Below are 72,089 nucleotides of genomic sequence, written 5' to 3'. Positions count from 1 at the left end.
TTGTTCTCCAGAACAATTATTAATCAGTGACAAGCACAGAAATTGTTGTATCTCCTTCCATGAAATATTATTCTTGTCTTATCGTGTGTCTTATACAATTATGATCATATTTTTAGGCTTTGCGGACAGAAATTTTGAATCAGACAATCATTTAAACCAAAGAGATGTGCACCAAGCTCCCAATGGCATGGGGATTCAATCATCCGATCCTGAAAATATACAAGTTCCATTTTTCTTTAAACTTTTATAATAGCTCAATCGAAATGACAAGCATTTACCTCCACATAATATACAGGTTCCATAAGCCGAGGTGTAGCCATGAGGAAAGATGAATAGGCCACTCGTCTTGCTGTTGGAATGATCTGGCCAGATCCACGATGAAGAGGTTCAGGGGCAATCCTTGCATCAACTATCTTAAACTTGACATTTCTGATGGGCTCATCACACAAAGGTCCCTCTCGTGCACCCCACTGAAATCTGTAAAAGAAATAATATAAAACTTCATAATCAATGTGCGACTAATGGATCAATGATTAGTTAAATATCACACCATTATGCATACCCTTGAACAATGGAATCCTTCACAGCATTTAGTAGGTTCTTGTCAACTTCGGTAGGAAGGGTGTCATCTAAGAGAATATTGGGACCCTGGAAGATATTCATGCATGTTACCGCAAAAGTTTAGGGACATCATAAAAAATTACATCTAATTGTGCAGTAATAAATATAAACAAGACAGTAAACAGGGATCAAACATAAAAGAGACATACAAAATGCAGTCCTACATTATCCATACAAAGCATTTATCTCTGTACCTATACATCCACATGCATGTGCCCCACAAATGCACAAGCATCGCAGCACGCAGACAGACACAGAAATTTTACCTGCTTGTCAGGGCCAAATGCCCATATTGACCGTGCAGCGAGAAGATCCCAGTCATACTTTGTCTGGAAAAATTCACCTAGTTTCTTTCTATTCCAATCAGTACTAACAACGCCATTCTCTATGTCCTCAGCAAGACCTCTTTCCAAGGGCTCTGCGATCTAAAGAATGATTGAAGTTAGCTTGAGCAAAGTCAAGCAATATAGCATGTTTGATCAAAACCAACATCAAATTCAGGTAGCTTCCTACCATAGTTATTTTATTCTTCTTGTTGGGAGTTTCAGCAAAACATTTCATTGATGAAGATTCAACGACAGTTTCACAGAATGAGACGACAGGATCAGCAACCTAAATAGTCAATTATAGAACACACTTCAACAAAAATAACAGCTCTAAAAATAAATTCTTGAGTCAATATGAAGAACAATAAGGAAATTGAAAACGGATATGCAAGTGACCTTGACTTCAACTTCAGAATACAGCTCTCTCAGGTCCTTCATAATTGAATCCAAGTAGAGTTCACCAGTCCCTAAAACAGTGTGCTCCCCAGACTCCTCAACTTTAGTAACTGCCAAGGGGTAACTCTTACTGATTTTTCTCAGGCCCTCCACCATTTTTGGCAATTCACTTGGATTTAACGGCTCAGTAGCTGTTTTCACCACTGACAGAGTATTGAACTGAAGTGGTCTGAATATATATACATCTTCATCATAATCAACGTTACAAAGAGTGGCAGTTTTCATGATCGAAGCATCCACACCTTCAATAAGAACCCAGGAACCAGGAGGAGCCTCAGCTATTGGCATCCTATCTCGAGCTTGATATACCCATAACTTTGTTACTTCTTTAACAGTCATGTCCTCCTCATCTTCTGGCGAGTAGCCTTCTCCTAGAACACGTAAACTCTGCCCTGTTTGTATCTTGCCACTATAAACTCTACCAAAGGCATCAAACACACTACAATCAGACTTTGGATACAGTTTGGTCACATTAACCATAAGTGGCCCAGAAGGATCACACTGTGACATGGCTCTGTAAATGGTAGAGTCTTTTGGCCCAGTATATATATGATCAACTTTCCTAATAGCAGCCTCTTTTGGTGAAGGTATATGCTGAACAAGCATATCAGTAAAACCAGTGGCTGGACCAAAAACTGAACTACAGGCCAGCCTCAGCAAAGGTCTGACATTTAATCTATAGGCTGCATTGCTTAGAGTAACTCCAAGTTCTGCAAGAGTTGTCTCCACACTCTTTTTATGTTCTCCAATCACCTGGCTATATATCTTGTAAAGGGGTTCTAGCACGAACTCTACAAAAGATCGTTCCCCTCCACTAGCAGGGGGTTTCTTTTTGAAAGTCCTGATATCTGGATGATAATAAAAATCTCCCCAAAGACGAGAAGCAAATTTATTAGCATCCAGAGGAATTCCATGCAGCTTCCCGTATAGTTTAGCAAATGATTGTAGAGTAAAAGACCATCCAGCAGTAGCACTTGCAAAACAAACATTTCCAGCAGCTGGATCTATAACTTGTACATTGCCAGCAGTTGAAGAAGAAGCAGATATGTGGTTATTGATCACTTCCAGAGTATGCCTCAGTTTATGGTAAGCATCTTTTGGGGGCAATTTAAGTTCTGTTATTAGCCTGTCAACCTAAAAAGACAAATAACAAATTAGAAAGATAGGAAACCTTAGAATAACACTTAAAATCTGCGACTGATGTTTAATAAAGAATAGTTTACCTTATTGATGACAACAACAATGGGCAGGCGCTCTTGGATGGCATGACGTATGGCCCTTTCTGTGTTTACCTACATTTACAACAGAAACCCATATTCCTAAATTCCATTATGCCAACTGACATAAAACCACACAGGAGATAGCTTTACTAGTCTAAAGGACAACTTGAACAAGTAAGAACCCTCCCCCGGGGGGGGGGGGGTAAGTCAGTCTAATAGACCACAACCATATTTTTTAAAACTCTCATGTGAATAGGAAACCAATAGCTGATGGGGCAATTAATTCAGGAAAGTTAGAGCAGATTCAGTAAAGCAATAATTCTTAGCAGATTCAGAAAAGCAATAATTCTTTCTGCATCAGGATTTCCTCAGCCAGGCATTTAACCATATTCAACATAGCCTAACCTAAAACAGTTATCTGTTAACATGTTAAAGCATAACAAGTTTTCAGTAGCCAACTCAGTCAATCAATTAAAACAATTACCATTACTCCTTCAGCAGCATCCACAATCAACACCGCACCATCTGCAAGCCTTAGGGCGGCAGTCATTTCATCAGAGAAATTAACATGACCAGGGGTGTCCATAATGTTACACAAATATGATTTTGCATTGCTATCCTCCAGTACAAGAGACATAGGGACAGCTTTGATTGATATCTTCCTCTCTTGTTCATCAATCCTAGTGTCTGTATACCTCATGTGTTTCTCTCTATGAGGATCAAAGGTAGACATATGATGGGTCTGCTCCACCAACATATCCATAAATACAGTCTTCCCATGTTGCAAGTGTCCCACAAGTGCAACATTCCTAACAAGTGTAGGATTAGACATGAGGCCAAGAAGGAACTGAGAAGAAACATAGGTAGACGAATCCTTAACTCCAACCTCAAACTTAATATTCCTGACAGGCTTGATAATTGGTTGCTCAAGAGGCTGCTCGTCCTCATCCATAACCAAAGTTTCAACATCTTCTCCATAAACCTCTTCTGCAGTGGGATAGTACTTCTTGTCCTCAGCAAGAACAACCTGATTATCCATATCAACATCATTGGAGGTGGTCATCCAGCCATCAGTAGCACCAGGTGTATCCTCACCGTCAGATGCTGCCTCATCCTCAGGGGGTCTGTCTGGAAGCTCTTCATCTTCGTCCTCTCTGTCACTTTCTTGGTCTGACTCAATCTCTGGTCCAATATAGTTCCCAAACTCATCATACAAGCTGTCGTCCATCTTCTACTATCAAAAATGCGATGGAACCACAATCAATCAATGCACCAAGCAGTATTAGCAATTTATTGATAGAATAAATAATTTCATTTATATCTCATCTAAATGAATTATGCAAAGCTTAAATGTCAATATATATATATATGCATATAAAGAAATGGATTATTTATAAAAATTAGTAACATTAACCCAAACATGAGGCTACAGGCTATTTCATAATAGAATTATTTTATAAAATACTACCTCTAGTCATTAATATAAGAGCTAGTTGGAGATTTAATTCGATCCTAAATATAAAACCTCAAGTTAATTTGTCTCCAATATTTATTTATTTTGCCCCCAAGTAGTCTCTATTAATTACACATGTTAAGGAGTTTCCATCAAGAGGTAGTTCCAATGCACATAATTAACAAGGATATTTAAAGGAAAATAACATCCATCTACTACAAATAACTAACTTAACAAATTTCCTTAATATTCACAAATTAGTTATCTAACTCTTATATTAAGGACCAAAGGTACTAAGAGAATTATTGAAAAAGCTATGACACAGTAAAGAGTTGTTTTCTTGTAATAATTTATGGGAAAATCTTCATATGAAGGTAAAGAGGTAAAAGGGAGCCCTGTTCTAGTTCGATCAAACATGAGGTACGAGATATCAAACCCTGGTTCATTCAACCGCCATTACTAATTGAAAAGCAGGCAAAGCTTCTCATAAAATAGCTCAAAATTTAGAGATTGCTATGGGCGCATGAAACAGCATATAATCCATTGCAAAATTATCTTGTCTTAACTTCACTATTTAAACACTTACATGTATGAAGCCAATAAATCACTGGCCTAGTTATTAAGGGCTCGTTTGGTATGAGGTGAGAGGAGGGGGAGAGGGTAGAAGGGATTTTTCTCCCCTCCCCCTTGTCTGGGTTGCTAAAATTTTTAGTAGAGGAAGGAAAATTTTTTAAGGTAATATTTTAGCTTGCTCTGACTAATTTGTCTACAATTAGCTTTCAATATCCTACACTTGTCAGATCATATATCAGATCATAAACCCCCCCCCCCTTCTCCTCTCATCAATCCAAGCAAGATAACATTACAATCCCTCCCCCCCCTCCCCTCCATGAAACCCCTCGCCCCCGGCTGCCCCGGGGGGGTTTGAGCCAAACACACCCCTCATGTCATTAAATAATTTCTAGCAGATTTATCATACATAAACATGACATCATTAGGCTGCATCAAGGCCTCCCATCTCAGTATCCGATGCCTGATGGCAACGCCAGCCATATTTCCTGCCCCTGTCAAAGTGCGGTTTTCAAAGTGATGAAAAAAAATGTGGGAAAATCAAAGCTAAGTGCAAATAATATAATCAAGATTTGATGTTACACCTAAAAAGGGTCCCAATATGCTTTCTCCAAGATTTCGTCACAAACATCACCGCATATTAACATTATAACGTCAGAAATACACCAAAGCCATCCGAAACAAAATCTTAGCCATATCAGAAGACGAGGTAAACAAATGAAAATCCCCAAACCCACATAATATCGGCCAAAAGAAGAACCCCGAGAAATGAAGAGAGAGAAGGCATTATGCAAACAGAAAAATGACAGCAATTGGAAAAAAAAACCAACACTGAAATATATTTTTATTCCAACGAAAACACGTAGAGAAGGAGTAGGATGATTTTGTTTGTACCAATAGGAAATAGCTTAGCTGACAAAGAAGAAGAACACGAAGGCGACGTCGAGGGGCGGGGTGGGCGACGTCGAAATAAGGCCGTGAGCAACTCCGGGAGAGTAGCGATAAGCTAGGGATTTGAAGGAGAGGGAGGCCGCTGCTTCGTACTAGGGCTTCTTCGCGCCAGACAAGTGACCAGTGACAGTGAGGCGGGTACGCGACTGGGTGTGATTCAAATGGAGGGGTTCGGGCTCGGCTTCTCCCCTTCGTTAGTTCCCTTTGCTGCTGTCTGCTGCTTGACGACGCCGTTTTCTATTCACTACGTGTCTCCAGTCAGAAGCGTCTAAAACTCGCAAGGTTTTTCGCAGCAGCATCAGCTTTATCAAAAAAGGCAACCAAAAAGAAAAAAACAAAAATGAAAAGGATAGTTGCACAAAATATGTTCATAATCTCTATATTAAATTTAATCACCACTAATATAAATATGTTTAGATGACATCTAACAAGAAATAAGCAAAATAAAAAGTGTATATTTAAAGGCTACTTATATTGTAATATAGAATGTATTATTAAAATAATTTTCAAGGTTTTAGTTATATATTCCCTCTTTTTTTTTGGGCCAATGAAAAGATGCTCCATTTCAAAAGCAAGTATTAAAAGGTCCACAAAAAATCAGAAAACTACCAAAAGAAAACAACTAAGCGAAGCAAGCAGAGAAAAGCAGAACATAACATCAGCATTTGATCTACCAGCATCCTGATCAAAACGAACAGCTTTCCTTTCCAAAATTCTTTCGAGGAGCACCGAAGGTCTTCACACTCAATAAAATGGATGCGACCCCTTCAATGAAGCCTAGCGTACATGCTTTTTTACTCTCAAAGAATAATCATAAGAGATTAGGAACCATTTGAGATGGCTAAAATAATCATCAATTTTTTAATTAAAAAGGGTCATTCTGATAATTTAATAATATTCAATAATCCTTAATTTGGCCTTGTGTCATTATTAAGAATTTGTTAAAAGTATACGTATAAATTTAAATGTAGGTGTTTCAGTCAGATTTAATTGGGATTTTTTCTAAGTTATAATATTATGTAAACAATCATACATAGATGTAAGGAGAAGAGTATGATCATAATAATTTTGTTATGTGAATCTCAATAAAATAAAAAATAACTATATTACAGACTATATATAAATGCAAAGAAACAATTATAAACATAATAATTTTTTATAATGATGATGATAAATAAATTTTACGTCATCATTTTATTTTCAAAAATCTCTTTTTCATTTAGTATTTTGTGGCAACTTATACACTTTTCATTTTTGTTTTATTTTGATGTAAATGAAAAGACAATACAAAAAAAAAAACATGAATTTGTATTAATTATTTTGTATTATTTGCAGAAGTTGATCACTACCGACCGCATTTATAGTGGTTTAACAAGCCACTATAAAATTGACCGTGACAATTGATTTGCTAGCGGTTCTACGCACATATTCAAACCAATGCCAATGGAACTACTAGATGGGGACTCGAGGCTGACACTAGTGGCAGTTTCGAAGCGCTATAAAAAAATGGTGAGAAAAGTCTTGTTTACTTTGGTAGGGGTTAGAGAAACAATATAAAGGGCGACACAAAGTTTCTGATTGCCATAAGATTTTGCTGAAAATTCAATTTAGCAAGAAGCAAAATTTCAAATATTGATGCCGATATTAGTAATGTTAGTAAGGATGAATACCTAAGAGGAGGGGTAAATTGGGTGTTAATAAAAATTTTCCGATTACTAAAGTAATCAAACTCAATCAATAAAATCAGATTATATTGGAGAAGATATCACCTATCGTTTGAAGGAAGAGTAGGAGAAAATAATACATATATAGATTTATATCGATTCAGTCAAAGCCTAACCTATGTTCAATCCTCAAGCTCCATCTGAGAGTTTCACTATATCCATGGATTTAGTGAGCTCTCGGTACCGTAATACATTGACCACCTTTATACCAGAGGCAAATTTTCAATTCCAAAGGCAATCACTCTCCCTTACGACTATTAAGAGTATATTCCACTTAAAATCTCATGACTCTTACAATGGAGTGAGTTTTTCTTTCTCTCTCTCAAACAGAGTAAATGCTAATCACTAAAACTTAATAATTTTTCTTAGAGAATGTTATAAAGAATGTTCTTTCTATAATTTTCTTGTAGATTGCTTCTTGTTCTCTTCTTAAAAAATCTCTTCTTATTAACTTAGTGCGATCTTCTATTTATGATCCATCTTTAAATTTGTGTGTTAGACATCAAGCGAAGTTTCCATTGCAGCTTGTGTCTAAAGTAGATAAGAGTAATAAATGATTCTTCCTATTGAAACTTGTATATATAATAGTCGGCTCAATTTTATGATGTGTGACAAAGAACTTTTCTCTTCTTATTCTTGTTCTTGGTTTTCTGGTATCGTGTAGTGTTTTAGTATAATCTAAAACTACTTTTCTCTTGACAAGACACTCTTATAAAATAATTTTGAGTATTTTTCAAATCTAATGAGGCAATTAAATAGAAATCAAATAGGGAGAGTCAAACATGGCTTTGGACAGATTTCCAATCTATTGAAATAAGCCAATGAAGATGTATCATTGAAACTTAATCTAACAAAGATAGGATTGGAATCACTTTTAATTTGATCTCTATCTTGAATACATTTAAGCTGAATACTCAAACATACAATGTGACAACTATTCTTTCAAAACCCATTTAGATTAAATAAAATAATTTATTCAAAATATTATTCATGATAGAAAAGAAGAAACCTTAAAATTATAAAATTACTATCATGGTTAAAAGAAATAAACTAATATTATGAGTAATATCAATCATTAACTTAGACTTTAGGCTTTCAAAGTCCAGAAATATCATTCAACCATTAGCCCAAATCAAACTCATACTTTCAAATATAAGAACTGATAAGTCATTTTAATATAAACTATGAAGTCCATTAGTCAAAAGTCAACACCTTAAGAGAGTGTCACATGTAGAGTCTTAGAGGTATCTGGCCTTCTAACGACCCTCTTATATCAGATAATAGTACTTATAAGTATTAATTTACAACCTCAGAGTAGATGAGTCCTATGTGGCAATATATAACAAATCAACACATAGAACAAAAGCTGGAAGGCTATACAAGCTATAACAGCACACTATGCCTTCGAAGCCTTCCCTCAAGGACCACCACTTGAACTATTACCTGAAGATAGTAGAAACCACGAGGTGAGACAAATGTCTCAGTAACCAGTTTTCCAACTCATCATACATACTAACATGTGCTCGTGAAGTGTCAAGTGGGACAATTATTAAATCTCAAGAAATATAGATATATCAATGAAAATATAAAATATGTATATTTAGATAATATCGATCACCCAAGTCCTCATTATGGAGCTAACATATAAGCCACATAAGTCTAGTTCTCACTATAAGAAATCAATCAGACATATATGCCTATCTCACATTTTGGGAGAAATAAGAAGTCACAAAGGTCTATCCCTCACTCTAAGGATGAAGAAAGCCAACTAATGTGCACCAATGGTGGCCCTACCACGTGGTAGAATAGGGCTCAATCCAAAATCCAAATAATAATCAATCATTCACAATATAACAAAAAATGTCTCAATCTTTTCTCAATATAATTCATAAGATATAAATAATATATCTTTCCAAACTTTTCAATCACAATTCCAAAAATCTCACAAGACAATTTTTATAACTCAAACGGCATAACATATCTACTCAAGTTCTAAATAACATATCATTATTCTAAAATAGTAAAATGCTCACAAACAACATATTAGCACATATAACAAGTGGAAAGTGGTTACCTCGTGCCAAAACAATAGAAAGGATTACCACAATATCAATCCTTTGATCAACCAATAATTAATCTACATAATCGATATAACCATATATTAATATAAGCTAATGAATTAATTAATTAAGCTTCTATAAATTTAAATTTTTAATTTAATTTAATTTTTATCCTAAATTCCTGCAACTCTTATAACCCAAAATTAAGTATTTCAAAATCAACTTATAATTGTCTAACAAGCCAAAATATTTATTTACATCCTCCAAATTATTTACTCTAACAAAAAGAATTTTCCAAAATTTCAAAATATAGAATTATTATATTTTAAATTCTGAAAAAAACTCATTTTAAGTTTAAACCTCAAAACCAACCTATCAAAAATTTAATAATACTTCAAATATTTATAAATAAATAATCTAATCAAAATTTTAATGGTATAACTACCATATATATATATATATCCATAATAGCTAAAATAATTATTTTAAAACCTCTAGTCAACCAATAAATAAAATTAAACTGATTAAAATCTCAATAAGATGTCAAACAACCTAAATAAATTATTTAACTTAAATTTAATTGGTAAAACTATGATATATGTCATATATAACAGATTTTTCAACTAAACAAATTAATTTAAATACTAAAAACCAACAAATGAGCAATCTAAACCAATTAAAAGTAACTACTCATTTATCTCTGAATTTCTATAGTCGTCTATTACCAAAACTCAAAACTTATCTTATATATAAGTATTAAGATTTACTTTAATTACTATAGTAATACTAATATTAAGAAGCGTAAAGTATATAGGAAATATTGATGAAAAAGTTTGATAAAAAAAGTAATTTTATGTACTTGAAATATCTTCAAAACTTGCCATTTCCTTCATAATAAACGTCGATATGCTCTCTACTCTCTTTCTCGCACTGTATCTCTCCTTCTCTCTTTCCCTCTTACGCCTGATGGGAAGAATTGGATTGTGGACGGTATATTTAACACCCTCACACATTTATTGGGGGGAGCTTCCCCCAATAAATCCTCCCTCAACTCCCAACTTTCCAACGAATTTTCAGTGGAAATTTGACTCTTGCTCTTTTTTTTTGGTTGGTTAATTAAAATATTATTATTTTATTATAATGATAAAATATTTTTTATCTATATTTTTATATTTTTTTAGCATTTTTTCCCATAAATCCTATAATAAAATTTAGGATATTACAACTTTTCCTACCTAATTAGAATTTTGTCCTCAAAATTCAAACAACCACATACAAAAATTAAAAACAAGAGCAACTCAAGGTGCTTACTAAGAAAACAAGTAAGGGTACTCGCAACGCATTTGTTCCTCAGTCTCCTGAGTAGCATCAACGAGAATCTTGCCCTTCCAAAAGACCTTCACAAGGTGGATAGTCTTGTTCCTTAATTGTTTGTCCTTAACATCTAAAATTCACTCTGGTTCAGCTAGATAGGTTAAATTTTCTCGCAACTCAATCTCTTCGAGCTTAATAACGTGAGACGAATCCAAATAATATTTCTTCAACTGTAACACGTGGAACACATCGTGTAAACTAGAGAGATGTGGTGGCAGTGCAATCTTGTATGCAATAGGTCCAATTTGTTCTATAATCTTATAAGGGCCCATGAATCAGGGTGTAAGCTTCTTAGCCTTAATGGACTTGCCAACACCTGTGATAGGTGAAGCTTTTAGAAATACATGATCACCCACTTCAAATTCTAAAGGTCTCCTCTGACGATCAGCATAACTTTTCTATCGACTTTGGGCCATCAATAACTTCTACTTGATCAACTCAATCTTTTTGGTTGTGATGTCTAATAAATCTGGGCCAATAATTGTTCTTTTACTTTATTTAGTCCAACAAAGTGGAGATCTACACTTCCTTCATATAAAGGCTCATATGGTGTCATCTGAATACTGGAGTAATAGCTATTGTTATAGGCAAACTCAACTAATGACAAGTGAGTGCCCCAACTGCCTTTTAACTCTATAGCATAAGCCCTCAACATGTCCTTGAGAGTCTAAATAGTCCTTTTGGTCTCTATCTATCAGTCTGAGGATGATAAGCAGTACTGAACTTGAGTTTAGTGCCTATGGCTTCATGTAATAACCACCAGAAGTTTGATGTAAACCTCAGGTCCCTATCTGAAATGATAGACTCCGACACTCCATGAAGTCGAATAATCTCATCTATATAGAGCTTTGTCAATTGTTCCAAGGAGTAAGTACTTTTGATAGGTAGGAAGTATGCTGACTTAGTCAATCTGTCCACAATTACCCATATCGCATCATAGCCAGCCGAGGTTCTTGGCATACTAGTAATGAAGTCCATGAAAATATTATCCTATTTCCATTAGGGAATAACGAGATTCTTTAATAGTCATAGAGGTCTCTAATGTTCTATCTTGACCTTTTGACATGTCAAACACTTTAATACAAAATCCATGACATTCCTTTTCATTTTTAGCCACTAGTAGTTCTTTTTCAAGTCTTGGTACATCTTGGTTATCCCTAGGTGCATTGTGTAATTACTTCGATGCACCTCTTCTAGAATAGTCTTTTTGATTTCCTTATTATCAGGGACGTTAATCCTTTTCTTGTATCTCAGGATTCCTTCTTCGCTAATTTCATAACTAGGCACATCATAGGTCTCCACTTCCTCTCGAATGCTCAATAACCAGTCATTTTCCATCTTGCGGCCTTCAAGTCTTGAAAGAACTTATAATCACCCAAAATTAATTGTAGAATGGCTAGAGCCTTATGCACCACTATGAGGTCTCTCATTCTCTCTAAGCAATAGCGTTCCTCCAAACTCATGTAAGACACATGCACTGTTTTCCTACTCAAAGCGTCTGTAATCACGTTGGCTTTACCTAAATGATATTTGAGCTCAAAATCATAATCCTTGACACCGGTGTTGTCTATTATTTAGCTCCTTCTAATATACTAAATACGTCGGGCTCTTGTGATCGCTGAAGACTTCAAACTGTGATCTATATAAGTAGTGCCTCCAGATCTTCAATGCAAAAACTATCGCAGCTAATTTCAGGTCATGTATAGGATAAATCTTCTCATGTGGTCTTAATTACCCGGATGCATAGGCAACCACCTTATCTTCCTATATCAAGACACACACTAAACCTTTAAGTGAAGCATCTGTTGTATATGTCATATATAACATATTTTTCAACTAAACAAATTAATTTAAATACTAAAAACTAACAAATGAGCAAATCTAAAAAGATTAAAATTAAATACTCATTTATCTCTAAATTTCTATAGTCATCTATTAGCAAAACTCAAAACTTATCCTATATATAGGTCTTAAGATTTTCTCTAATTACTATAGGAATACTACTATTAAGAAGCGTAAAATATATATGAAATATTTATGAAAAAATTTGATAAAAAGAAGTAATTTTTATGTACCTAAAATATTTTCAAATCTTGCCCTCTCCTTCACAATAACAGTAGATATGCTCTCAGCTCTCTTTCTCGCACTCTATCTCTCTTTCTCTCTTCCCCTCTTACGCTTGATGGGAAGAATTGAACTGTAAAAGGTATATTTAATACCCCCACATATTTATCAGGGGGGCTGCCCGCTAATGAATCCTGCCACAACTCTCAACTTTCCACCAAATTGGGAGTTGACTCTTTTTCTTTTTTTGGTTAATTTCGATGGAAAGTTGACTCTTTCCTTTTTTTTTGGTTAACTAAAATATTATTATTTTATTATAACAATAAATATTATTTTTTATTTTTTTCATTTTTTCATTTTTATTTTTTTTGCTAACATCTTTTTTTTATAAATCCTATAGTAAAATTTAGGATATTACAATAAACATCAAACACATAAGATAGGTACGTTTACTACCTTGTATCATAAGCTTTCCTCTTACTTTTCCTTTGATTCCCCTGGCTTCCCAACCATGAGGGCTTTCTGTCAACATTATTAAAACATCCTCTTAGATGTTCCAAGGTCCTAAACATAGCCCCAAGATTCACATAACTCACTAGGATCAAGAAATCACACAAAAGTCAAGACTTGTTTTCTTGAACTTCAACCCTTTCTTGTGATTTTAGGGTTTTCTTTCTAGTTGTTCTAATATTATTCTTTTAGACCAATCCTATATAATTTTTCATGTAGAATCCAAATATGAGCTTGGATTTATGAAAGAAAAAATTCCTTCCTTTTAAAATTGTTTTGGCCAAGACGTAGGATTAAAAATCCTAACTTTCCAACTTTGATTCTAATGCCTTCAAAGCTTGTCCCTTAGGTTTACCCTACATAATTTTTTTAATTTTAAACCTAATGAAAGCATCAAAACTCAAAAAATCATATCCTAGGGTGCTGTTCCAGATTTGGCTGAACAATCCCCTCAAACTCCACATTATGCAATTTTTCCCATTTTAATGCAACACCACTTAAATCAAGCTATAACCAATGACTTTAATCTAAGTTTAACATCATAATCATCCTTCCTTATTCATGACTAAATTCAGCCAGCACCTCCCCTTAGAGAAACCAACATTTTCTAACCATAAAACTCAAAAAGCATAGCATAAGATAAGGTTGAACCTCAAACTAACCTTGTATCTAAGCTTGTGCTCCAAAGTAGCTAGCTTTTCCTTGGTTGAATTTCAAGACAATATTTTGCAAGAATTTCCCCCTTCTTGACCAAAAACGTGTGTGTGTGGGAGGAAGATGGCTATTTATAAGCCATGCCTTAAACGCTTGCCCTCCAAGTTTACACTAATTACCATGCTTAGGTGTCAAGTTCCTAAAGCTTCTTCTACTAATTATCATGATTTATTTAATTCCAAACTAAATTGAATTACAAAGTCAAAATCCTCTCTCTTTCTATATTGACAAGTGGCACCAAAATCCTCTCCATTTTTAACTTGACAAGTGGCACAATACTAGCCAAATAAAAGAGAAGAGTGTACTTCGTGCTTCATCAGTATACTTTATATTGAAATAAATTCTTATTCTACAATTATAGTATCCTGGGCACCTTAATTATTTTTAGTTAGATCTATAATACATTCTTATCATTTTTCTCTTCCCAAAAGTTCTCCTTTGTTACCATCACAAATTTTTATTAATGGTAAAGAAGAAAATCAATTTAATTACCATAATAACTTTTTGACTTGGAAAGACATTTCTGGAGTTTTTGAACTCATAGAAGACTTTTGTCTGCTTCATAATCTTTCATTAATTCTAGAGAAACCTTATATAATGTAATGACCCAGAAATTTGAAAATTCTTAAGATCTTCAGTACTCATTAATTGATCAAGTAAATTTTAAAAAAAAGGTATGATATAAATTTTATAACAATGGGTATAGTTGAAAGTAAGCCCATGTAATTATAAGTTAATCAATTCTTTTATTATTTATTGTGGTCCAGTGATCAAGAAAACTCGGGGGCTAGGTAGTAGTAGAGGCTATTGAGTACGCATTTGCTTTAAATCTTGGGTTCGCTAAAAGGGGGAATTTTATTATTGTTTTTCAAATTAAATTACAACATTTCCCTTTTAAAAAAAATCTGAAGATTTAAGTTTAAATGAGATTTTTTTTCCTGCTACTGCCTATTAGTGCATCGCGTGGGGTGAAAAAGAAAAAGGGAGAGAGAGCTCCTCGAGTGTCAACCTCAAACCCCTAACCCCATCTTGTGATTCCATCGCTCCTTCCACTGTCCTCCCCTATCCGTGCGTTCGTCAGCGGCCTGTGTGCTGTGGGTGTGCCGGTAATGCTGAGCTCTGCGTTGCTTCCTTCAAAGCTTTGTCATTCTATTTTCTTCTTTGCTCTGATCGGTGCCTTGGTAGCTTAGAAAGGATTGAGCTTCATTCCCGTTTTCCTTTTCCATCTTAGTCGCTACTATTAGGGATTTAGGTGAGCTCAAATCCCTTTTTTTTTTTTTTTAATATCTTAGGTAGCAGCGTATTTGAGAGAGGTTTTCCCCTGTTCTTCTCTCCCCTGTTTTTGCTGCTGCTGTTGTGGGGAGTGGATTGGAGATAATTTACTTCTGTTGTATTTAATTTTTTACTCTGATGAATGGGAGTGTGTGGAATTGTATTGAGATTATATATATATTTTTTCAATTTGTTGTTGATATATGGTTTGGCCAGGGGGTATTACATTTAACTTTGATGAATTTTGGTTTAATGGATTTGATGAGTTTATTTGAATGTGGATGCTGAAACATATGTGTGTGTGTTAATTAGCAATTAGCAATGCTTCACTATTGCCAACTTGTGGATTAAGAGGTTTGGTTGTTGAGTTATGTTGAATGCCTATAAGGTGTGTGACGAACTGTGTGAATGAAGAATGAGACATGGAGATTTTGCTTGGTTTAGACATGAGGGAAAGAAGTATTTGGATATGTTTATACTAATATTGTGATGATTGCAAAGGTAGAACTATGGAATCTAATTACTTGTTATGTTAATAATGTTGAGAAATTAACTTATGTAGCTTCGTGTTGTATTTAGGGTGTTTGCAGTTGCTTGGCTAGTAGTAGAACATGATAATGAAGATGTTGTAACTAGTTATTTGGATGCCCAAGAGCTATATGGTTGTTGATTTTTATAGCCTAATATTTATTATGTGAGTTGAGCTAAGATGTGCTTGGAATAGCTGTGCAATCTTGTAGAAGAATTTAATTAAATTAAGATTAATAGACATTTACAAATTGATTTATGGAATGGTGTAACAAAGGAGCTGGATTATTGTGTAGTATTATTGAGCTGAATTAGAAAATGTTTTTAAAAGGTTGATATAATATCCATATATGAAACTCTACAGAAATTTAAATAAAATCCCTTGAACGTTGGCATTGAGTGAAATATTTATATACATAAGCTCATATTTTTATTTATTGAGACTTACTAAAGAAGAATAATTAACTAAAAATTTCATTGAATAAATTGTTATAAAAAATTCTTTTGTTTCTATGACATCAGGAGATTTAGGAGTAGAGTTGTATAAACGAAAGTAAGTAGTATGATTGAGATAAGTAGCTGTATAGTGAATAGCGCTTCATGATAATTTTTATAAATGATATGTTTTTCAATTTTATATTTGTTTATGTTATCAATGTTTTTGTTTTAAATATTATTTGACTGAGAACAAATTTGTTGGAGCTATAACATTTGTTTATTGATATTTGAATGCCTAGACAAAATAATGATTTTGAATAATGATTTGTATATTTTAAAAATGTCCCTGTATGAACTTATATTGTTTGAGAAGAATCCTTCTTCAGTGACTAATGGAATTTGAAAGAAAGTTTTGAAAATGTTATTTGAAAACTTTCATGCTGGGATCATTTGTTATAAAATATTCTTTCTTTGTAAGATTTCATTATGGGATACAGATATCTTTCGTTTAATGGTATATTGATCCCATGCATGCTTGAAATATGTTTTTTTTTTTTCTTGAGGACTGAATACAGAATGTTGGTTGCTAATAGCAATATTGTTAGCTCTTGGTGCACCATGGGTAATATCAAGCTTGCTTGTTATTCGTAGCTTTAGCCACGCTTGTTGTTTGTGGTCATTGTTCTCACGCTTGTAATTCGTGGCTCCGGCTGCACTTGTCATTCGTGGCTTTGATCGCGCTTGCGATGGTGCGTCATGGTTAACATCGAGCTTGCTTGATATTTATGGGCGTCGTTCCCGTGCTTGAATTCGTGGCTTCAGCCACACCTGTTAATTACTTACCCTCGTGGATTGTGTGTCCATGCTTGTTACTCGTTCTGTTGAAGTCCTTAACTGAAAAGAGTTTTTGACACTATTTTGTGATTTGAGTTTATAAATAAATTTTTTTTATATCAAAACCTCTTTATATATTTTCGTTTATGTTTTCATGGCTTATTAAGAATTTAAAAGCAATGGTAAAGTATTTATTTTACATGATAATATTGCATAATTTATTCTCGTAGCATTTCTTTTACCTTATTTTTATTAATGGGAACTACTTAGTCCTTGTATCTCCAATTGAATAGCAAAGACACTCATTGTTAATCAAAGCTTGCAGGTACGTTTCCGAATATCTTTTAATGATGTAAATCTAAGTTTACATTTAAAAACAAGAAAAAAAAAAACTTACCATTTTGACAATAAGAAATAAATAAATAAATAAATATATGTGAACTAGAAATAATGGATGAACCCTTAAGATTTTTGTAATTTTTATGGCAAGCATTTGTTTGTATGTCTTATCTCATATTCCATGCTGGTCACTCCTTAATTTTTTCGGGGTGTGACATAAAATTTTTTGGGATTTAATTATTCTCAAAAGCATTTATTTTGAATTTTTCAAATAAAAACCCCAATTAGCATAACTAATCCTTAAATTCCTCTATAATTTTACTAGGAGTAATTTGGGAATAAAACTACTTGTATAGTGTCATATAATTTCCAAAGCACATTATCCCTATTTTTTCTCAATTTTCTGCGGCTCTAAAATATTTCCAATAATTAATTTTGGACTAATTTTTTTTAATTAGTCAACCCTCCATAATTACTAAAAATTCCATTAAAGCTACTGTAGGGATATTTTTTTTATTTATCTTCATCAAAAGGCCTCTATACATCATTTTTTTGAAATTTTTCTGGAATTTTCTGTATACTTTTTATAATTACCCCTATTAGTTTGTAACTTTCTGAAATTACAACTTTGCCTCTGCTTAGGCTCAACAACATTACTTTGAGGCCTGCACCTCAACCTTTAGTCTACACCTAACTTATTTTTTTTCTTTCTGAGCCCTTGAGACTCTCTTCGAGCCCCTAATTTTATTTACACTTTTGCCTCTAGAAATTTTCTCACTTTGCATTTTAATCTCTATTCCCGTTCTAGTTTCCTTTCACGTCTTTAGGACTTCTGCTCAAGGAAGCTTGGTAGCCTACTTTTTTTAGGCTACTTTCTAGGTCTTTAGGCCTAAAATTTAAGATGTGATATGAAGTATTGCTAACTGCATGTCATATATTAAATAGAGTTCCTAATAAAAGGAAAAATATAACCCTATATGAGTTATGAAAGAAAAGAAAACCCAATCTCAAATATTTTAGAGTTTGGAGATGCAGGGCAATAGTTAAGGTTCTAAAACCCAAAAAGAAGAAATTAGGTAAAAGAGGAGTTGAATGTATCTTTTTGGGATATGTTGAAAATTGTAAGGCATATCGGTTCTTGGTTATTAAACCAAATGTTTCATACTATGTTAGTAAATTATTGAATCAAGGGATGTAATGTTTCAAGAAGAAAGGTTTAACTAAATTCTCAAACCTAATGGTATTTCTCATTCCAATGAGAAAACAAATCAAGAGGAGAGAATGTATCTAGTAGTGATGACTTGGAAGAAATAGAACTTAGAAGAAGTAAAAGGGTTAGAAAAACAAAAACTTACGGTTTAGATTTCTTTATGTTTCTTGTTAAGAGATTAAGGGAAGAAATTAAAAATTATTCATATGTTTGTTTCAATTCAGAAAATGATCCTAAAACATTTGAGGAGGCTATGAAGTCTCAAAATGTAGTTTTGTGGGAAAGAAGCTATACAAGATGAAATGGATTATATTGGGAAATAAAAGTTGAAAATTAGTAAGCGTCCTGTCTGGTTCTAAACCTATTGGTTGTAAATGGATTTTCAAAAAGAAATTAAAAGTAGATGGATCTATAGATAGGTTTAAAGTTAGGCTGGTTGCTAAGGGCTTCACACAAAAGGAAAGAATAGACTATTTTGATACATATGTACCGGTTGCAAGGATTTTCACAATCAGAGTGCTAATAGCACTTGCTTCCATATACAATCTTGTTATCTATCAAATTGATATTAAGATAGCTTTTCTTGATGGAGAGTTCGAAGAAGAGGTGTACATGACACAACCAGAAGGATTTGTGGTTCCTAGTCAAGAACACAAGGTGTGTAAATTAATTAAGTTTCTTTATGGACTTAAGCAAGCCCCTAAGCAATGGCATAAAAAATTGGATGAGGTAGTTCTACAAAATAGATATAAAATCAATGAATCTGACAAATGTGTTTATAGTAAGTTTCATAATGGGAAAAGTGTTATGATTTGTTTATATGTAGATGACATGTTAATTTTTGGTACTGATTTGATTGAAGTAAATAAAGTAAAGAAATTCTTGTTTGAAAATTTTGACATGAAAGATATGGGAGAAGCAGATGTTATACTAGGAATCAAGATTATTATAGATAATAATTGTCTTAGTCTTTCCCAATCTCATTACGTTGAGAAAGTATTAAAGAAGTTTAATTATCTTGATTGTTGTCCTATTTCTACTCCATTTGATTCTAGTATGAAATTAGTATCAGGCAAAAGTTGTCAGTGAGATACCATGATTATTCAAAGGTAATTGGATGTTTAATGTATGCTAAGACATATACAAGACTAGATATAGCATACGCTGTAGGAAATTTAAGTAGATACATGAGCAATCCAAGTTAGAATCATTGGAATACTGTGAATAGAGTGTTAAGGTACTTGAAATGGACATTTAACTATAGTTTGACCTATAGTGGTAATCCTTCAATTTATTTTGCAAGGATATACAAATGTCAATTGGATAAGTTACTCAGAGGATCATGTTTCCACAAGTGGATGGGTCTTTACTTTAGGTGGGGATGCTATTTCTTAAGGATCTAAGAAACAAACTTGCATTGCAGACTCTACCATAGATTCAAAGTTTATAGCATTGGCTACAAGTAACAAGGAAGCATAATGGCTTAGAAATTTGTTACTTGGAATTCTTATATGCCCCAAGTTAATGGTACTAATATTTATCTATTGTAATAGTTAGTCTACTCTTTCAAGGGCTTATAACCAAGTTTATAATGAGATATCATGACATATTGAATTGAGACATAGTTCTGTGAAGGATCTGATTATGAGTAAAGTTATATCCATAAGTTATATAAGATCTAAATTAAATCTTGCAGATCCTTTAGGGTGTGTTTCGTATGAGGGATTTGGGAGGGAGAGGAGGGATTTTAATCATTTCCTCTTGTTTGGCAACACACAAATTTTAAGAGGTGAGGGAAAATTTTTTAAATTTTTTCCTCATCTCCTCTCCTCAACCTCCCCTCCAAAATTGGAAGGATTTGGAGGGAAAGGACAATATTTTGCCAAATTGTGACTATTATGCTCATATTTTATCATGTTGTGACTATTATGTCCATGTTTTATCATGTTGTGACCATTATACCCATATCTTAAATAAAATAAGAGTAAAATTGTCCATATTAAAATATTTTTCCCTCCCCTCCCCTCTTTTTTTTTATAAATTCAAACAAGATAATATTAAAATCCTTCCACTCTCCTTCCCTCTCCTTCCTTCCCTTTCCCTCCATTAAAATTCCTCCCCTCCCCTTCTTCTCATTGAGCCAAACATACCCTTAATGAAAGGTCTAGCAAGGGACATGATGTTGAAAACATCAAAAAGGATGAGATTAAAGCCTTATAAATGTTGATTGTCGATAATAGAAACCTAACTTATACTTGACCATCATATCAAATCTTGAGTTTAATGGTGAAAGTACACTATTAGAGTGATTGCAAGTACTTGACATGTTTATACATCCTAAAGTTAAAAAGTACTTGGTAACCATGAGATTTAAAAAGGAAAGGTTGAGTTTTAATTTTGCTCTTAATGGACCTGTAAGAATATATTTGCTAGACCATTAATCATAGTAGTGCTCTTGATAGAGTCTAACTATATGAGAGTGAAGTGGGGCGACTTCTAAGAGTCTATGGGCTTGACTTTGAAAACTCTTCATGAAAAGGATACGGACACAAGCCATAAATGTGTTATTTTAAGTGGCATACAGTAGTTTGAGATCCCATGCGTGAGTCATGCACACCTGTTTATATGGGATAATTGGTTTAAAGTTTAGTCTATCATATTATTTAGATAAAGGTTCAAATCTTTGAGATACTTTTACTAAAAATATGATATTTACGAAATGATAAGAGTTGGGTTTCGTTTTAAAAATGATGGTGGATTGTAGGAATATTTTTAAAACGAAGAGATCTATTTTTGAAATGTTGTCTTTATGTAAATTTATTAAATTAATAAATTTATATGAGGGATTATGTCTTCATATAAATTAATAAATTTATTTGAAGAGTTGTGTTCTTGTATAAATTAATATATTTATATGAAGGGTTATGTAGGAAGTTATAATACTAAAAGACCCTACATATTAAATACATTTTATTTATTTAAATTATGTTGGTTCATGAACTAACATATGGTTGTAATTTTTTATTTAATAAGGTATTATTTCAAAAGGCATCTTTTCAAGACATCATTCTATGATCTATATAAACCCCTTACTATCACTTCATTTGGACTTGACACAATACAAACACAAAGATCAAACTCATTGCCTTTATCTTTGAGTATACATAGAGAGAGAGAGAGTCAAATCATCACTTTATAAATGCCATTGTTGTTTTCGCTTGAATCTTGAAAGTGCAATCCATGTTCAAGAGTCTTCATTCTGTTCTGAAAAAAATTTGCCGATCAATCCAACTTGCACCCTATAAGATAGGAATAAGTGAGGGCAAATTAAACCTAAAAAAAAATACTGTTCACGTCTTGAAAACATCATGCACCACCTTTTTCTTCTTTCTCTTCTTGTTGTATTTATGAGAGAACTATTCCCACCAAGAAGTGCTCCAACAATGGAAAAAAATATATCGAGAACTTCTGGGCCTCCACTCAGGTAGACTCGCCTCATTCTCCGCCCTGGTTCAGATCCGCCTTGCCTCATTCGGACCGCCAAAAGGTGCCGGAGAATGTCCCTCTAGTGAAGTCCCTTGCATCGATGATGATGGTTAGTAAGATCCGTGAGGGAAGAGTCTCCGCCATCTGTGATGAAGGTCGGCTTCGCTAGCGGTGGGGCGTGCTGGAGATGGTGTCGTACAGTGATTGGAGAGTCCACTCAGAGTTGGTGAAGGTGAAATATGAAAGAATAAAGATCTAATTGCAGGGGCAGCCTTGAAAGAGCAATGACTTTTTTTGAGAGTTTTTTTTGTCCCCATTCGGATGCTTTGTTGGATCCCCTTATATATGTGTCCGCCAACTCATTGCTATTCAACAGATTCTTAACGCTGTTAACATTTATTAAATGGTTTTAAACATAAAGGACTAATGAAGTTAACTGTGTAAACTTAAAGGATATGATAAAAAAAAAATATAGGGATCTAATTCAAAATCAAGAAAAACTAAAAAGACTAGGAAATTAGTTTTTTCTTTGATGAATTAACTATCACTTTTTGATATTGAAGAATTGATTAAAATGACTTATACATATTGTAGACCGGAGGGAATATATATATCAATTTTTTTTTTATACACACACACACTAGAAGCTCCACTACTAGGTGTTTTCGGTTTTACTCATTATTTTTATTACGTAGAGGCTTGTATTTATTAGATAAAGGAGACAATCTTAACTCCTATTAATGTTGAAAACGCTATCCTCCTTTTGTTAGTAATGAATTTTTTTTTTCCTTCTATGAATTTTTGAATTTTTTTCTTATTTTTTTTGGTATTAGATTAAATTAATTAACCTCACCAAGTCCAAGTGTTCATTAATTAGGTCTAGCAGCAAACCAAACCCAACCTATGAACTCTAACAGATATCTGCAATTGCAAGAAACTTAGGGCAGATGGTTCAAATTTGATGGTTAATAGTAATAGCTATGTATTATTAGTTTATTATTCATTTTCTTAATTCAACTGTAAATCTACACAAATTTCAATGCAATTACTTATGATTGAGAGGGGAGCAATTTATTACTAATTATTTAAGAGTCATGCTTTTCTTTAATAATTGAAGTGGTTAGAAATTTTGAGGGGAAAAAGTTCAGAACGGGTTAAAAGTAAATGAGCAAACTAATACTACGAGCTTTTCTTCTCATCCTTATACTTTCAATGAATTTTGATTTTAGTAGCATTAAATAAAGTTAGCGTCATTAACCTCAAACTAAATTCTTAGGAAAGTATGAAGGATCAAAAACCACATTTTAAAACTGAAGAGAGCAAAATCGAAATTCGATATCAAACTATAAGTAAGGATCCACAAAAGTATCAATTACACCTTTTAAAATTTATCCATCTAGTTCTCACCAGTTATACATATCATATCTCTCATCCATATATAGCTGTAATTTATCAGAAGCCATTGTTCTTCCTCTTCACACAAAGCTTGAGCCAGAACATTCCCCAAGTTGCAATATGCTAAAATGCAAATAGCTCGGAATCGAAATATAGTTCAAATTCCTGAAAAAAAAAATTGCTTTTAGTGTTAGAACGAATAAAATCTGATTTGCTTTGATTCATTATTTTTCTTGTGCTCCAGTTGAAAATAAGATATACTACCTCCAGTCATTATTAGAAGACTTTATTTGTAATTTACAAACGATGTCTTATAAATAGGACCGGACGTAGTATTTGACTAAATAAAATCGAGCCTTTCTTTTCCTTTATGGTGTGAGGTGATATCAAACTCCCAATCGAGAAAAGAGAGTTCTACAAATCAGCAATGAAACGAAACGAAAGATAAAGATGTACATCTACAAATTATTTATCATTTAATGCACATCTAGAAATTATTTATTATTTAATGTATTATAAAAATAATTAAGAAAGTTACAAGAGATTTTGATGAGAAAGAGGGAGAGAATAAGAGAAGATGGGAGGAGAAATAGAGAGTAATTCTTATTTAGCTCATTCATTGTTTCAAATATACGTACATCATCATCTATTTATAAGACCTCAACATTAAAGACTAATCTAAAATATTACAAGTAGGTGAGTAATACCAAAGACCCTTCAATATGATTTGGGAGTTATAAAATATAACGAAATTCAATATAAGATGGAAGCTCAAGAGCCTCATTCTTAAATGTTATGGACACCCATGGCTTAAAAAAAATATTATGAACATCACATAGTTATAATATTAACAAGGGAAAATTAATTTGAAAATCCTTATAGTTTTCTTCTATTTTGAATCAGATCTCTCGTAGTGTTGTCAATGATATATGACGACCTTTGATCATCCTCAGCCTTCGCCTGCAACCCACATTGCGATTGGTCTAACTGAGGGGGCGGGGTGAGATAAGCACTTTTGTTAATTAAAAGTGATATTGCAAGAATGAACATTATGATTAGCTCATCCAATTAAATGGGGGACAGTTTCCTGAAAAAGCACAAGAAAGATGGGCAAAGCGCCCAGGCGAGCTAGCATTGTCGTTGATTAAATAAATATTGTCAATAGAAGGCGTTATATGAAAGTTCGAGAGTACAAGCGTACGTTAGTTATCGAACATGTGACTCATAAGGAAATAATGTGTGTATATACTGATACTTAATATAAGAACTTATTTTACTTTAATTCACTTTGTCTCTTATATTTATCCTATTTTTCCCAAGATAGTCATTGCAATAATAATAGTTTTAATCAATACACTTGATTAGTACGAATATTTTAAGAAAAACACCGTATATTTATTACAAATAAGTAATTAATTTTCTTAATATGTTTAAATTATTCAACTAGCTCTTATATTAAGGATCGGAGGTAATATGTATATTTGGAGATGGAGGCACATCATCCAAGTAGGCATAAGCATGGGTTTTATTATAAAAACAATCTGAGGCCTCAAGCATAAATTTGGCCAAAAGCTCATATATCTCTTTACATTCGCTCTCCATTGATTCTCATGGATGACCTTCTCCATCAAGATAGTCGTAAGAGCGCAGCCCCCATATGGTAAGTTTAAGAAACTTGTGCTTCTGCAAAACCAAGTTTTCATCTTCAACGTGAGATAAGCACGTTTATCAATTAATAGAATACTCTATTTGGCTCTATTTCCAACACAAAATAAAGCCTCCTTGTAAAATGAGCGATGATTGCATAACTAGCTTTGGCTCAGAACTTCCATGACAACCCTACAATTCTCACTTAAAGGTGATAAGTATGTGTGTGTGTATAGTTCTCGCTTAAAGGTGATAAATATGTGTGCGCATACATATAAACTGGGAGGGAGAGAGAGAGCATCATTGTCAAAAATGGAGAGCTTAGTTGGAGAGGGTATACGTAACTTTACCACTAGGGAAAGGGAAGGTGATATGGAGAGATGGGAAAGAATGGTGAGCCACTCACACTTTAGGGGATGGTGGGGATGGAGTGGAGTCAATGTTCAACAATGGTTAAAGAGAGAGGAGAGCTTTAGAGTGGTTAACAGAAATTTCTAACATTGTTTGTTTATTTTTAACAGGAGGGATTAACGGATGTAAGGATGAAAAGTCAGAGGACTCAATGAAAAGGGAAAAAAAAAATTGAGGGACATGATTCAAAATTTTTTTTAAAAAAAACTATAGGTACCCTCCAATTAACTTTTCCTTTTAATTATATATTTTAATCTCTCATAAAAAAAAGAAGCTTTTCACCAGGGTTGGTTTTTAAGAATAGACTAATCCCTCACAATATGATCAATCAAAATTCTAATACCCACTAGAAGTGCTCAGATTTACTGTCCAATAATATCTCCAATAAAATTGCCTATAATAAGGAGACACCTATGGGTAGCAAGAAAAAAAAATGAAAGCAACCACTTTCCTCAAGCATTTCCTTACACCAACACAAAGCAAAAATGAAATAACAAGTCAACATTCAGGCGGAAAAAAAAATTTGTAATAAAACCCGGTGCCTAACCAAAAGAAGAATGAAAGCAAAGATGAGATCTCCCCCCCCCCGGGGACGAAATGTAAGGGTAAAAGTAAAAGATGAAAATATGCAGCAAAGTAATGTCCAAGATCACGGGATGAATGCAATAAAATACATTTTATACACCCATTTCAGATCCATATAAATCAAGCCATTCCATAGTCCCTAGAAAGCTACAGGCAAAAGGAACCGAGGGAATAAAAAATAAAAGATTAAAGGGGAATATGTAGTTTAACCCAATAAAGAAAGGAGAAAAAGTAAAATGCATATTACACCAGACATATGACTCAAAAGAAACTTGCAAAACCAAGGCTAAGTTCAGTGCAATCTTGTCAGTTCTTCCACTCTCTTGCATAGCTCTTCTACTGAAACCCCCATTGCCTTGGAAATCTCATCCATCTTATTGCGGTTGAGATCAAGAAAAGACTCAATCAGATCTCCATCAAGGAAGTTTCTGGCATCTACTTGTCTTTTCTCACTGTTGAATGATCTCCATTGCTCATGACTCAGTCCTCCAACACCTTTAATCACTTTTCGCAAGTTTGACTGAAGCTTCTCCAGGAAGACATACTGCTCATGAGGAAGTGAAGCAATAACCCCAATCACGCCATTGATGGTGCCAAAAATAACAGTTGGGATTTGGCCCACCTCAGAGTCTGGCAACCGCATAACAAGAGAGCCATGCCGGAACCGGTTGACAAATTCCCCAAGGTGATATTCACCAACGACTTCAAGTCGACCTCTTTCTTCATCAGTGGCCCCTTCACTGTTTTTCCGAACAGTGAATAGATTGTAATTATTTTCCGCTCCAAGGTATATGTCATCATCAAGGATCTCAACAGCTGACATCCAATTTGCATTGTAGTCACGAGCTCTCTCCTCAATAGCGCCTTCTTCATGCTAACAATAGAAGGATAGCAATCAGAAAAATAAGTACTCATACAAACTGAGAAACACTACAGACAAACGAAATATTCATTCCATAAAACTTGCCAAGGAAGAGTAAGACAGCCAAATCAGTTCTAAGTATCGAAAGGCTTTTGTCTTTATAAGCATTGATCCCATTTGAGAAAGGAGATAAAGTTTCGACTAGATACTCATAATTACAAAACCAAAAAAATTTATCCTACTCATTAAACAAACTGACAAATATTGATTAAACACATGCTAAACATGCTCATGCACACTTGTAAGTATATTTTACATTCTAATTCGAAGAATTGCATGACAAATTTTTTAGGTCATGCATAGAAGCTTACCTTGTAAATTAGTAAGGAGATTGACTTCATCAAATCACCAACTATAATGAAATCTCCCCTAGTTTGCACATAAAGTGCTAGGATGTGTCCATGATGTCCACATTCAGACTGCAACTCACGGGTACCGTCATCCCGAAGCATCCACTTGTACAGCTGAATCTTTTGATTAATAGCAGCAAGCAATTTACCATTAAAGGCATTCAAAGAGTATACAGCTCCTTTTGTTTCCTTCTCAGCAATAAGTTGTAGCTTTCCGTCTTCGACGATAAAAACTAGAATTCTTCCCTAGAGTTATTTGTGACGATATGCAAAGAAATCATGTCAGTGTCATTATGGGAACAGTGGTGGAAGTAACAAAATTTCTACGACTTAGTAACTTACCTTTGTTGGTTCACTTTCCTCTGGCAATACATATGCAGTTCCAACACAGTAATACACATTATTATCATCTGAGAAGGAGCAGCTGATTATCGAGCAAGCATGCTCAAAGGCATCCAGTTGGCAAGTTGATACACATTCAAAAGTCTGATCATCCAGCAAGCGCACAAAGTGCACTTCAGATTCTTCAGTACTTGTTTGGTTGTACTTCAAACAAATAATACCAAAAGTCCTGGACTGCTCTTGATGGCAAATACGCCGTGCATGCTCTCCTAATGGGATAGAGCGAATATGGAGTTTCTGAATGTCATCAATGGTGCCGATAGTAAGTTCACCCTCTTTTGCAATTGCAAGACTGTTGATCAAAATATGAACACAAGTTCAGCACAATTGACTATATAAATTAGAAAGTGCCAGAACCAGAATGGTTCGGCATTCTGAGTTTGGACAAAACATGCTTCATGCACGTAGGATCCATATACCTGTCTGGAAATGCAGCAGAGTTGAAAGGGCACATGTGACTAACTTCTTTAAGATTTACATTACTATAGAGTAACTTTTTGTTACTGCTATAAATCACAGTTGGCCGATCAGATGCAGCAAAAACATGAGTAGCATTCTTGGATGAAAAAGTGCGCAAGGTGATGGGCTGCGTTCCAAGAGATACCTTTTTCCTATCTGCCAACTCACCCGTACTTGTATTCAACAGGAAATTTATAAGATGGCCATCACCAAGAGCACATAGCAAATAAGATATCTGAAAAATGAAATGAAGAAGAAGCATTAAGAAAATGTTTTAGGAACTTGGAAACGATTATTAAACAGGTTGAAACCAACACTAAAGATAGATAGATAGATCTAGGAAAATTCTATTAAACTGGGGGAAACCAACACTAGAGAGAGCGAGCGAGAGAGAGAGAGAGTCCAATCAAATGCAAAGGAATGGATGAGAACTCGGCAACATCAGGAGATCAGACAGAAGAAAGAGAAGCAGCTAACAAAAGGAAACTACTGGGAGGCTGGACAACTCCGCTCAAAACAAGCCAATTCAATCAATAGAAAGGGTAGGCAACATAACCAATTTCAATTTCTTTATCAATTTTGTCAGGCCCCTTGTAGATTAGCTTCTATTCAGTTAATGACTGCTCAGAAAAACCATGCTTTCTTTCTCCGATGCATTGCATAATTATGACTTCATTATCATAACCACCCATTCATTACCCCCTTTCAACAATAAAAAGAAACCAAAATAGCACGTTCCTTCTCCCACACAATGATTGTTCAGATGCTAAATGCTAGCTCTCTCCATGCTCGAGCACAAAACTGCTACCAGTAATGGAAGGGCAACCACCTCACCCCTCAAGACATACATATACATTTATTGACAGTGTTTGGCGCTGAATGCTTATTTTATTTCATGGAATCAATTGATACATATAGAGGGAAGAAAGAGTTTGACCGAATCTGATCAAATCTAAACTAGGATAATGATAGGATAATGAATCAGATAAAAAATCTAACAAATCCTAAAATTATGCAGATACTAAAAATATAATTGCAGGCAGTTACTAAATAAGCTAGGGTTTGCTGTAATTGGGCCTTTATTGGGCCCACTTCCAACACTCCCCCTCAAACTGGCGAATAGATATTGATCATTCCCAGCTTGCTTGTGAGTTCATCAAACTTTGCCCGAACCAATGGCTTTGTCATCATGTCTGCAATTTGTCTTTCGATAGGAATGTAGGCCAAATCATCACCTTAGCCTCAATCTTTTCTTTGATAAAATGACGATCAATCTCGACATGTTTTGTCCTGTCATGTTGCACAAGATTATTGGCTATTTTCAATGCAGCCATGCTATCACACCACATTTTTATTGGTGTAGTCTCTAACCCAAGTTCCTGCAGTAGCCGTACAACACACATTCCTTCACAGATTCCAAGAGCTAAAGCTCTATATTCTGCCTCTGCAGAGCTTCTAGATACAACAGGTTGTTTCTTACTCCTCCATGTTACTAGGTTGCCCCACACAAAAGTACAGTAGCCCGTAGTACAGCGTCTATCATTGATTGCACCTGCCCAATCAGCGTCAGTATATACTTCAATATCATTGTCTTCTTTTGTACCAGGGTTCCCCCTTTTTCCATCTGTATATATTTCCACATGCTTTTTATTCCCCTTAGCAAAGAATAATCCTTTCCCAGGTGTATTTTTCAGGTACCTGAGGATTCGGTATATGGCTTCCATGTGCTCTTTTTGAGGTTTACTACTAAATTGACTCACAACCCCTACTGCATAAGAGATATCCGGTCTGGTATGGGATAGGTATATGAGTTTGCCCACCAATTTTTGGTAACGCTCCTTGTTGGTAGCCTTCCCATCTGGTGTAATCTCGAGTTTACAGTTTAGTTCCATAGAAGTCTCAGCTGGTCTAGCTCCTAACATCCCTGTCTCCTTTAAAAGATCCATAGTGTATTTTCTTTGTGACACACTAATACCTTTAGGTGATCTAGCAATCTCCAGTCCCAGAAAATATCTCAGATTCCCAAGATCTTTTATCTCAAATTCTGCTGCTAACCTCTGTTTCAGTTCTGCAATTTCTTCAACGTCATTCCCTGTTAAAACTATGTCATCCACATAGACTATTAGCACAGTAATTTTATGATTAGAGTGCTTTATAAACAAGGTATGATCTGTTTGGCATTGTGTGTAACCGAATTTTTTAATGGCACATGTAAATTTTTCAAACCATGCTCTCGGGGATTGTTTAAGTCCATACAAGGATTTATAAAGCCTGCACACCTTATTCTGATTTTCAGAGTTCCGTAATCCTGGTGGTATTTCCATATACACTTCCTCATCTAGGTCCCCATTTAAGAAGGCATTTTTAACATCTAATTGATGTAATGGCCAATCTAGATTGGCAGCAAGAGATAATAGAACATTTATAGTATTGAACTTAGCAACAGGAGCAAAGTTTCAAGATAGTCAATACCGTAAGTTTGTGTAAAACCTCTAGCTACCAGTCTTGCCTTATACTTATTAATGCTTCTGTCTGGGTTGTACTTCTTGGTAAAGACCCATTTGCTACTAACAACAGGCTTTCCTCGGGGCAAATCCACTATTTTCCAGGTCTGATTCTTAGCTAGGGCATTCAGTTCATCCTCAATAGCTGACTTCCAATTCAGGTCACATATAGCTTCATCAAAACACCTCGAGATTTCTTCTTTGTCAATATTGGCAACAAATGCCTTAAAGGATGGGTTGAGCTTGTCATAGAGACATACTGTTAATAGGATACCTGGTGCAACTTCTCTTTCCTTTTCTTAGTGCAATGGGCCACTGTAGATCTTTGGAAATAGACTCAGGTTGAGTTTCATGACTCAGCCTTGGTGGTGCAATGGACTCTTCTCTATTAACTGTTGTCCCTTCTTCTGTTTCATGAACTTGGGACTCAAGTCTAGGATCATGGGGAGGTCTATTGTCAAGGTTTGAAGGTGGCTGTGCAGAATCGGTGATAGACTGTTCAGGTTCAACATTAGGCTGGTCAATGGTGGGGATAGATTGAACCGGCTCATCATAGGTGGAAAGTTGATTAGTGTCGACTGGGATAGTGGACAAAGGTGCTGTTTGGGGGCCATAGCTAGGTAATGATTGATTTTCGCAATTGGTTTCACTGATATGACCCTCATCACTAACACAAATTAGCCATTCTCTATCACTCTCCCCCTGAATGGGTGATTTGGAGTAAAAAGGAAGAGATTCCACAAATTTAACATTAAGAGTGATATAAAAACGTTTGGAAGCAGGAGAATAACATTTATACCCCTTTTTAGTGGAGGAATAACCCAGAAAAACACATTTTTCAGATTTAGAGCCTAGTTTTCCGCCCTGATTATCAAAAACATAAACTGTGCATCCAAATACACGTTTGGGAAGAGAGTTGAGGAGATGAGAATGAGGATAATGCTCTAAGAATTTTTGAACAGGAGTCTGAAATTTTAGTACTTTGGAAGGCATTCTGTTGATCAAATACGCAGAAGTAAGAATGGCATCTCCCCAAAATTTGATAGGAACATTTTTATCAATCAAAAGAGCCCTTGCCACTTCTAAAAGGTGTCTATTTTTCCGTTCCGCTACACCATTTTGTTGTGGTGTATGCACACAAGAAGTTTGATGGTGAATTCCATTTTCAGCAAGAAATTTTTGAAAATCCATATTAATATATTCTCTGCCATTATCACTTCGAAGAATTTTTACTGAAGTTTGAAATTGATTTTGAACAAAAGCATGAAAGTTCTTGAAGATAGAGAAGACCTCTAATTTTTCCTTCATTAAAAATACCCATGTTAGGCGAGTATGATCATCAATGAATGTAACAAACCATTTTGCATTAGAGATATTTTCAGTCCTAGATGGACCCCAAACATCACTGTGAATCAGGGCAAAAGGATGTGTAGGTATGTACGGAGTTGGCAAATAAGATGAGCGAGTTTGCTTTGCTCGATGACAAGTATCACAATGAAACTGAAAATCTTTATTGATGGAGTTGGGAAACAGAATTTTCATGTAACTAAGATTTGGATGACCTAACCTAGAATGCCATAGCATTATGTCATCATGAGACATGGCAGAAAAAACTGAACTTGAAACAGAAGAATCAACCACAGAAGTCTTAGAGTCGCCTTCTAGATAGTAGAGTCCATGACACTCCTTAGCTTTGCCAATCACCCTCCCCAAGGCTAAGTCTTGAAAATCACAGTGAAATTTGTCAAATATTGCACGGCAATTTAATTGGCAGGTAACACTTTTAACAGACATTAAATTACACTTGATCTCAGGTACAAAAAGAACATTATATAATGTAATAGAGGCTAAGATAGTAACAGTGCCGAACCCCATGACCTTTGCATATGTATCATTTGCCACTTGAACTCGGGAGTATTCAGAATCGGGCTTAAAATCAAAGAATAATTCACGAAATCCGGTTATATGATCTGTGGCTCCAGAGTCAACTACCCAGGTATTTTTTATTTTGTGAGTAGCCAAGAAAATCATACCTGCATGTGCTAGAGTAACTTGAGGGGTCGTTTTATCACTTGTTTTATCCTGAGTGTATTTGTCTAGGATTTTTCGGAGAATAGAAACCTCTTCCTGGTTCAGAAACTCACCGTCCTGCATGTTGCTCACTGTCATACCTTTACTGTCCCTGTCTCCTTTTGTTCGGTGTCTAGAACGAGCTGGTTTTCCATGAATCTTCCAGCAGGTGTCTCGTGTATGACCATTTTTATTGCAATGATCACGCCTTAGAAATTTCTTTCCTCTAGGTTCATTCTCAGGATTGCCACGGATGACCATGGCTGAGGCATCAGCGGAAGGTAGAGCTCGAGGTGTTAATTGGAGTAATGCCTTACGACTCTCCTCGTTCTTGACCATATTAAAGGCCTCTTCAAGCGAAGGGAGAGGCTTTATCCCCATAATTCTGCCTCGTATGTCCTCATAGGTGTCGTTAAGTCCCAATAGAAACTCATAACAGCGATCCTGATCAACCACTTGTTTGTAGTATGTTTCATCGGTGTGACAGGTCCATTGATGAACATCATACAAATCGATTTGCAACCAGAGTCGCATGAGTGCACTGAAGTACTGGGTTACGGTTTGCTCCCCCTGAACCAGACTACGTACGAGTCGTTTTACCTGAATTATAGCGGCAGAATTTTCCTTAACTGAGTACGTTCTCCTGGCTGATTCCTAGATTTCACGAGCCGAACTAGCAAGCAGGTAATTCTCGCTGATTTCTGGAGTCATCGAGTGCACTAACCAGGTCATTACCAAATTATCTTCGACCCGCCATGTATCGAATTGGGAATCCTCGGTTGATGGTGGTCTGGGATCCCACGTGAGGTATTTCTCCTTGTGTCGTCCTCGAACAAACATAAGCACATTCCTGGACCATTGTAGGTAGTTGTTCCCGTTGAGTCTGTGGGAGATGGTGATTTGCAATAGTGAATTCGACGCTGAACTCAGAGATGAAGATTGGTTCGAGGGTCGATTCATTGCAGAATTGGTCCCGCTGTTCGAGCCATCACCAGTCGGCCGAGGATGAGGATGAGTTTTCCGGACCGCCGGCAGTGAAGGCTCGTGGAGTACCCAGCAGCGCCGCTTTGAAGGTCATGATTGCTTTGATACCATGACAGTGTTTGGCACTGAATGCTTATTTTATTTCATGGAATCGATTGATACATATAGAGGGAAGAAAGAGTTTGACCAAATCTGATCAAATCTAAACTAGGATAATGATAGGATAATGAATCAGATAAAAACTCTAACAAATCCTAAAATTATGCAGATACTAAAAATATAATTGCAGGCAGTTACTAAATAAGCTAGGGTTTGCTGTAATTGGGCCTTTATTGGGCCCACTTCCAACATTTGTAATTATAATTTAAACATTAATGTTGCTAATTTAGTATATCTCCTGCAGTAACTCACTTCCATAAAGATTATAAGTTCCAAAAATCCCTTAATTATCAAATTTAAACGTGGAACAAAAGCATTTTGAATTATAACATCTCAGGACTTGAAAAACTAAAACAGATGCAACAAAAAAAACCAGTCTGGAAATTAGCTCAATGAGCCTAACCCTTAAAGATGCAAAGAAGCATAGAGCCAAATATCTCAAAATGTACAAAATCAAAGCAGAAGCAGGACTAACAAGCCTAAATGCTAGCTTAAGGTATGCCACCCCCTTAAAATGTGGGAAATAGAGTCAAACAATCTCAAAATGTCAAATAACTAAAGCAGAAATACAAGCAGCTTAGAATTGAAGGGGAAACCAACCCTTCAAAGCTGGAAAAATGTAGTTAAATATCTCAAGAGGTGAATAAAAGAAGCAAAACAGCGCCAAAAATCTAAAAACGTGAATAACTAAAACAGAAGCAGGAAAAAATCAGCATAGAAGCAAGCTGAAGGAAAGCCTACCCCTTCAAAGGTGCAAAGAAGTACGGATCGGGGTATTATCTCTCCTCCTAAATGCTCCTGTGTGATGAGGTTGAGGTCAGGGAGAGAAAAGATTCTGACACTTATGTCAGTCCACATTCCAACCACTGCTAGATGACTGTAATTGGGGTTCTCCCCAATGGGATTTATGTCAAGGCATGATATCTCATTATCCAGCTGGGCATGCTTTACTTCGGTCAATATGCCATCTCCAATTTCCAGATATACTAAATGCCCACCTCCTGTGGCCAACAAAACCTGCATGCAGGTAAAACTGTTTAGTAATTACCAGCAGTACAACAGGCTTATAATGTGGACATCACCATAGCCATATCCAACAATGAAAGGATAGATGCAGGAAATGAAACACATAAATACAACGATACATAGACACATCCAGTTCATCATAATAGAACGAAATAAATCAAAACTGATTGCCAATTCATCATTAAGGTGCCATTGAGCTCGCCTTTGTATCAACTCGCATATCAACTCATCATCAAATCACTCACATCTTGACCAAGTCTGTATCCAAAAACCCAGTTTGATATTCATTGATCCATGCTGGAAATGATTTAACAAAGCTTGAATTGTGAAACCTCGAAATTAACTCCTGTTGAATCACCAACTATAATGCTTATTTTCTCTTTTTTCTTTTTAGAAAAATCAGTAATTATGGAAATTATTATTTCCTTCTTAGAGGTTGTTAACTAGAAATTAATTAGATTTACGAGACCTCAGCCCAAAATATTGGGTCCTTTATCTTCTTTTCATTAGTTTTAATCCTTTTCCCTTTATATCCTAGATTATGTGGGACTCAATAAATTGAAATAGCCATATCTTTTTTATTTGCATTTATTTTTAACTAGTTTGGTGGCCGCATAAACACTACCAAATCCTCTATTTGTTGTAATCTTTTCCCCATCTTGAAGATAAATGAAAAGCCCTGAGTTCCATCATGAACTCAAGGCACCACAATCTATGACTTGGAAACCAGTTAATTTTGGCATGTTCATGCCTATTGCAGTGGCTCAGAGAATGATGGCTCCAAGTCAGCTGAAGAGGCATCACAGGAACCAACCAACCAAAAACTTGGCCATGGAAAAATGATTGTTTCCAATTATTTGAAGAGCAATATACAAGAGATGGTAAACAGAAAAATAAAGACTAATAAATGCTATACAATCGGTGCTTAGTCCCTAATCCTATCCAAGAGAAATTTACAATACAGGGTCAGAAATCAAAGATATTTCCACCCTTCCCTCTCAAGTCGCATCATATATGTTAATCATGTCTATTATGCCTATAAAATCTTCAAAACTAAGTCCTCTAACCCCACTAGAGAATATATCATCCGTTTACTCTTTTGTTGGCAATAGATAAGACGCATGATCCCTTCTTCTATCTTCTCTTTAGTGAAATGGCAACCCATATCAATCTGTTAAGTTTTGTCCTGTTGAACTAGATTGTGGGATATATTTATAGCAGCTTTCATATCAATATACCGTTTTATAGGTGACTCCATCTCAACTTGTAGCTCTTGAAACAATCTCCTTTGCGGTTATAGTTCTTCAAAATTTCCCCACACAACTGCTCTAATTCTACCTCTGCACCACTCCTTCCAACTACACTTTGCTTCTTACTCCTCTAAGTGACAAGATTACCTCACAAAGGTGCAATATCCAGAGGTTGATCTTCTATCATCTACAAATCCAGCCCAATCAGCATCAATATATACTTCAATATTGGCTTGAGTTCCCTTTTAATCATAAGGCCTCTTCCTGGAGAGCTCTTTAGATGCTTCAGAATCTTATAAACTTCTTTCTAAGTGTTTCTCTTTTGGAGGATGCATATCGTGACTTTCAGTAGTCACAACAAAAGCTGTGCTAGGTCTAGCATGAGAAAGATATGTCAACCTTCCCACCAGCCTTTAATATCTCCCCTTGTCAACAAGTTTACCATCATCTTTCACCTTTCCAGCATCTTCCCTTTTTTAACTTCTTTGCCTTTCCCCCTAGTTCTATAAGATCAGGCATATGTTTTCTCTGAGATAAAAGTTTCTCAACTACTTGGAAGTACTCCATCTATCCTAGCTCATTACAAACTCTCTTGCTAATGGCTTTTTAAGTCACTCCATCTCATCTTCATAATATCCTGTAAGAACTATATCATAACACAAACAATCCATATGGGTTTTTTTCACTTCCCATGTGTCTTAAGAACATAGCATGGTGTAACTGTCATTGCTTCCAGCCTAAGGACTTGAGCAAATCTTCAAGCCATATCCAAAGAGATTGTTTCAACCCATACATGGATCTCTTCAGCTTCAAAATTCAAGAGTTCCTTCCTTGTTAATCACAGCCAAGGGAAAATGTCATCTAAACTTTTAGGTCAACACGTTTAGCATGACAGTCTCCTAATTTTCAGGGATTTTATTCTGCCTTTAATATTATTCCATATCCTCTTATAGCAGATTTATTTTATCTTGTAATTATGATAAAATCTCCTTAATCCTAGGCTAGAATAATGGGATGTTATAGCTGTTGGCATCCCACATATACTATTTATGTAATGGGCCTTACCCATGAAGAATACACATAAGTTTCTAGTCTCTCTCTGTTCATGGTATCAGAGCAAGAATAAAGCGAACGGGGATGATTTCCTTTGGTTTGGTGGGAGCATCCCATGTTGAGTCAGAACAAAAAACTGACTCAGGTTCTAATGATGGAGTGCCAAAAATGCCAAACCCCTCAAATAATTCTGTTTCACAGACCCTGGAGAATCCCTTCCCCATAGCCAACCACGGGCTAAACGGACACAACTACTTGCAGTCGTCTCACACTATGGTAATGTTCCTTAGAGGAAAGGGATGAGAACACTACCTGATGGATGCTGCTGTGAAGCCCGAGTCCTCAGAAAAAAAATTCCAGACTTAAGTTGCTGAGAGCAATCAAGTCATGGGCTGGTCAATCAACTCCATGACGTCCAAGATTAGTTAACAGTTCGTTTGGGCAGGGAGAATACATCTGAACTTTTTCACATTCAGAAGATTCTCTAAGAGACGACTCAGGGAAGTAATTCTGTCACTCTATTATACAATTGCTGTGATCATCTAGCAGCAATTGGACTTATATGACCCTTAATAGTGGCACTGCAATGCTAATTTGGCCTGTTGTAGGAAACTCATAGAACACCAACATGTCTATGAATTTTTGCTAGGCCTCAATCATGCATATGAAGCTGTTCGAGCCAAAATCTTGGCCACACATCCACTGCCCTCTGTTGCAGAAAAAGTCCACCTTGTAAAATGTGAGGAAAGTCAACAACAACTCACTCAAAGCGCCCCGGTTGCTGTTGCAGATTCATCAGTCTTGATGACCAAGGGAGGTGTGGGACAAAAACCAGACAAGAAACAAGGAAAAGGGTGGTGTGACCATTGTCAAAGGAGTGGCCTCACACGTGACACTTACTGGAAGTTAGTGGTGTCAAAAGCCTCCAAATCTAAAGTCAAGGCAGAGAGCTGAAGGTAGAGGCAATACTGCAACCAGTGCACCTAAAGAAGACAATTCTAAAGGTTGCTTGCTATCTTCCACTGAACTAGATTTGCTTAAGAAAGTTCTCAGCCAACAACCAGATAAGAATATAAAGGCTAGTGACCTCGCATGATCAGGTATTATACATACTTGTTTTATAGCTACAAACCTCCCTAATGACACTGGGATAGTGGATATAGGTGCCACTGATTACCAGTGGAGATTATACTGTTTTCTCTACTCTACAAAAATATTTAGGAAATCAAGGGATTAAAGTAGCAAATGGAGATAGAACCAAAATTCAAGTATGTAGTACAGTTGATCTTACAGAGAAGATCAAACTTAGTGATGTTCTATTTCTACCGGGTCGTGATTGTAATCTAATAGCTATCAGCAAGATTACAAAAATACTTCACTGCATTGCTATTTTTGATGCTGATTGCCGTATTTTACAAGACATGAGGTCTGATGAGATAATTGGACAAGCTAAGGAACTTGGCGGATTATACTTCCTAGTCATGGATCATGAGAAGAAGTTTAATGCTGCTGTGTCTAAGAATAATAATATTGAATTGCTAGATTATAGACTTGGACATCCTATTCTTTCATATATAAAGTTCTTGTATCCAAGTTTATTTAATAAAGCTGATATTTCACCATGTGAGTATTGCCAATTCTCTAAGCACACTAATAACACCTATCCCTCACGACATTATAAACCTTCCAAACCCTTTTCCATTATTCACAGTGATATTTGGGGACGTCCTAGCACTCACACTGTCAACCATCACCATTATTGGTTTGTTACTTTCATTGATGACTACACAAGAACTACTTGAGTTTGCCTTTTGAAAGAAAAATCCCAAGTCTCTGACATTTTTAAAACCCCTCATAAATTGGTTCAAAATCAGTTCAAGGCTGAAATTCAAATTTTTAGAAGAGATAATGCAAAAGAGTACCCAAGCCAATCCCTCAGTAGATATCTTGATTCTTATGGCATTATTCATCAAAGTTCCTGTGAGCACACACCCCAACAAAATCGGGTCACTACAAGAAAAAGTAGACACCTCTTAGAAGTTACCAGAACCATCATGTTCACTAGACATGTTCCAAATCATTTTTAGGGAGATGCTGCCCTTACTGCTGCTTTTCTCATTAATAGGATGCCTTCAAAAACCCTCAAATTTAAAATCCCATTGCAAATGTTGCTTGAAATCTATCCCTCCATGCCTTTAATAAAAAGGAGGCCCAAGTTTAGAGTTTGTTAACAAGTCCTTAGGCCTATGAATAGAGAAGAGGGGAAAACAAGGAGACGGGGGAGACAAGAAAAAAGGGAAATTCTCTTCGATCACTTGTTACTATTCACAAGCCCAATTATAACTTACTAAATGCCCCCTATCTCTATTTGTCTCTCTCTCTTGTTTTCCCTCTCTCTCCCCTTTCCCTATCTCTCTTGTCCATATTATTCTCCTATAACATAAAGATTTGAGAATCTATGAGACAAGAATTCCGTCCTCGCAAATTTACTTGATCATTTGTGATTGGCACAAGAAAGCATACATCCAACTATCATGAACCCACAATTCTACAGCTTTATAAAACGCACAACCACTGCTCCTCATAGCGTTAGTTTCAAATAGAATAGTAGAAAAAGGGACTACCCATATCATGAAAAATAAGGATAACGAAGTGCTCATGGATGGGAAGCTTAAAAATCCTAACAGTTCAACCATATCCAAACCTTCTGAAATGAAAGATGGGTCAAAGGAAGCTGGAAGCAGGGACATTCTGCCCCATATTAACAATGCAACATTAACTAGGGCCTAGAATAACAGAATATCATACAAAATGTCACTGACAATTAAAAGCAATGGGGGTTCGTAAACCAGCAGAATCATACCTGGGTGGCATTTGCAGTGGCCACATTGACTGAATAGCCTGATGGAGCATGCCATTCATGCCGAAGCTCTCTAGTTGAGGAACTGACAAGCCTCACAGTGCTTGAGGTAACCTGTTCGGCCAAAACAGGAGATCTCTATTATTAGAGAAGGAGAACGCAGTAAGATAAGGTTGAGATCTGTCAATCAAATTGGACCATTTCTCCGTACTATTTTAAAACATTGATATCAATATCTGATTAAATTTCCATTCTCTTTCATGATTAATGTTCTCACCCTCCATATTCATTTCAAAATTATTAAAACTCAATCAGGCACAAAAGGACTAAAAAACAACTAGCAATAAAAATAAAAAAGGACATACCTGAACAAGTTGATTGTGAATAGCATCATGACAAAATAACGTTTGTACTTGAGAACAGAAGCCTTCTATTTCTGTTTCTTCAAGCTCATCTTCAAGATTCATAGCTAGAATTCTTGTCTCACTGATAAAACTTACAACCAGGAAGGTATCAAAAGGATCATCAGTTGAAGATCTTAATGACCACATTCCCTTGATACCTTGAAGTTCTACAGATGCCTGCATCACACAAATGAATAAGATATTAGTATTATTATATGAGACCTTTTTATTTCATTTAGTAAAAAATCCTTTTTTCTTTTAGCTCTTTTAGAAAAGGGGAAAAGAAAGTCAAACTAGAACTCACCTGTTCATTTATCCCTATTCCATTCCGAACAATACGAAGAGAACCATCCTTGAAAGCTCCAGAGCAGGTTACAACCTGCCCTTGGCCTTGCCTTTCCAAGTCTACCACACAGAGATCAACAATTGGCCCTAAATTCACATACCTTTCCGAAACTTCCACATATGAACCTCTTGCATCTGGCTGTAGATTTAGCTTTATCAGCTGTATTCAACAGGTAACAACGTTAGCACACCATGTTTCCAATGTGAAAGAAAGAAAACATGGACTTGCTCTAGCACTCAATTATTAAAGCAGTGTGAACCAGTCCAAGAGAGAGATTGAATAAAGCAATCCTATATAGCAAAATGTACTTGGTAAAGCCCAGTTTTCCACGTCTAATCCATATATAGAAATCAACATGTTCAACTTTTAACGATAATTCACACTCAATTTCACAAGGATAACTTTCATCTTGCCTGGCATGAACCTAAGATCCCTTACAACCTTTGTCAAAGATGGTGGATTATTTCTTCCATCCATAAGGTGGGGATTTATATTCTTCTACCTAACCCATGTCCCATTTTTGATAATATTCATTAGACGACTTTTTGGCTCAAAACGTCATTTGCATGCGATCAATTTGAGGAGCTTCTATATGAGCATATAATAGTTCTTCTCACAAATCAGAATCGAGGTTTTCTTCTCATTTTGAAATCATTCCGATATGTGCTTTGTAGCATGGGATGCAATAGTTTTGACTTGGTCTCATTTTACGCTATGGTTTTAACAAAGGCACGTTGTTTCCTATCATTGCCCTATATCAATTTGGTAACGGATTCTTGGCCATCGATTAAGTGAGGGGCATATTGAAATGATTCAATAATGATTAGAACAATATTAAAAACAAAGTTAGCAAAAAGAACAAAATCAAGAGTCAAGAAAATTCACATGGCAGCCACTCCAGAAACGAAGGCCACATGGATGTGAGAAAGTAATGTGATGTTAGACAATCCTTCTTTGAAGGTTACAACCAAATGAATTTCTAGATCAGCTGCTTATTGGTGAGCAAGCGCTTGACTTTATATGAATTTTCTGATGACAAAAAGGCTGGAGCTATGGATCTTAAGTGCACAAATATGCATATAAGTTAATTCTTAGCGAACTCAGATTCTGTATATATCAATATATGAAGTCACAACATTCAAAGTTAATCTTTAGGATTCACATACCTGCGAATCTCCAACACTTGACCCAACATATACAAATGCATTATCAAGATATGATATAGTAGAGGGAATGGATGTTTCACCCAGTGTCTCAATTTTGAGACCGGTAACCCTACACAAGTGTCCATGAGAAAACATAAGATTAAGAAGTGATGATATTAACCAATCATTACCGTAATTAACTCTGTAGGTAATGTCAGAATGACAAATTTGATAGCCCAAAATAGAAAAGGAGAATGAACCATCACATACTTCTCTCTCTCATGTGTGATTACAAGTAGACTGAGCACGCCAGTAATATCCCCAAGTAAGTATCGAGAACCATCAGGATCAATTCTCCCATAGGCTCTGGTATTTGACTGTAATGTACATCATGTAAAGTGATCAACAAAAGTCCAAAAAAATGCATCATTAAGAAATAATTTCCGATGCTTAAGAAATCCACTGCCAAAGATGTTATGGTATTTGACTATAATGTACGTCATGTCAAGTGATAACAAATTCAACAGCATACTTGTTTGATTGGGATAGCTTTGAAAGCATTTGCGCTACAGTATACTATGGTTTCTTCTCCAACAATAAGAACGCCACAAAGAGGTGGAGGGACTGGTATCAATATTTCAGCCCCATTATCAAGGTTGTTTTGGGACCACGGACCCTCGACAAAATCTTTATCCTTCAGTGCCACCTCATATGTTTTCACATGACGTGCATCTTTGTTATCCTGTAATTTTGAAGACATTATATCAAAGCCATAAAAAATTACATGCTACTGGAAAACACACAAATTACAGCAGATTGACACAAAAAGTATGTAAGCTTAAATATAGGATATATTAAAAAATAATACAAATATATACATCCAACCATACAAACTTGAATACACAACATTACATCCCAGATAATGTGTGGGTGTACGTATATCCAACCATACAAACTTGAATACACATCACCACATCCCAGATAATGTGCGTGGGTGTACATATGTATATGTATGTATACAACAGCACAAATATAAAAACCACCGAGTGCCAACAATGATTTTAACAGTCCAAAGATCCATGTAATGAAGGCCGTTGTCTTGCACTATTGGAGGACAGATTACATATGAAACAAAAACAAACTTTTTCCACGCACAAATGTATTTGAACTTTATGGCATAACTATATCGTGAATGGGGCAAATTCATAGTAAGATACAAGCAATGGACACAACTTCATTATAAAAAAAGATAGATCTGCACAGGAAGGGAAGTAGAAGTCCCCATCGCAGCAAAATTGTGAAGCACTTTGAACACAATAGCTAGACTTTTGATTTCCCCAACAAAAACCAAGATTAAGTAAAATAACGAACAAAAACAGTTGAACAAGATTATAACGGAATTATATGCTCAAAATAGTCGAGTCAAAACCTGATAAAGAACCACGATAGTAGGTTTTGGACAGCCATAAAGAAATTTGATATCCAAAACTTGGAGCTCCTCAAGGCTGAAAATAAACAAACCAAACAGAATAGACATTAAAGAAGGGGGGGGGACCATATAATTAAGCTTCGAGTTTTTTTTTTTTGCACAATTTTCCCATCTAACTCTATTCAATGTAAAACCTAATTCAACTAACATTTTGAAGAATCATAAGAAATTCTAGCCAACATTTCTATGACTATCTCAGATCACATGACATTTTATATGGGGTCATCAGAGAGAATTGCAAGAGCTAAGGCTATGGAAGAGTCCCCAAAATTGGAGCCATATATAAAGCACGTCTACTATCATTCTAAATAATGTACATACAAAGGACATTTATAGACATAGAGGAGCCAAGTAGAGAATAAGGTCTCCTTGATACATGGTCACAAGAAAAGGAAAATTTTGAAATATAATCATTTTACAACTTGCACAAAATAACTCCCAAAAAAATGATCCATTGAAAATAAAAAATACACATGCCGGATGAATATATCTCAAGTTGACTAGTCAGTTAGACAGAGGAATAAATGCTATGTTAGTCAAGGCCTATTAAACCCTAATCTAATATTCTCTCTAGTTAACCTAGGTCATCAAGGGCCGCTGTTAGGTCTAGCATTAAATCTGTTAGAATTTATTCTGACTGCTTATTTGAATTTGATTGTATCCTACAATCTCGGCTTATCCCTAAAAAGCCTCAGTCTCCTTCTCTCTACACTGCTCCTATGTAACTATACATACTGCTGCTTATTCTGAATAAAGTGCAATATACATTTATCATAAAATCACACATGGTATCAGATCTACCATGATCTGTTTCGGTGTGGGCTTCTCTGAAGACAGCCCTAGCAACCAGATGATGCCAAACTTCAACGCGACGGGACTCGCAGCAACTGCGTCGACCAATGCGTAAGGGAGTTCTGAATCAAGCTCAATATCGATCACCATCCACCGCTTGAATGGAAAGAATTATTTCCAATGGTCCTCAAGTGTTCGATTATATGTGATGGGAAAAGGAAAGTATGGTTATTTGACTGAAGCAGAAAAGAAACCAGCTGCCAGTGATGATAAGTATGCTACTTGGGAAGCTGAGAACTCAATGGTGCAAGCCTAGCTGGTCAACTGCATGACTACAGAGATTAGTGCAAAATTCACTTTCTTCCAATCTGCCAAGGAGGTGTGGGATGCGGCGAGAGACATGTTTCCCTCTCTCAAAAACAAGGCTGCAGTCCTAGAAATTGAACGGTTCCTTCATGACTTCAAAAAAGGTAACTTGTCTGTCACCAAATATTATACTGACTTATTCATTCAATGGCAGCAATTAGACATGTAAGAATCACATGAATGGCCGTGTCCAGAAGATACTGCTAGGTATGCAAAAATAAAAGAAGAAAAGCATATTTTTAAATTTCTCCTTGGCTTAGATGCCCCTTTTGAAGATGTAAGGGGGAGAATCATGAATATGGATCCCTTGCCATCATTGCGTGAAGTATTCTTCACAGTAAGGAACGAAGAATGCAGAAAGAAATTGACCTCTGATGATTCTGCAATCACGGGTGAAATCCAGCAACCTAGTGGATTTCTGTCTAGGGGGGACAGCAACAGAGAAAATAGAAACAAACAGCACAAATGGTGTGATCACTATAAAAAGAAAGGACACACCCGAGATAATTGCTGAAAGATTCATGGCAAACCACAAAAGAGAGACAAACATGACAACCGTGGCTATACTAGAACCACAGAAGGTAAAAACAGAATAGAATTGAACGAAGAAGAACTTGAACTACTAAGGAAAATACTTGAAAAACATGATTCTCAAGGGTCAACCATTGCTGCCTATACAGGTAATGCTGTACTTGCTTTACGAACAAATGTTCATCACCAAAAAATGTGGATTGTGGATTCTGGCATTATAGATCATATGACGGGCAATGAAGAATTGTTAAATGATATAAAACCATGCCCACTGAATGTATATATAAAGGGGGTAGATGGTAAATCTTTGAAGGTTGAAGGAATCGGTACTGCATATATATCTCATAATATAATACTTCACAATGTCCTCTTTGCTCCGGGTTTAAAATGCAGTCTTTTGTCTGTCATAACAGTGACTCATCATCAGAACTGTAATGTCAATTTTTCATTTGTTGACTGTGTATTTCAGAACCTGAAGCAACAGAAGATGATCCGCGTAGCTAAGATTCTAGATGGTCTCTATTGTTTGGAAGTGAAGGGTCAAACAAAACCAGAAGGGTCACACATGAAAGCTGCTCATTTTTCATCTTCTTTATCTACTAGTTCTACAAATAAAAATGTGTTACTTTGGCACTATAGGTTAGGCCACCCCAGCCATCATTACATGTCAAAATTATTTCCCAGTCTTATGAATAAAAGTGACTGTTTTTACATGTGATATCTACCAAATTGCAAAACACACAAAATCCTCCTATAATCCAGATCCCCACCAATTTTCCAAACCTTTCAATATCATCCACACTAATATATGGGGACCATCTCGATTACCTTTACTCACTAAAGCCAAGCAGTTTGTAATATTTATCGATCACCACACTCGTTTAACTCGGGTTTACCTCCTGGAAAACAAATCTGATGTATTATCTACCTTTATCACCTTTAATAAAATGATTATAACTCAGTTTCAATCCTTAATACTTACTATTCGAAGTGATAATGGGAGGGAATACACCAACTCAGTTTTTCAAAAATACCTATGTGACCATGGGATTCTACACCAAACCAATTGTGTCAACACTCCACAACAAAATAGGACAGCTGAACGCAAAAATAGACACCTCCTTGAAGTAACTCGTGCTCTAATATTTACCCATAATGTCCCTAAACTATACTGGGGGGAAGCAATCCTCACTGCCTATCTTATTAATAGAATGCCCTCCAAAACCCTTTACTTCCAAAGCCCCTTAGATCTCCTCACCCAAACCTATCCCACCAACCCAATTGCTCATAGTCTTCCCTTAAAGGTTTTTGGATGTGTCGCCTATGTTCACCAAACCCACGGTGGCAAATTGGACCCTAGAGCTCTCAAGTGTATTTTTCTAGGCTGCTACTCCTCTCAAAAAGGGTACAAACATTATTCTCCTAATCATAAGAAATATTTTATCACCATGGATGTGAAATTCATAGAAACACAAGGGTACTACCCCGATCCTCCCATTCAAGGGGAGTATTCGAGAGAATGGGAGTTCCTAGAAACTCATCTACCTGAAACTATTGAGCCAATATCAGCCACAGCCCCTGCAACTTCTGAAACTGTCCCAGACCAAGCTGTTCCTACCTCTGTGGAGCCTAGCAGACCTGTTTTGACAGACCAAGACTCCGAATTAACCCCTCCAATGCATAAAACCGTCCCTGTACCAACCATTACCACTCCAGAAACCACTCTTAATATGCCTTACCCAAGCATACCGCCTGGTAACACAATACAGGAACTACAAGAAAGCAAAACAGAGGAGGCAGCAAGCGTATCTGAAAGGGAAACAAATCTAGAATCAATTCCAAATAGTAGTGATCAATCTAGCTCAAAGCAAAGCCAACAATCAACCCAATAAGCAATTTTGATGATCTTGATGATCTTGGCTGGCCAATTGCTCTTAGAAAAGGGGTAAGACAGTGCGCTTTCCACCCTATAAGCAATTTTGTTTCCTATGACCATTTGTCTCCATGTATGAGGAGTTTTGTAACTAAGATTAAAGAAGAATAGATTCCTTCAACGTTTGTGGAAGCCATTAAGGATCCCAGATAGAAAGAAGCTATTGATGAAGAATTGAGGGCCTTGACCAAGAATAAAAGCTGGAAGATTACAATACTTCCAGAAGGAAAGAAAGCAGTAGGGTGCAAATGGGTTTTCACAATCAAATATAACCCAGATGGGACGGTGAACAGATTTAAAGCTAGATTGATAGCAAAAGGATACTCGCAGACACAGGGAATTGATTACTAAGAAACTTTTGCACTGGTTGCAAAATTAAATACCATAAGAATAATATTGTCTTTAGCCACCAATCAAGACTGGCCACTTTATTAGCTCAATGTGAAGAATGCCTTTTTAAATGGCAATCTTGAAGAAGTCTACATGAATATTCCTGAGGGGCTTACGGAGTTTAATAAACCTGGAGTTGCATGCAAACTATACAAATCACTCTATGGCTTGAAACAATCACCAAGAGCCTGGTTTGAGAGGTTTGCTAAGGTTGTAAAAAACTTAGGGTACATACAATGTCAAGCAGATGATACACTCTTTGTAAGACACTCAGGTACAAAAGTTTCCATTCTTATTGTCTATGTTGATGACATAGTAGTCATAGGAAATGATGATGATATAGAAGGGATTGAACAACTCAAAAGGTCGTTGGCAATGGCGTTTGAAATAAAAGATCTAGGACGGTTAAGATACTTCCTAGGTATGGAGGTTGCAAGATCAAAAAAGGGTATATCAGTCCCTCAAAGAAAGTATACACTTGATTTACTCAAAGAGACGGGCATACTGGGAGCTAAACCTTCACCTATACCCATGGATTCTTCGGTTGATCCAGAATACAGAAAGGATGGGGTTTCAGTAGATGCAGAAAGACATAAACGGCTAGTTGGGAAACTTATCTACCTCTCCCACATGAGACCTGACATAAGTTATGCAGTAGGTGTAGTCAACCAATTCTCAAATGGACCACAGGAACATCACATGGAGGCAATCTATACAATCTTAAGATATTTGGAGATGACTCCTAGTAGGGAACTTTTCTTTCAAAAAGGGGAATCCAGAGATATGACTATTTACACTAATACTGGCCATGCTAGAACTAAGGTAGATAGAAGATCAACTTGAGGATATTTCACCTTTGTATGGGGTAACTTGGTAACTTGGAGGAGTGAAAAGCAAACTGTTGTGTCCAGAAGTAGTGCAGAGGCAGAGCTAAGAGCACTTGCAAATGGAGTGTGCGAAGGCCTATGGATAACTAGAGTTCTCAAAGAACTAGGTGTAAGAGAGATTCCTTCAATAAAAATGTGGTGTGATAGTAAGTCAGCACTGCAGATGGTTTAGAATCCAGTACATCATAATAGAACAAAGCACGTTGATATAGACAGGCACTTCATCAAAGAGAAAATAGTATCAAAAGAACATTGATCTCTCCCACATAAACTCTAATAATCAAGTGGCAGATGTTCCCACCAAGCCACTAGACCGGCTCAAGTTTGAATTCGTTAGAAGCAAGCTGGGCATGTTAGACTTCTACTTGCCAGCTTGAGGGGGAGTGTTAGTTAATGGGCCTTGGGCCTATTAAACCCTAATCTAATATTCTCTCTAGTTAACCTAGGTTATTAAGGGCTGCCGTTAGGTCTAGCACTAAATCTGTTAGATTTTATTCTGATTGCTTATTTGAATCTGAATGTATCCTACCATCTCGGCTTATCCCTAGAAAGCCGCATCTCCTTCTCTCTACACTGCTCCTATGTATCTATATATACCACTGCTTATTCTGAATAAAGTGCAATATACATTTATCATAAAATTACACATGCTCCAATACATGTGGAATAAAATCCCTGATTCCACATTAAAATATGACTCCTTATCACAGTGAGAACATAATTCGAACACGGCCACCTATCAAATGAGATGAAATACTTGAAGCTATGAATGGGGAAATACTTGAAACTATGAAGAGCAATCAAGCTTTTGTATTGCTGCAGTTTCAGTGTCAATGTCAAAACCTTTTAAGTGAGGGCTATATATACCAGTGACAAGTGTGTCAGAAAAGAACTGATCCAAGTTAAGGAACTGGGGAGGAAACAAAAGGCTATAAAGAAATTTAGAGGCCCTTTGATCCGCATAACAGAATGAAATGAAAAAAGAAATTTAGGAAGTGATTTCAGTCAAGGAGAATTTTGACCCATGACTACGCCTAGAGTCTTGTATTAAAGGCCATAGTCAAATCTTGACATCCAAAAACATTTTTTACCGAATATTGAACGCTTCCTTGAGCTGTCCTCTACTGTCAAAAGGGATAACCTGGTAGAACAATAAACAATGAATGATTGCAATACTTCAGTAAAAATGACAGTGAGTGCAAACACTCATGGATCACATTAGTATACTAATACTTCTATGTAATGGGCAGCGTTTAGATGGCATACTTTAAACAATCCATCATACAAGTGAAGTCCGATCAGTCTGCAATCAGGATCAATAATGCCAATCTGCAGGAAGAGAACCAGATCTAAAGTAAATTTCAATTTGCAAAACTTTTCACCATTCAGACTTCAATAAAACTGTTTAAGCATCTTTCAGACACAGATGATAGTACTGCATGCAAACAATAAATAACCCCCAGCCGAAATAAGTAGATAGAAGTGTATATACACACCTGTCCATTATCAGAAGGACGCCCTATACGATCTGAAACATCACCCATTGCTCTGATGACGACAACAAATTAAGTTAGCGGATAAGAAACAAGATATGCTATCAAAGTCCTAAAATTAATATTACCATTTTCTTGAAAGTTTGAACTGAATATTGTCAGCAGCTGAAGATACTAGGCCGTGGGCCAAGAAATCCTAGTCTGCATTAGTTTGAATTCATATTCCCAATTTAGCCTAGTAACTAGGAATATCTATCTGTTTTATTAAATTTTTTTTATTTGATTATCTTTTTCAAATTCCTAGTATTTCAGCCAAATCCCTAGGATCTCAGCCTAACATCTTCATTGGATTGAGGCTGTCGTATCTATTTATTCTCATCACCCCATTCGAATAAACACAGTTCATAATCATAAAATTCTTCATGGTATCAGAGCATAATGATTAGATTTGGCATGGACCCACCTAATGAGAGCCAAAAGAACCCTAAAGTGCCACCAATCAACCCTATTGGTTTGATGGCAAAAACTAGTTCTACACTCATCAAAGCTTGGCCGAGACTCATCCTTCGTCCATCACCATCCATCGACTCAATGGAAAAAATTATCTCCAATAGTCATCTAGTGTGCAACTTTATATTATAGAGAAGGGCAAATACAGATATTTGATTGGCGCTATGAAGAAACCAAAACTAATTATGAGAAATATGCCAACTGGGAAGCTGAAAACTCAATGGTATAGGACAAAAATCAGCACCCATATTTGCTTCTTCCTAACAGCAAAAGAAGTCTGGCATGCTGCTAAAGACATGTTCACTACTATAACAAAGCAACAGTTCCGGAGACTGAATGTTCCTTCCATGATTTCAAAAAAGATAATCATTTAGTGACTCTATTACACTAATCTGGTTGTTCAACGGTAGCAGCTTGATATGTACAAGGCACATGCATGGAAGTGCACTGGAGATGCAGCCTTTATGCAAAAATCAAAGAAGAAAAACAAACTTTTAAATTTCTCCTCGGATTGGACACCTCATATGAAGAAGTCTGAGGAAGAATAGGGGGTCGAGACTTTACCTCCTCTATGAGAGACTTCTTTACTGTAAGGAGCATCGTATGAAGCTGACCAGCAATGATACAACCAGTCCCAATGAGTCAAACCAACCTAGTGCTCTAGCTTTCAAAGTAGCATCGTATGATGACAACAACAAGCAAAATAGGTGATCTGATCACCGCAAGAAAAAAGAGCCAGGCAAGGGAGATTTGCTAGAAATTACATGGCAGACCTCCAAAGAGAGGAAAACAAGAAAGCCATGGCTACTTTCGAACCGTTAAAGGGAAAAGTGACTCGGAAATTTAGCAAAGGAGTTAGATTTGTGCAGAAGGTATCTAGAGAAGCATGATTTTCAGGAGACTACTATTGCAACAGGGTATATTACCCACACAGGTAAAACCATACGAGCCTTAAAGGCTAATGTACACTGTCAAAGATTGTTGATAGTAGATCCTAGTGCTAGTCAACATATGACTGGCAACCTAGATTTGTCAACAAACACAAGGCCATGTCCTTTGAATATATTTGTGAAGGTAGCAGATGGTAAAGCCTTGAGAGTTGAAGGCCTAGGCACTACTTACATAATGTCCTCTACACCCCTAGTTTAAAGTGTAGCCTCCTATCAGTAAAAACTATGACCCAAAGTCAGCAATGTGATGTTCAATGTACTTCTGTTGAATGTATTTTTCAATATCTAGACAGGATGGCAATTGGCACGACTAAGATCCTAGAAGAACTCTACTGCTTGGAATTTCAAGGCAGACAATAGTCTCATGGATCCTGCTCAAATGCTGTGAAGTTTTCTTCAGCTTTATTTACTAGTTATCAAAATAAAGAGGCGTTATTAAGGCGTTATAGGTTAGGCTACCCAACTTTCATTATATGTTAAAATTGTTTCCTCACCTTATGAATAAAAATGATTTTTCGTTCACTTGTGAAATTTGTCAATGTGCCAAACAAAACAAAGCAACCTATAAACAAAACTCACATAAATTTTTAAAACCTTTTCACCTAATTCACAATGATATTTGGGGACATTCAGGTATACTTTCTTTCTCATGCTAAATGGTTTATTACCTTTATTCATGACCATACATGCCTAACATGGGTGCTTCTTATGAAAGAAAAATTTGACTTGCCTTCCAAATCCATCAATTTTCAAAAAATGATTACAACATGGATCCTAATACTTTGTAGTGACAAGGGACGAGAATACAAGGACCATACCCTACAACAATACCTTAGGAAAAATGGAATAATTCATCAAACTAGCTGTGTTAACATTCCCCAACAAAATGAGACTGCTGAGCACAAAAATAAACACATTCTAGAGGTAACCCGAGCCCTCATGTTTAATCATAATGTTCCCAAATAATAATGGGGAGAAGAAACGCTAAGAGCTCTTGATAAGAATATGACGTGGCACATGGTAAAAATTCCACAAGGAAAGAAAGTTGTAGGGTGTTTTCACAATCAAATATAACTCTAATAGGTCCATAAATAAATTCGAGGCCCATTTGGTAACAAAAGGTTTTTCTCAAACTTAGGGAATTGATTACCAAGAAACATTTCCACCAATAGCAAAGCTAAACACAAATGGTTTACAATCCAGTCCATCATGACAAGACTAGGCATGTTGATATTGACATTCATTTCATAAAGGAGAAGATTGAGTCCAAAGTCATTGATCACTCACACATAACTTCCTCCTCTCACGTAGCTGATTTACTCACAAAGCCATTAAACAAGACCAAGTTCGACAATTTCAAAGACAAGATGGGCATGCTAGACATCTACTAGTCAGCTCAAGGGAGAGTGTTAGCGACTAAAGCTATTGGGGCATGGGCCTAGAAACACTAATTTACCTCGGTTCAAATTCAAGTTTCTACTTTAGCCAAGTATTTAAGAATATCTATTTGTTTTATTAATATTTTTATTTGGTTCTGTAACTCGTTCAAAGTCATAGTATCTCGGCCAAATCACCAGGATGTCAGCCCAACATTCTCATATGCTTAAGGCTTATCTATTTATTCTTATCACCCTATTCCAATAAAAACAGTTCAAAATCATAGAATTCTTCGAATAGGATTACATATTGATGGCTAGACATGTCAGGTATCTAATGGCTAAGCTATTTCCCAACTACTTCTACCTATTTTTTACATTTCATTATGTCAAAAAAAAAAAAGAAGGAAAAAAAAAAAAACTTTTACATTACATTGTTATTATATAATGAGTAAGTTTCAAGGGTCTAGACCTATAGCTGTAGAAAACTAAATACAATTATGTGAGGCGGTAAAATCAAAATTTCTAGGTTCTAACTAGAAATATCGAAGCCAAATAAAACATAAAGCCAGCATTCCAGTATAAAGAAAACAAGTAATAGCAACTTTTAATCCTCCATCTAAGTTTTAATTCATCGCCCTTCCTTCCATTCTCAGAAAGAGATATTTCCTTCTTCGTACCATAGGGATAACAAAACAAACTAGGCGAAGGCTACAACAAATCAACCCAAAAGCTAAGACAATGAAGTGAAGTTTATGATTGGTTTGATTAATATCCCTAGCAAGCCTCCCCACTACGTATAAAGCACAACACATCACACCGTATGCTATGTTACCAAATACATAGAGGCAGTAAAGAGGATAACAAAAAGAACATAACGATGAGAGAAAGAATATTCGTTGAATTATTTCTCCAACATAGCCATTGACCGTTTTGAGATTAAACAATTAGGAGTAACTACGAACGCATTGCCATAATACTCTTATAAGATCACCCTTATAATCATTCAACTACATAAATTAACATTATATATTTTAGTAAGAATAATTTCCCAATTATATCTCAAATACAAACCAAATCTTCCTAATTGACAAGCAAATATTAACGAAAATGCCGCTTTCACTTTTCCAACATGATGAAATAAATTTTATTCATGAGCAAGGACAACATGAAGTACGCTCTTGACCCATTAGTCATATAGGCTCTAAGACACGTCAAGAACCCTTTCAACCCAAAAGCTAAAACTATAAGGTAAAGGACTGTCATTGATATAACATTATCTCTATCAATTACCATGCCCATCCCTCAGACAAGACGAAAGGTTCCATTTGCTGCAACATTGAAATTCTCCGAAGCTAGTACCAATCTATTAGAAATTATCATTATTATTTTGGCCTCTCCCTGATGTTCAATGCACCATCTACTTTAAAAAATCCACCATAACAGAGATTCAAAGAAGTTAGAATTTCTCTTCATACTCATGCCTGAATCTGATTTTCTTTGTAGTTGACCAAAGAAGCATATCTTATCATCCTCTCTTTCCATAATTGCATGCGTCTACATGGTAATCTTTAATTGTTAATTCCAATACAAGTAAATACATCAGTACAATCCCGAAATTAATACTTAATTCAGCCACATGACAGTAACAATCGGTGAAACTTTGGAATATATGAAAAGTTAGTAAACATTCTTATCACGAGAACCTACATCATTCACTTGCTAAGATTGAAGAAGTTACTTTTACAACCTTTAACTCCGCTCTGAAGGAGAGAATTGTCATTTCCTAATCCATTACCTAGTGATGAGCTCAGATGCCTCAGGATCCCATTGGAGAACACAGAATTTGTATCTCTCAGTAGCAATAAAAAGAAAATCTTGTGCTTCACCCTGCCATAGACAAGGAACAAAGAAGTTTTAAAAAAAAAGAAAAAAATTGACACTACAAAATATAAAACTGAAAAATAGTAATAATTCAAGGGACAAGATGATTGTCTCTCACATGAGGGCGGAAAAGTTCAACTGTTGCAATTCGTCCATAGATTGGAACATCCAACATAGGCTGCAAATATAAAACAAAAATTTATATCATGCCATCACATATTCATCCGTGAAAATGGGAAATATCCAAAAACAGGGATTAAAGTGTTTCAAAAAAAAAAAAAAGGATTAAATAAAAGGTAAATGTATTGACCTTTTCAAAGACGAGACCCAGTGGGAGTGTGGCTATATCCATTTTTTCTTAAAATAACAATTGAGAATGATTTAATAGAATGGACAACAAAGACATTAGACAAGCCAAAATCAATTCTCTTCTACGAAAAAATAAAGATTATGTGCGTGCACGCACGCCTCCACATGTGTGCGTGTCATTGTATATCATGGCCTTTATCAAGTCATTTAAAAGGATCAATGTCATTTGTTCTTTATAAATTCATCATGTGTACTTTAAATCCACTGTTCTGATAACATTATAACATGAATTATATCATGTGTGCTTTAATGCCAGCTGAGATTAGCTCAAGTCGTAAGGTTGGGGTGTGGTGTGGATGGATGTCAAAGGTTCAAATCATCCTTAGTGATCAGAAAACAATGAGATTCTTTAATCTCCTGCTCTAGCACACTGGTCCATTTCATCCTTCTTCTTCTTTTTTTTTTTTTTGATGAAAGAAGAAGTTATAATCAGATCGTTGGAACGTGACACTAGTGCTAATGCAATTACTTTTAGTGACAAATTAACACCTCCATACATATCAAATTTTACTAGAAATATGAATGTAAATTTCAGATTTTTATTTATATTGAAAAAAGAATATTAACACGTGACAGTAAACCAGAATCATATGAAACACCCGACATTAGAAGTGCCATATTGTTTTCCCAAATCTTAAAAATGGGTGCAGATATAAGTATTCCATATTCGACTATTGAAGAAGAATTTGATTTCTATGTTCCATGACTATGGAAGAAAGTTAACACCACCAGTGTTATGTGACTACTGTAAATTCAAAACATCATTTTTTTGTGATAAACTACATGAAAAAAAATTCCCCTGAATTGGGAATACCATCCAACCGCAAGAGGATAAAACTAGGAAAAATAATATACAAAATACCTGTAGGCCCTGAGAAGTAAGCAAATGAATTTCAATCCTGGTGCATTTCCTGGGAGCAAATTAAACAGAAAATAATGTGAGAACTAGATATAAGTCTGTCGTTGCACGGCAGAATTTTCATTCCAAGTCTGCGAACATTCTAAATCAGTTAACTTATCACCAGATGTACCTTAAAACCACATCAGCCTTATTTTATTTCAATAAATTTACAAATCACGAGCTCTAGCAATAAAGGAACCGTGCGCAAACTGTCAATAATAAGGAAACGAGAAATTCAGTCTGTCCTTTTATCTTCACTCTATTCAGGGAGGAGTTTGGAGTGCAAGGGGCAATGCGTGCCTCAAACTAAAAAAGGATTAAAGCACAACATTATATTAAAATGTTAACATCCATGCATGTATTATATTCATTTACCCTAGATAACCTGGGAAAGCTAAACTTCAAGTCCATAGAAAACACACACCAATAAATCTTACAAACAAAAATCGCATACTTGGCATCAGCTGCTCTCAATATTCTAAACGCAAATACGGAACGCACGGAAAACCTACGTTTCACTCTAACAGGTGTTCAAAACGATGCATAAGACTGGAAATTCACGGAACGGTGCAGACGACAGAATCCAAAAGGGAAAAAATAACAAATACGAAAATGGAGATGAAACTGAGAGCCCTAGCAAACATATTGAACAATGGGTAGAAATGGGATTTACGCAATAATGAGATTGAGGTCTTGGGGACTAGTAAAATTGCCAACGCATGAGTGAAAGACGGCTGTAGGCTTGTGAGCCGTGACCACGTAGTTCCATATACTCATCTTCTTAAACCTTCTTCTCACTATCCTCGCTTCTCACTCTCTTGAAAACGGGTTCTCTACAATGATAAGGGTATGTCGCAGTGAAGCCAGTTTAGTTCCCTCTGTCTTCGTCTCTTACGAACACACGCTCACAAAGCCACTCTCTCTTTCGGCTGTGCAGAACGAGTTCACGCTGTGAGAAGGTCAACACTCGACCCAGAACAGGACGCCTGTCTGCGCCTCTGCCCCCGGCGGCCCGGTTTTTTTATTTTTTATTTTTTATTTTGTTTTCTCCCTTACTTTCTAGAATGCCACGTAACCGGAATTAGCACAGCACAAAGTATACTAACAAGTGCTTGGCAACGCTCTTAAACCATGGTTTGGAAGCACCTCCAAACTATGGTTTGGAAGCCCAAACCATGGTTTGGATAAAATGCTATCCAAACACCCTGTCCAAAAGCCCAAACCGTGGTCCAGCTGAAACCATGGTTTCAACCGGTGAAACCATGGTTCTACGAAAATCAAAAAAAAGTCACTTCTAGGAACCATTCGGGAAGGGGGCAACGGTCATACCAATAATACCCACACACAATCATCCTTCTCTCGCTGGCCGACTCCGATTTCTCTGATAATTGGGAACCATTCGCGAATCTCACCCAGCTCGACTCTTCGGCCGGCTCATCCATCGGGTCACCTGTTCGCCGGCTCGCGTCTTCGCCTTCTCGTCACCATCAGCTCGCTTCTTCGCCGTCAGTGCTCTGAGTTTCTTCACCGGTGAGATCATCTTGGGCTGGTGAAAACAGGGGCTGGTTGTGTGTTTCTCGGCGCGCCAAAACCAGATCAAGCGTTGGGTTGTCCGATCCGTCCATCCTCCATTTCGAAAGCTTCGTTCTTCAGCTCGCCCGGTCAGGTCGCTGGTTAGCTCGAATCTGGTTAGCTCAGGTTAGCTCTCTCCGGCTTTTGTTCAGTCATGCATTTTTCCCATTCGCAACCGGCATGTTGTTCAAATTTTGTTCGCCGTGTGTTCTGGTTCGGTCCCTCTGAATTTTGTTCATTGTTTGGTTCTGGTCGGTCCCTCTGATTTTGCACCGCCGTGTGGTTCTGGTTTGGTCCCTCTGAATTTTGTTCACCGTCTGGTTGTGGTTCGGTCCCTCCTCTGATTTTTGCACCGCCGTGAACTTGTGGTTCGGTCCCTCTGATTTGTTCACCGTGTGGTTGTGGTTCGGTCCCTCCTCTGATTTTTGCACCGCCGTGTGGAACCAGAGGTTCGGTCCGTCTTGTTCGCCGTGTAGCTCTCCTGTGTTGAATTTGTTTAGAACCGTGGCTAGTATATTTGCACCGTGGTATGTTGATTTTTGGAATGATTTTAGTGTTCAATTTGTTCAACTAGGTTTTTCCAAAACTGACCGGCATGTTATTCGAAGGCATGAGATAATTATTGCTTGCTTTGGTTTCATAGTAGTTTGATTTTATGAAACGAAGGGGGAACAGATCAGATGCTGGTAATTGATATTTGATAAACATTTTCCTGGAAAATTTCCCTGCGGATCGAAGCTGGACTCATCAATGTCTGGTTCTAGAGGCAGGGATGTATGTGGTGATATTTTTTTATAGACGAGAAAGGCTGTCAATTGAATTCTACTGGATATATATGCAAGTTATTTTTCCTCTTGTTGCCTGGCGTGGGAGCTTTTTTTTTCTGTCCAGATTTTCCTCCCGGAGAAGAAGCCTGTGAAGTCAAACAATGTATTGGGAATTTTTTTTCCCCCTTAGATAGTACTTTAATTAAATTAATTATCATGTAAATGTGTTGATCTGATCTGGAACGAGATAGGAAATGTGTTGTCCTGTACTGTTGTATTAAGGATTTTGATAGACTTATGGCCAACTTTTGAGAGTGAGGAAAAATGGAATCATAACTCAAATCCATGTATATATTGAAGGAAGTGATTTGTATTTTGGTCAGAAGTTTATGCTGCTAGTTTTTTTTGTACTTTCGGTTGACAAATCTGATAAGAATATAATTTTAAACAAATATTATGAAAAGCTGCTACAATATGTTAATTTTTTAAAAACAATTATGTGCTTTATAATATTAGTACGTTCATCATGAACATTTGTATTAATTATGTACATGAACGAATTTTTTTAAATACATTGGTAATACATAGTTATTTCAAAGGTTAAGTACAATATGATTTATGGTACATGATGGTTCAAATATGGTTTTTCTTATTATTTTCTCATCCAATCGTCTTTCAACAAAAGTTAAGAAAAATAAAAAGTATATATAATAATTTAGTTAGTTTTGATGTTTTAAAAGTTAGTATTTTGAAGCAAAAACAGATAATGAAATTTGAAATAGGAGGGAGGTGTATATTTTCCAGCCATGTAAAATTAGAAATTTCTTGTGTTTGTTAATTTTTATCGCGCTTGGTTTGGTAGGATGAAGGAATTGAGATTTGAAGATGTGGTCAACTTTTTCACTTATTACAGTAGATAATATGATTTTTGTTACTTCATATGATTTTGGGTTGATTAACTTGTGATGACTGAAGAGGTGTAATTGTGCTATAGCATAATGGGTAAGGATATGGTGAAAGCTTCCTGGGATGTAAGAACCACAAAAGTGTTTATTGACCTGTGCATTGAACTTGTGCAACAAGGAGAAAGAAGAGGTACAAGCTTAACAAAGAAAGCTTGGGATATTCTTCGTGATAAGTTTACTGCCAAAACTGGGAGAGTGTACGAAAAACAGCAATTTAAGAACAAATATGATTCCCTGCGAAAAGAGTGGCAGACATGGGATAGGCTGCTTCGCGAGACAGGATTGGGATGGGATACTGAAAGGAATACTGTCAGTGCAACTGATGATTGGTGGGAGAGGAAAATAAGGGTAATTATTGAACCTTTTGCTCTTACATTTTCTCTGCCTGTTAATGTTTTGTGCATATTTACTGTTTTTTTGAATATTTTATGATATTATTGATGTATAATGTGCAGGAAGTTCCAAACTACGAAAAATTTAGAGAAAGAGGACTTCAATTTAGGGATCAATTAACTCAACTGTTTGGGAGTGTGGCTGCAACTGGACCACAAGCATGGGCACCTTCTTCCATGACACTTCCAAGTGAAGGAACATCGAATGAAGATTTGGAAGAAGGGTCCGGAGATAGTGATGAAATTTTAGGTGCACCAACTGGTATAAGTGGGGAATTTAACACAGTGAACTTCAATGATAATAGTGGAGGTAGTGGAGGCAACACTGAATTGAGGCAGGATACCAGTGGTGGGGGTACAAGCAGAGGTAGGAGTCAACCTAGTAGCTCACTGGGGGTCAGAAGGAAGAGTGAAGTCAAGAAGAAACGCACATCTCCCTCTATGAAAATAGCGGATGCAATTAGCAAGATTGCTGAAACAAATATTTCTGAGGCCGAGCGTGGAAATGAGGTCATTTCACGAGCAGAAGCTAGAAGGTTGGAAGAAGAAGCGCGTGCTTATGACATTTCAATTAGGGGAGTCCTGTCTCACCTGAAAACAGTTCCTGAAGTTGTCAGTGATCCTGATTTCTTTAGACGGTGCACACAACTCCTTATGGAACGGCCGGATGCACGAGAAATGTATGCAGCTCTGAAGGATCAGAAGGAACAACTTCTACCCATTTTAGAGCATTTTACTAGGGATTTATGACTTGTTTATTATATTAGACAGTTCCATATGTGTATGTTTTATGTGACCAGTGGATTGTTATATAAATCAGACAACTCTGTAACTTTTATAAATGTTTCGTAATTTCTACGTAGGAATTCTAAACTTTATGTGTATGTGCACAGGATAAAACGAATATGGATGATGAAATTAAACATGTGGAAGAGCATGCTAAGGGACGGAAAAAAAGGGTTAACAAAGTTGCAGCATTGGTTGGTGCATACGCTACTTTGAACTTGTGTAAGGAGCCTCGGCATACAAGTGCTTATACAGGCTGCATATGGGTAAGGGATGTTTTAGATGGCAACTCCAGTCGTTGTTATAACATGTTTAGGATGGAACGGGATGTGTTCTTAAGTCTGGTGGAACAATTGCAACAACATGGTCTAAAAGAAACTAAAAATATAGGGATACATGAATCAGTTGCAATGTTTTTACATACCGTTGGGCATGCACTTAGTAGCAGAATGCAGCAAGAAAGATTTCAACATTCAGGGGAGACAATTAGCAGACATTTTCATAATGTCCTAATGGCATGCTGTAGACTTGCCATGTCTAATATCAAACCAAAAGATCCAACATTCCGGCATGTTCATACAAAAATTCGGTTTGGTAAATACTGGCCTTTTTTTAAACATGCTATTGGAGCAATTGATGGCACACATGTTTCCTGCGTTGTCAGTGCAACAGATCAAACTAAATTTATCTCTAGGAAAGGAACAGTGTCACAAAATGTCATGGCGGTTTGTGATTGGGACATGTGTTTTACTTTTGTCTTGGCCGGATGGGAAGGTAGCGCACATGATGCTCGGATATTTGATCATGCCCTCACAACTCCTTCAATGAACTTTCCCCATCCACCTGAAGGTATTTTTTTATTTCCTATATTTTTTTTATATTTAGCTTAACAATAGAAACATAATTTACAATAATTTCATTTTTTATATAGGAAAATATTATTTGGTGGATGCTGGATACCCAACACCGAATGGATATCTCGGCCCATACAGACGGGAGCGTTACCATTTGCCTGATTTTCGAAGGACATCTGGGTTTGAAAATGACAATGAGATCTTTAATTATTTCCATTCAAGTTTAAGGAGTACAATTGAAAGAACTTTCGGAGTTTGGAAAAAAAAGTTCGCAATCTTACAAAACATGCCATCTTATGATTTTGAAACACAAGTTAAAATCGTTTGTGCAACGATGGCTATACATAATTTTATTAGAACGACATCTATTACTGATCCTGGATTCGTTCAGTTGGAAGAAGAAGGTACTTATGCAGAAGATGATGATGATGGGGTTAGATTTTCACGTATACATTCATCAATTCAATCTTCATCTTACATGGCTCAGGTTCGTGACAGCATAAGAGACGAACTTGTTAATTCAATACGAGGATAGTAGTCATGTCTTATTTATTTCCTTTTATCATATATTGTAATATGTAGTTAAAAACAAAACCTATTACAAATGCTTTGTATCGATGCATCATCTTAATGATTATGACACTTCTTTATTTATATTTCTCTTATTAATATTATGCCTTATATTCTCAAGCTAATTATTACTTACTTGAATAATTAATAAATTATTTTAAGACGTGTTTATTCTATTTTATCAAACAATATCATCCCATTTTATGTTTATAATCTTCATGAAAAATACATGACTTTCTGTTTGCAACAAAATAATTCATCTTCTCTAAAAATATTTTTCACTCTTATATTTTATGAATATATATGTGTGGTGACAATTAATTAATTAATTGTATTAAACATCAGAGGTTATTATACATGTAGTATGTTATTACAAAAAGTAGTTGTGAAAAAATGTTATGGGATTTCACGTTTACAATCTTTAAACAAAATTAATATTTTTCTGTTATAAAAAAAATCATTTTTCTATAAACATATTTAATATTATGTTTTATAAATATATGTACACATATTAATTATGTATTAATTATATTATCTTATATATTATTAATTATGTTAGTAAAAATTATTTCATTAACAATTTTATTTCTTCAAATCAAAATAAATCATAAAATCTATCCCTTATATAATTATCATATTAACTTATACCCTTTTTGGTCATTTCCACATGTAAAAAGCACTTCTGGTAATAACTATCCAAACACTTTCACTTCTCAGAATCACTTTTTCTCAGAATCTATTCTCCACAAAATCTATTCTCTACAGAATCTATTCTCCAGAATCACTTTTCCAAACCACGGTTTGAAGTCATCCAAACACACCCTTGGAAGAAGCACTTTTTGGTAAAATAAAATGAATTTCTCTATATATTTATTTTATAAACTAAAAGAGTATTTTAAAAATTATGGATTAATTTTCATCTAAACACCTTTAAAAAAATCACAACTATAATTAGATGGTAGATTTAGGTCTCCCAGTTAGTTAGCATTTTTCATCCTGTTCTTGGTTGGCAAACTCTAATCTCAAGTTTTCATTTACCTTGCTATCCCCAAAAAAAAGAAAAAAAGGCCACTATTATAACACAATTGAAAATATAATTAAATAATAAACTGTTATGTTTTTTGAAACAAAAAATAAGTTACTGTAACATAAATAAATGAAAATAATTGTATCCACATATTTCATTCTTCAAGTTCTTTTTAATCTTTTTAACTCTAGAATAATTCAATATAATGTTAGATTAATTTACATTCTATAAGTTTAGATGATGATAAATAATGGAACAAAAAGTTTTCATGATTATTTACATGATATATTTTAAGAAAGTTTTCAGGTTTTTATCATTTTCAAAAATTATTTTTGAAGCACAATACTTGTCACATCCCAAAAATTTTATCTGGACATAGGAAGTTAAAAATTAGGATGAGAGCCAACATAAAAGTAGGCAGAAGGACGAAATAACTTTTGATGTGAAACTCTGATAGGACCCAGGCTAGCAATTTAGGAATTATTAGTCTAGGAAAGGCAAAACAGAAAAATTTGAAAAAATTCTTCAAAAATAGTAAAAATATGAATTAGAGGTTTTAAAACCTCAAAGGAGGCCCTAAAGATAAAAATCATGTAAAAATAAATTATTAGGGAATTTCTCAAATATAGATATTTTCAGAAAAATAGTGAAAAATCAAAGAAAATAATTATTTTAATTAGTTCAAGGCCTCAATAATTCTGGAAAAAATATGGATTAATTATCTAAATATTTTATTGAATTTATAAAATTATTTTTAGGCCTTCAAAGCATAGGAAGTAATTTTAGAAAATTTATCTTCTTGCAGTTACACTGATACAGGCCTAATCAAAGAAAATTCAAAATAAACAGTTAGAGGTGGAGAAAAATTCTAAAATTTTTTAAATCATATCCTTATATTAAAAAGGGATTTTTCATAAAGAGAAATGAATTTTTGGAGGTTTAGAAAAATTATAAAATGTTATTAGTGAATAGTATCCTTTCAAATTTTAAAATGGTTTGATATTATGATTTGGTTTGTGGGCCATCTTTAGACCATCCTAAACCATAACTAGGCCCCACATTAGGCCCAAAGAAGGCCCAATTTTGTTCTGTTTCTGGACCCTTCCATAAAATTAAAATAAAACCCAATTTTCATGGAAAAATCTTGGAATAATCTAGTAAATGGACACATGACTTGATCTGGAGGTATTCTACATTTGATGGCAGCCAAGTGCCCCTCTTAGGTGGCACTTTGGTTGTCCAAAATGGAGAAAAATAACAGATTATTTTGCCTATAAATACCCCCTCAAAATACCTGAAAAATAGTGAAAAAATTGGAAAACTAAGGGGAGGTTTTGTCCACTTGAATTCTAGACCTCTAAACCAAAAATTGTGAGGTTGTTTAGGCAAGAAATCATCAAGCTTTGATCAAGGACTCATCAAAGTATGTCTAAGCCTTGCTATGGTTAAGATTAAAGCTCGTTTTGGTTATGTTTTTGTATAAAAATTTAAGGGAAAGTGCTGCCTCAATTTGGTCTGAATCTTTATGCCTTACGAAAGGATAGAAACCTTAAATATAATGTGAAATAGGCATGTTTAAGTGGTGTATAGATTGATTTTTGGAAGAAAACCAACCTAGGGTTCAATATATGTCATTTCGGCCAAAGGGACTTCTTGGTGCAAGAGCTTGTTTGGCAATAATTTGGTGATTTCAATGGCTTTAAAATATTAATTTGATTGTTTATCTTGCTTGTTAATGTGTTGTGTTAATTGCTTTGTATTAAGGAATCTATGTGGCAGAATGGCTGATTTGATGATACTTAATGTGCTTTGGCCAAATACATGATGACATGTTAATGTGAAAGTGTGTTTGATTCCTCTCTTGGTTGAATGCATAGCATGAAATTACTTGACTTCAAGATGTCTTGAAGTGCTATTGCATAACACACTATGTCTTGCTTGATGAACATGAAAATTATCGTTCATTGCTATTAAGATTTCTATGAAATCTCATTCCTCCCGTGTTAAATTATGTCTCAATTAGGAAGTGGCTCATCCTTGGACAAGGGTAAGGAATTGGTGTTGGGATGAAGGAGCAATGTGGATTTTATAATGGCATATGAATATTTTGCAATATTTTGATAACTTTATGATAATGTTGTAATGGATTTTGGATCATATCATCTTGTATCCATGTGTACATAATGTGTTTTGATGCTGGAAATATGGATGACGGAATGCTAAAGTGGAATGGCATATGGAAAAAAGGAAATTAAATTCAAGAAATAATGAATTAGGGGATAAAATTGCCTAAAATAGAGGCAATCTTGTATTACATAAAACAATGAACGAATTTGGACATGAAATTTGACAAACTTATAGATCTCCTTTTTAGTTTTAAAACAAGTAGTAAATCACTAAATTTGGAGTTTTGTGCTAAGAGATATGCTTTTTCAAAGTTGGGCTAAAATACTGAAAATTCAAAATTGACTATATAAACAGTGTAACTTGTCGAATTTTCTAGCTCTGTTTTATATGGATATGAGGCCAATGAGTACTTTTTTTCCTTATAGAAGGCATGACAAGCTTCAAATAGAAATTGAAACCACTTAGTTTTGATTTTTCTATATTTAGTTATGAATTTTCAAAGTTAACCCAAAATTCTGTGAACAATGTATGGAAACCCGAAAATGAGAATCTTAAAGTTGAAAATTTTACATCCCTAAGTTTTAGGAAATGACTTTAAACAGTTCCAATTGATATATAATGAGGTAAATAAGGAAGTGTGACAATACCTATATCAAGTTGCTTATATTTATTATGGTAAGTTGTCCAATCACACATAGTCATATGTCGTGTTTCTAAAATATTAGTATTTGATAGCATTTAATTATAAATCCAAATGAAATAAAAAAAAGACACATGTCTATGTATGATTGGAGAACTTGACATAATAGATATAAGTAGCTTGGCTTAAGTTTTTTTCCATTTTTAAAATAAGCTTTTGTTGAAGAAAAATTATTAAATATTCCTATTTATTTTAGCTTTTTTTCTAGCCAAATGTATTGCTAGCTCCTTTTTCCTTTGTTTCAAGCTTTTCAACAAGTCCTAACTTGTAATTTTCAAAGACCTTTGGAATTAATTATGAATTTTTAAACTCAAGCTATGTTCGTTGTGCTTTTTTACCATCGCAAAAGGCTTAGAAACTAATATAAAATGTTATTTTTAAATTAAAAACACATTAGAAAGGGTGGAAGTTTGCAGGAGACTTGGTTTGGCTCTGTTTGGGTTTGATCCTAAGACCAAAGGATGAAGTCCTAACAACTCGGCACCTTCTAGTAAGTAAGATTAACACTTAATCATCCCTCTCTACTCCTTCTAATCTACTTTCCTTTTAAAATCTCTAAGATCTAGGTGGAAAGATTTGGAGTTTCCTACTAAGGTTATAAATAAATTATAATTGATGATTCTAATGATATAATCTACTAAATTAAAGATAATCTAAGCTAAAGAAACTAAGGAATTGAATTTAAATCATGTTATATTTTTTCTTACTCAAAACCTAAGAAAAGCTGTATGAGTGATTAAACCCAATTCTTTTATGTTATTTCATATCATTTTTAGGGTTTTTGCTTTGAGTTATTGGCTCTTTTGCATGGAATTGTTTATAATTTGAATTACGAGTGCTTGTATGGAGTTAAGTTTAATTTATGACTAAAATTGTCATAATTAGTTATTAATTGTATAGTTGGTTTTCATTGCAAGACACTTAAAAATTAGAGCCAAGATTAAAGACCACGGGATTATAAAACAAAAGAACCACACAATTTCTCTCTGTGTCATTAGCCGTGGGTTTGCCATGGCGAACTGATAGCTATTCGTCGTAGGTTTACTATAACGAATGCGTCATTTTAGTAAAACCATATTTGAATCTAGAGTGCAAAATTAGAGCACCCACTCACTTGATCCGACCTAGTTTGACTCTATTCTATCACCATATACACCTATATTCACTCCATCTCTTATCTCTCCATCTCCATCTTCTTCCTTTTCTATTTCCTTCACTTCTTCTCTATTTCTCTCCACCTTTTGTGATGACGGTTGCTGATTTCACTCTGATTAGAGCTATTTCAAAGGCTACGAAGAGCTAGGGTTCCACCCTGTTTAAGATGAAAAATTGTGCTTGAGTTCTAATGGCCATTAGGGGAGTTCCTCATCTTTATCCATAGTTTGCTATAGATTTATGATTTTCTAGGTCTTAATAATAGTATTTTGTAACTCTTTGATGATGATTGTAATCAATGTTGGATGTTTTATTTGTGTTTTGGATTAGTTAGTAAGGACTTTGTGCTTTTCAATATATGTGATTACATATATGTTCAATAATTCCATCCATTTTTCTCTAATTAGCGTGATCATATTGATTGTTGGATTGAAGTGGATTGTAATTAAACCTGATGCATTAACTAATCACAAGCACACACTAAGAGGACTTAACAATGTTTTAAGGATTGAATTCAAGACTTAAGATATTGGACTCAATAATTGATAGAGCCCAATCTTTATATGGTTTTCTCATGTGTTTTCTGATGTTTTGCAACACTTTTACCCTCATTATGTATGCATTTATATCTTTTTTATTAATTCGATTCATGCACTGCATTCTACTTATTTAAGGGTAAAAAGGGTCATTTTTCTCGTCCAAACTGTAATTGCCATAATCTCTAATCGATTTAATCTTTACAAAGCTCTTTACTGTTGCTTTCAAGCAATTGGAGGAGGATTTAAGACCCAAGATGAAGCATTGAAAGAGCCATAAATTCATAAGAGCCAAAACGTAAGATTAAAGAGTTTCTGTGTCCCGAGGTTGCAACATAGACTTCTGAGGTTGCGACCTAGATGCTTTTATAGTGAAGCTGTGCGTTTTAGAGCTAGGTCAAGACTAAGTGCCTCTGTGTTCCCAGGTCACAACATGGCTTCATGAGGTCGCGACTTCACTTTTCTAGGTCACGACTTGAATGCGTTTAGTGGAGCTGTACATTTTAGGATAGGTTATTCTATAACTAGACTTAAGGGAAGTAGCCCCCACGAACCAGGGAGCCTCTATTTCGCAGATTTGCAAGGATAGAAGCCTCAACCATTTTCTCTCAAGAGTCCATTGATTCTATACCTTAAACTTCTATTTTTCTTTGCTTCTCCACCATTTTCTATGATTCTGAACCGATTAAATCACTTCCACACCTTTTTCTCCATCTTTCCAACCCTCTTTTTAGCATTACTCATGGTTGAACACACTTGGAGTGATTGTGACCAATTTGAGGATAAGAAAGGCTAAGTCGTTTGCCTCTTGGTGATAAAAGACGAAGCTTGAGCTCAAGGATGTAATAGGGGAGTTTTCTTAGTCTAAATTTGTGCTTAAATTTGTGTTGAACATTTGTATATTTAGGAATTTTTACACTTACATAAGATTTGATTTCTAATTTATAAATCTTGTCTTTAGACTACTGCAATATAATTAGATTGGATGCTATTTAATGTTGCATTATCTATATAAATATATCAGTTTTGAATCCTTATGGTCAATTAATTGTCAATGATCATTGATAATCAATTTGTTTATTTAGAATTCTATGGTTGTTGATTAACAATTTGAAGGCATTTGCATCATCCATCCATTTATACTTTAAGTGGCTTTTAACAATGTTTTAAGATGTGTTAATTAATTTTGATTAAAAAGAGTTTTCATTAATTAAGACATTGGACCCAAATGATTACTTAGGGTTTCCATTAGACTTGGAGATTTTCAAAACTCCCAATCAGTTTAAGGGCAGTGATAACTAAATCTCCATCATCAAGTGTCTATTTCATTAAACTTTCTCCTTTTAATCCAAACCATTCCTTCATTTACTAAAAAAACTAAAAAGATTTACTGTTTTACATTTTATCCATTTTGCATCACTGTGTTATAATTCAAACCCCCTTTTTTTTACCCAGATTAACATGTTTTTGATAACCAATCTAAGTAGGGTTTCCAATAAAGTGCTCCTCGAAAAGAACAATTGGTTACACCCTGTACTGTATTATCTGGTTTAATTACATTCTTAATGACTAGGGAGGCGACATTCCGATCCGATCAATGATATTTAAGGTTTGGTGTTTAAGAAGCTTAGGGAACATAAACTCTTATTATCTTTTATGAACAATGATTGGACTAGTCCATTTTCAAGAGGCTCACTATCATCTATTTTCATTCCATTACCATTTTATCAAAAGATACTAAAAATATAGTAGTGTTGGTTTATTTTCATTGCATATATTTAGTCATAGTTCAAATTGACTTTGAAAATCCAAACCCTTTTTATTGCATTTCATGGCCTTTAGTCTAACTTAAGTAATCAATAAAGGCTCCTCAAAGTGAAAGGACTCAAGGTTGTACTATGTTGCATTCCTTGATTGATTTGTTGATTGAGAACTTCAAGGCATAGCACAACAAGGCTCTCATCAAATAGTGCCATTGTCGAGAAGCCAAATAATTGGTTCCCTAGACTAATTGAATGTCAACTTTGTAATTGATTGTGGTTTAAGAGTCTGCTAGGTTGCATTCTTACATTGTGTATAATAGCGCTTGCATCACATAAAAATTTTGAAGATGTAACAAAGGTCTTGATTTTGGTTTCATTTTGCATATAGGTTGATCTATTTCATAGCATTCTTGATTTCTTTGCTCAACCTTTGAACTTGAAATTGTGCATATCTTGGTTAGGGAAGAGTTTTGAAGTTTGATTTGAAGTTTTGATAGCATTCTATAGTGTTTGCACCTTTATATTTGATTTTGCTACTATTTCTACTTTTCTATTTTTTTTTCAGCATTTTGGATTTTTTGTCATGGCATACTTTACCTTTCGTTGCGATGAACTCTCAATTTTTTACACTAATTTACTCTCTAAATTTTTTGCTGCAGCATACACTACTATTTACCTTAGCAAACATTCTTCTTCTAAGAAAATTTTCCTATTGACTTTTGTGCTTATTCTTTACTTTTTACATTTTTTTTTTATACATTTTGAACTTTGAAGGCTTGAGAATTCTTTGGAATTTGATTGTTTTATATCTTTATGGCTTGGTATAATGATAATCATGCTCCACCTTATCTCTCTTCTCTTATAGGTAATAACAGTAGGATGGATACTATTTTTCAAGGATTTGATGCTATACAACAACAATTAGATCTTCTTTTAGCTTGTGTAGATGCCCCCACCCTAACCACAGCTATGGCCATGATTAAATGAATGACCCTTCATACTTACCACACCTCTTCCTACTATCCACCACCCATACTACACTATGACCTATCACCTCCACTATATAATCTATGCTTTGAACCCTTCCTGCCATATCATCCATATCATGAGCCAAACCTTTAATATATGAACCCCTACCACCAACACCCTTCTTTATCACAACAATTACTTCATGAACCATCACCATCATTCTATACATATGCCCTACTACATCATGAATCTTCCCCTCCACCCTACCTTGACCTTCGACCTCAATCATATAGCATAGACTCCTGCCTTACACTTTCAACCATGGATGACTAAACAAAGAAATTAAAAGGGAAGTTTGACAGTTTAAGGATCTAATTCTTTAAGTTATCTAGAAGTAAGAAGCTATTTGGGATATCTAAAGAAGAAGAGGAAAGACTAGGGGACATCAATGATTAGATTAAGGTATTTTGCAATCATACCCATTGGAAGAAGATAGGAAGAGAAGAAGGAGCTTTATGGTTCTATGACTCGATGATTTTGATGAAGATCAGGAATAAGAACCTAAAGAAGAAGAGCCAAATACCACACCAAGTATAGAAAGCTCCTAACCTCCTATGCTTATACTCAGTGGACTTACTCAAGTATAAGAAGCAGAGCAAAAACTAAGGAGTAGTAAAGAGTCTTTATTACTATTTAGTAATGACCCTGTCCTTATAAGAGTAGACTTTCCACCTATTTTATCTAATAAAGTACATGATTTGAGTGATATTAAGGTAGATAAAGAATTTGTCTATGAATCCCCTCAACTGGTTGAAATTATAAATACTCAATCTGTAACTTGTAGTAATGCTTTGACTGAAAATCTTGATTGTGATACTTCTGCTTCTTTGTATAATGATTTAGATGATAACATGCTTCTCTTCCATGCTCTTGTAAGGGTGATATTATTTATGTAGAGTGTTATGATGAAAAAAACGACATTTACTAGTTGAGTTATCAACTAAAGCATTTGGTAAAGCCACTCACTTTATTCTTGCTAATGATTCATCCCCTGATACTGGAAGTACTGTTATTGATAAGCATGAGCATTTTGAAAATGTTGAATCTTATTTGAGTATCATTGTGAAAGAGTTGAGTGAAAATGTCCATTGCCTAAAGAGTGAATTACATGATAATCCCATTGAGTTAGTAACTTCTACCATTGTTAAAAGAGACTCTGAGGTTCTAACCAACAAAATCATGAATATAAATAAGTCTTTTTAATAAGTTTTGTCTTGTGATTTGCCTCTTAATTTATCTACTATTAGAAATAGTAGTGTTGCATTTTGTGATCCTGTGTTGCATTGCATGAATCCTTTCTTTTTTTTCTCCCCCTTTATATATTATCTCCTATGAATGTGATTGTGATATATTGTACTCCAACAACTGTCAGTTAAATTCGTCAATTTTCACATTACATGAGCTTAAGTATTTTAAAAATTTAAATGAAATTTTGACTCCTATTGATGGGAGTTCTTTTGATTTTCTTGATTGCGATAATTACTTGGAGTATTTAACTTTTAAGAAGTCTTTTAAGTAGGGGATGAAACATGCATTTCTTTAACATTATTAAGCTTATCAATGAATAGCCTGTCAACAAAGTTAACATCTGATAGACCTTTTTTATATATCAATATTAGTATTAGCAGTTTAAAGAAAGGATCTACCCAAAATCAAGGTCACATTCCCACCTTGTTCATTAGGTATATCTAAGACATAAAAGTTAGCAGAGATAACTGATGAAGTCTTAATCGTTATAGGCTCTAAAAAACAATTCAATTCTGGATAGGAACACACTATAGTGGTACGATCCGGGTCGTGTTCACTTCAAGGAGCCTGACTTGATTCTATGTAATCTAAGTGACAAAACTGTG

General features: G+C 35.3%; 2 protein-coding genes across 3 annotated transcripts in view; both read right to left on the bottom strand.

The window, feature by feature from the left end:
* LOC114754667 (110 kDa U5 small nuclear ribonucleoprotein component CLO) overlaps positions 1 to 5,747 on the bottom strand; it is a 7,185-nt gene extending 1,438 nt beyond the window's left edge. The window contains exons 1-8 of one of the 2 annotated variants that reach the window (XM_028943461.1): positions 5,541 to 5,747; positions 3,108 to 3,857; positions 2,627 to 2,695; positions 1,344 to 2,537; positions 1,135 to 1,233; positions 888 to 1,046; positions 563 to 648; positions 279 to 477 (exon numbers count right to left, since the gene is read on the bottom strand). In XM_028943461.1, coding sequence (XP_028799294.1) covers positions 279 to 477; positions 563 to 648; positions 888 to 1,046; positions 1,135 to 1,233; positions 1,344 to 2,537; positions 2,627 to 2,695; positions 3,108 to 3,851 — 2,550 coding nt within the window. In that variant the 5' untranslated portion in view covers positions 3,852 to 3,857; positions 5,541 to 5,747. The remainder of the gene's footprint in view (positions 1 to 278; positions 478 to 562; positions 649 to 887; positions 1,047 to 1,134; positions 1,234 to 1,343; positions 2,538 to 2,626; positions 2,696 to 3,107; positions 3,858 to 5,540) is intronic. The other variant, XM_028943460.1, reaches the window with a different exon arrangement.
* Positions 5,748 to 26,240: 20,493 nt separating this feature from the next.
* On the bottom strand, positions 26,241 to 56,987 carry LOC114754629 (DNA damage-binding protein 1a). Its single transcript, XM_028943423.1, has 19 exons — positions 56,667 to 56,987; positions 55,955 to 56,003; positions 54,842 to 54,901; positions 54,638 to 54,729; positions 50,007 to 50,058; positions 49,777 to 49,839; positions 49,602 to 49,651; positions 43,552 to 43,627; positions 42,655 to 42,864; positions 42,393 to 42,499; positions 42,144 to 42,252; positions 40,936 to 41,136; positions 40,593 to 40,808; positions 40,231 to 40,341; positions 34,780 to 35,055; positions 28,282 to 28,556; positions 27,803 to 28,154; positions 27,422 to 27,706; positions 26,241 to 27,062 (listed from the first exon to the last, which is right to left on the bottom strand). The coding sequence occupies exons 1-19, from the start codon at positions 56,768 to 56,770 to the stop codon at positions 26,481 to 26,483; spliced, it is 3,270 nt and encodes a 1,089-aa protein (XP_028799256.1). The 5' UTR covers positions 56,771 to 56,987; the 3' UTR covers positions 26,241 to 26,480.
* Between the last annotated feature and the right edge of the window lie 15,102 nt (positions 56,988 to 72,089).

This window comes from Neltuma alba, unplaced genomic scaffold, assembly GCF_004799145.2.
Source record: "Neltuma alba isolate B1F8T4 unplaced genomic scaffold, ASM479914v2 tig00010174_pilon, whole genome shotgun sequence".
Lineage (NCBI taxonomy): Eukaryota > Viridiplantae > Streptophyta > Magnoliopsida > Fabales > Fabaceae > Neltuma > Neltuma alba.
The sequence above is the reverse complement of the archived record's forward strand: the minus strand, read 5'-3'. Positions and strand labels throughout refer to the sequence as shown.

Excerpts from the sequence above, each read along its gene's own strand:
- LOC114754629 (XM_028943423.1), bottom strand. The coding sequence starts at position 56,770 with ATGAGTATATGGAACTACGTGGTCACGGCTCACAAGCCTACAGCCGTC. Across the intron at positions 50,059-54,637 it reads GCATCTGAGCTCATCACTAG|AGCAATGGGTGATGTTTCAG; the intron begins GTAATGGATTAG and ends TGTCGTCATCAG. Across the intron at positions 42,865-43,551 it reads CTATCGTGGTTCTTTATCAG|GATAACAAAGATGCACGTCA; the intron begins GTTTTGACTCGA and ends TCAAAATTACAG.